This window comes from Staurois parvus, unplaced genomic scaffold (genome assembly GCF_062004578.1).
Source record: "Staurois parvus isolate SC_StPar_1 unplaced genomic scaffold, SC_StPar_1.0 ptg001328l, whole genome shotgun sequence".
Classification (NCBI taxonomy): Eukaryota; Metazoa; Chordata; class Amphibia; order Anura; family Ranidae; genus Staurois; species Staurois parvus.
Window position 1 is genome coordinate 4,145,487 of NW_028319124.1, and position 60,327 is coordinate 4,205,813.

Here is a 60,327-nt window from a genome sequence, read left to right on the forward strand (position 1 = left end):
CAAAAACAGCTTCCCTTGTGTTATGGAGAAAAGAACAGAGTGGGGTGTTCTGTAGTCCTTCCTGAATGACACCAATGCTCCACCCAAATTACAGTACATTGAGCGAGTATTGACACCCTTGATCAGGAAGTGTGTTACCGGCAAGCTTACCAGGTGAAAAAAATTAAAAAAGAAAACTAAGCTGCAATATAATACATTGCTATTTCTTAGGTTTAAAGACACTTTAATTTTATAAATGCTTCCCACTGACTCTTCTGCAGACACATCAAAAATTACAATATGCACAAGAGATGCAGAAAAATAGGCAATTAAATTCTGTGAGACGGAAGCCGTATTTACAAAAGAACATCTTTACTGAAGAAATCACTTTGGCACTGTACATGAAGCCACATAAATCTTACATTGTGTACAAATCACACTGGGGAAGAGTGCAATATAAAGGACAGCTGTGAAGGAGAAGTGACTTCTGCTGGACACCTTCTAGTCCTGCGAGTACAACCTCTCTCTTTGCTGTCTTGCGATCTCTTTTGCCTCTTGTAACTGCTTCTTCTGCAAGACAAAAGGGGTGGACATTACTGGTGTGACCTGTCTTTTCACTGTGCTTCTCAAAAATGGAAAAGCAGCACATTGATGCAAAGCAAGGAATAAATAACTATATACCTCAAATTAACCACTTACCTTGGGTTCCCACTGGCCCTTTAATGAGTTCTTTACACCGGGGGCACCTGACTGTAAACAGTGACCGGGAACTGTGGGTGACAGTGACATCGCAGTGCTGAGGGGACCAAGTGAGCATGCTCCCAGCACAGAACAGTGAAACCGCCTGTATACATGCATGTGGCAGGACAGCATTAAATAAAGCCCACCACCGTGCTGCCATATGTGTATCGCCAGAAGAACAGCAGCACTGTTTTAGATATAAAATATAAGTAAAAGGACACAGCATTTCCACATAGTCTAAACAATGTGCATTTTAACAACTTTATTCAAATTGGTACATTTTAACCATTTGCCGCCCACCCTATGGCCGAATGGCGGCCGGCAAATGTCATCAGCGTTCCGGGTGGACGCCATATGGCATCCTCCCGCACATGCGCAGACTGCGCTCCTGCAGAGCCGCGTAGCGGTGCGATCTGTCACCGGCCGTGTACCTCGGACACAGCCGATGACAGATCTGAGTATCGGCCAGCGTTTCCGGTACCATGTGACCTGCTGTGACCAATCACAGTAGGTCACATGACAGTTGTTTACAATGGATGGCTTCATTCATGCCATCCATTGTATACTAGTGTCTAGCTGTGAATGGTCACAGCTAATCACATGCACATGTCATGTGATTAGCTGTGGCCAAATCACAGCTAAGCACAAAAAAAAAAAACAACAAAAAACCCTGAATGAATCGATGTCATTCAGGTAAATGCTTGCTTATAGCAAAGTAATTCTTTGCTATAAGCAAATTGTGTAAAGAAAAAAAAAAATACTGATCACTTCCCCAAAGTAGTACAATGTTACTATGGTAACATTGTACTACTTTGGTCATAGTGAAATATGAAAAAAAAAAAATCTTAAAAAAAATAAATAAAAAATAATAAAAAAAATATATATATTTTTTTCAAACTGTCACCAGTCAGTGTCCCTGATCACCGCCATGCCAGTTTTATGATGACGCTGTACTGCACTGGTGACAATATGTAAAAAAAAAAAAATTGTGAAAGTAATTTTTTTAATTTTTTAATTTTCCGAAAAATTATGACAAAAAAAATACAACTTTAAAAAACTCGCCATACCTCTTATGAAGTACGTCGGACTGTCTACTTTGCAAAAAGGGGTCATTTGGGGATATCTGTACTGTTCTGACATTCTTGGACCTCAAGAAATTAGATTGGCTGTCAGTACTTCAGGATTGATCAATATTCAGATTATCCCATAGTTTGTGACTCTATAACTTTCCTACAAACTAAAAAATACATCCTAATTTGGGTTATTTTCACCAAAGACATGTAGCAGAATACATCTCGGCCTAAATTTATGAAGAACAATTATTTATTTGCAAACTTTTATAACAGAAACAAAGAAAAACGTGTTTTTTTCAAACTTTTTGGTCTTTTTTTGTTAATTTAGCAAAGAATAAAAACCCCAGCGGTGATTAAAGACCACCAAAAGAAAGCTCCAGTTGTGTGAAGAAAATGATAAAATTTTAGTTTGGGTACAATGTTGTATGACCGCGCAATTGTCATTCAAAGTGTGAGAGCGCTGAAACCTGAAAACTGGCCTGGGCAGGAAGGTGTAAAATTGCCCGGTATTGAATTGGTTAAATAAAAAATTTCTCATTATATATTTAAGTTCTGCTTCCTGATTTGAAGTGCTACACTGTGGTTCTACTTTATTGCTTCTTCTCACCTTTAAAGTCTTGGCTTTGCTCCCTGTTCTTTCATGTAGCTTACAGCAGCAAGGAAAAGAAACTGTGTAAGCTGCAGTGTCTTGGAGTTCACACAGGGCTGAGGACTACACTGGGTATAGCAAAGAGGATACCAAGAGGCCTACAACAACTCTGAAGCAGTTGCAGGAATTTATGACAAGGAGTGGCCATTGTGTGTATGTGACAACAATATCACAAATTCTCCACAAATGTGGTTTGTATGGGAGGGCTGGAAGAAAAAAGTCACTCTATAAAAAAGGCCACATGCAGTCACAGCTGAGCTTTGCCAAAACGCACCTTGAAGATTCTGAGGCCACAAGGAAAAAGGTGTTATGGTCAGATGAGACTAAAATTGAATTATGGCCTCAACACTGAAAGATATGTCTGGAGGCAATCCAATACAGCTCACCATCCAAATAACACTGCTTTTACAGTACAGCATGGAGGTGGTAATATCCTGTTATGGGGGTTTCTCTACAGCAGGGACTGGAACACTTGCCAGGGTAGAAGGAAAAAATGGATGAGGCAAAATACCATCAAATTCTTGAGGAAAATCTGTTGCCCTCTGCCATAACGTTGTCAATGTGAAGAAGGTTCTAACATGACAATGACCCAAAGCACACAGCACAAATGAGCACACAGCGGTTGAAGAAGAAAAAGGTGAATGTCCTTACATGGCCTAGTCAGAGCCCAGACTTAAACCCCATTGAAAATCTGTGGAATGACTTGAAGACTGCAGTCCACAAACGGTCACCATCAAATTTAAATGAACTTGAGCAGTTCTTCAGAGAAGAGTCGGCAAATATTGTAAAGTGTAGATGTGCAAAGCTTGTATAGACATATCCCAACAGACTAAAGACCGGAATTAGAGCAAAAGGTGGTTCAACAAAATACTGACACATGATTCTGTTTTTACATTTTTTTTTTACATTTCTGACATGTTGGTGTTATATTTTTCACTTGGATGTTATACATTGCACTGAATAAATACAGCTGGATAAAACAAAAACTGTGTCAGACTTGATTTCAGGCAGCAAAGCCACAACATGTAATTATTTAAAAGGGGGGCGATTCTTTTCTATACCCACTATATTTCCTTGTTCCCATATGACGATGCTGGATGTCTGAGCAGCCAAACAACAAGCCCCGTTGCTGTTACCTGGAGGAATGACAGTGCGTCCCATACTTTGAAGTAGTGCGTATGAAACAGATCATGAAAAGAAAAGAAAACAGTAAGTATAAACAGCTGTGGGGAATGGTGTACAGTTCAGTTGTTGCTTTTCTCTAAATGGACAAAGAAAAGTTTCATTTTTAGGTATTTGTTTTATATGACTTGAATCATTATATGCATGCTCTCATTTTTTTGTTAGTGTATTGAAATGTATAAAATTTGTAGATATATAGTTTAGCCACCAGTGGGAGCCAGAAGACTCACTGAAAACATTTCACTTCCTATACAGATGACATTTTATCTTGCTGTCTGTCATGTTGAGGAGATTTCCCTTAACTTCCTGTCCTGGAGATGCAACAGGAAGTCTCCACAAGGTGAAGGAGAATCCTCTCTTAAAGCAGAACTAAACTCTGAATTAACATGACCTAATTTTAATCATTATGCTGCTAGCACTAGTAAATAGTCAGTGATATGACATTTACTTGTTTTGAACTTTTTTTTTTTTTTTTATTCAGTTACATCCTGATTTCTGGCCTAGGCCAAAATGATGTCATACATCCCAGGAGTCTTCATGAACATTTTTTTTCTTTCATCTAGGGGGGAGGGGGGAGTCGCTTTTCTCAGGTAAAGTGTTACTAAACCCACAACAGTAAAATCAGTCTGTATATGCAGTAAAGCATGCTTGTTAAACTTACTGTGAAACCTAAGGGGTTAATCCTCTGCATTGTGTAAAAAGGATGTTTGATCCTAATCCTCCCCTTCTTCCAGTGTCCCCCTCTTATCTCCTGATAAGACATATGGTGTGGAGACACTCTGCACATGTTCAGTTTGGTGTGTATTGCTAGAAAGGTTTTTTTTGTCTTGGGAGAGTGCATGTGATCAGCACAGGGCTAATCAGCACAGTCCAGACAGAGGTCAGGGGTTCTGCATCCTCCTAGAGCAGAAAGAAAACTCCTCCTACAAACTGTAACCAGTGCTCTGCTGAACACTGATAGCATTCACAAGACTGCTATAGCTGATGATAAGAAAAGGTACTTAGTTTATATTTACTAAAATAATGGCATTTCCATGTTCTGTGTACTGTGGGAGACCAGATATAGTGAATGCAGGGTCCGGGGTTTAGTAACACTTTAAGCACACCATCCAGCATACATGCCTGAACCAAAGGCAGATGGATTTCAAGAAGTATCTCACTCATTTTCCTTTACTCAAGATGGCCACAGCTAGAAATGCAAAGGGGATATTTTTAAAAGGATTCCTCAATAAAATTAAGCATGGAGACATAGGTGGATGGGTGAGTTTGCTTTTAATATTAAAAGTGAACTTAATTGCAGTCCTAAAGGCTTAAACGTTTCTACCTTAATGTATTCTCTGCATTAAGGTAAAAACCCTGTGCACAGGATCCCCTCCAGGCTCCCCCCCCCCAAATGCTTACATGAGTCTGATCTCTGCTCTCTCTCTCTCCTCAGAGGATAGAGAGGCAGCAGCAGGAGCCATTGGCTCCTGCTGCTGACAATCAAATCCTGTGACGAAGGAGTAGGGGCCAGGGCCAAGCCGATTCCTATGTGGGAACTCATGAAAGAGGAGTCAGGAGGGGACCACAGAAAAGGAGGATCAGTGCTGCTCTGAGCAAAACCATTACACAGAGCAGGTAAGTATAACATATTTAAAAAACAAAAAAAACCCACTTTATAATCATCTTAAACTGGCTCATACACTGAGAATTTTAGCCAGTTTTTGATGAACCAGCTGAAATTTGCTCATGGGGTTACCCTCCCACCAAAGATACTTCGACTGAAAAATCAAAGGAGTCAGGCAGAAAATTATCAGCTGAACAGTGGCTGCATCCAATCAGATGCAGTTGTTGTCCGTGTATTTTGACAGCTGGCTAAAATACAATAGCTACAGTGGGAGATTCACACTCTAAAATGTGGATGGAGGAATCTGCTGGTAATTGTTTTATTCAGCCCATGGAAAGGAAAAAAAAAATCTGAATTTGTATGGCTGGCTTAGATAGTTGTCACCATAACAGGTGTCCCCAAAAGCACGAAGGCCAGACAAATATTTTCAGAAGGAGGCCAACAAAGACAACCTCCACATTTCTCTCATGCCAGGTGTATTTTAAAAATGGAAAGAAATTGCAGATTAAATGATTGCTCGCACTATATTCAAAAAATATCAAAGATATGAGAAAACATGCATGTAAAAATCCAAAAGGCATATAAAATGCTTTAAAATGAACCTTCACTTTGCTCATTTAGGGCATACCAGCCCTTACAGCTATATTTATCTACTGCTTTCCTTGCTTTTCAGAAGCAAATTGACATACCCAGTACTTGCATTATGGGACAGCATGTGACACTCCCAACTCCTGTAGGTGACCGGAATGGTGCTTGATAGTTGGCAGTTCAGACACATGAGAACAGGGAGGGAGTCCTCAGCCCCTACACAGTTCCGTTTTCTTCCTCCTGTAGGCCAAACAGATAGGCAGAGAAGTGAATCAAAGAAGAATTAGCAGATGCGTGAAAAAAGTGTTTTTCGGTTGTTGCGGGAAACAACAGCCGTTGTTACTTAACCCCTTGCCTCCTTAGGATTTACCCTTTCCCGTCCAAGCCATTTTTTGCATTATGGCGCTGAAAAAAAATGAAAAAAACCCTCACCAAAAAAAACAAAACTAACCCTGACCCTTGACCCTGAACTTGACCCAAGCACTAACTCTGGCACAGACCTAGATCAAACTTTGATCTAGGTATTTTTGTTTATTTATTACTTTTATTTATATTTACCACACCTTTATTTTTTCCTCTGAAAGGACAGAGAGATACAATGTATCTCTCTCCTCCACTCAGCGAGAGAAAACAAGGGGAAGCGGGCTTCACAGTGACTCATCACTGTGATAGCCAATCAGAGGCTATCACAGCGATCAGATGACCCGGAATCAGGAGTTTCAGGTCCTGATCAATAGGACAGAACCCGGGGCTCTCCGTGACACCCTAGTCTTTGTGCTGGGAGTGCGCCATGTGGCACGCTCCCAGTGTAAAAACAGGTATGCAAATTAGCGGACCCGTAGAAAAAAGCCCTGTTCTGTGAGGCCGCTAATTTGCGTGCAGTTGGCGTCAAGGGGTTAAAGTTACATTGGTCCAGCTTACAGTGGAATGTTGAGGATGCAGAAATTCATTGTAGTAGCCTGTGCTACATACAGTCAGCGCTGGTTTTTTCCAGGCCCTGCTTCAGCAACTTGCTGTCTGTATACTGAACACAGGGCTTCGCTCGCTCTGCAACTCTGCTATTCAGAGAATGTCTTGTATTTTCTAATTCATCATTATTTCTACATTGTATTTTTAAAAATAATTTCTGAACAGCTCTAATTCTGAAGCTTTGTGTTACATAGCAGTGAAAACAGCCACTGCTCGAATACAAAGCAAATCCCAGATATAATTTTGACAGCAAGAAATTGCCATCAATAATGGCGAGGTGAGAGGTGTGCAACATATGCCCTATGTAATTCAATTATATTGTTTGAGTGTACATTGCACATCCCATTAAAAAAGAACAGCTGTTGCCCACAGCAGCCAAATTCACCCATTTCACATTTCCAGTGCACTATGGGAGTATGATAGGGAAATGTCATATTTCCTTAATAATATTGTGGTTCACTAATGAATTCTAAGCCTCCAAATTGTGGTTAACCACAGGGCACTTATACCCCCTTCCTGCCCAGGCCAATTTTCAGCTTTCAGCGCTGTCACACTTTTAATGGCAATTGCGCGATCATGCAGCACTGTACCCATAGAATTTTTTATCACACAAATAGAGCTTTCTTTTGGTGGTATTTAATCACCACTGGGGTTTTTATTTTTTGCACTATAAACAAAAAAAGAGCAAAAAATTTGAGAAAAAAATGTAAAGTTTTTCTTTGTTTCTATTATAACATTTTACAAACAGGTAATTTTTCTCCTTCACTGATGTGCGTTGATGAGGCGGCACTGATGAGGTGGCACGGATAGGCAGCACTGATGGGCTGCACTGATGAGGCAGCACTGGTGGGCATTTATGAGGCAGCACTGGTGGGCATTGATGAGGAGGCACTGATGATGCTGCACTGATATGCAGCAATGATGGTCACTGATGGGCAACACTGACAGGCGATACTGACTGGCAGCACTGACTGGTGACACTGCTGGGCAGCACTGATGGGTGGCACTGCTGGGCACTGATCAACTGATCACCGGGTGCGCGCGGCAGGGGGCATGCGGGAGGGCGCGTTCTGGAAGGATGTCATATGACGCCCTCCCAAAACTGGACAACCGCGATGTGCCCTGATGATCAGTGCCGATCTGCTCTGTGTCAGCTGCCAGTTATCGACAGTACTTTCCTCACGCTGTGACAGCGAGAGAAAACTGCTGTCGATAACCAGCAACTGTATTTACTCCGTGATCTGCTATGTCATTGGACACAGCTGATCACGTGGTAAAAGGCCGCTGTGATTGGCCTTTTACTTCATCACGTGATCAGCTGTGTCCATAGTACACAGCGATCACGGAGATCGTCAGGTGCGCGCGGCTGGGGGTAGCAAGTAGTTAAGGGGCCATACAAGGACATAAGTATGGCTTTACCTTAGCTGACTCATACCAAAGGAATGTCACTGCAAACTGATCAGGTCCTTAAAAGGTCATATTGCTGCTTGCAGTGGGAGTTGACCATTTCCTTACATTCAAGTCCTATGTTACCACAGCAAAAACTTAGGAAGAGCTCAGTCTCATTTCAGAGCTGAATCATGCATGCATCTGTTCTGATTGTCTGTGCCAAGCCATGAAAGAGGACGGAACCCATGATGTAAAACAGCGTCTTCTGTTAAGAATCCTTGTTATATTTTCTAATAATATTGTCATATATTTCTGTTATTACCTTTATTAAATTTTATACTTACAGTGGGGATCAAAAGTTTGGGCACCCCAGCTAAAAATTTGTATTAATGTGCATAAAGAAGCCAAGGAAAGATGGAAAAATCTCCAAAAGGCATCAAATTACAGATTAGACATTCTTATGTCAACAAAAGTTAGATTTTATTTCCATCATTTACACTTTCAAAATAACAGAAAACAAAAAAATGGCATCTGCAAAAGTTTGGGCACCCTGCAGAGTTAATATCTTGTACTGCCCCCTTTGGCAAGTATCACAGCTTGTAAACGCTTTTTGTAGCCAGCCAAGAGTCTTTCAATTCTTGTTTGAGGTATCTTTGCCCATTCTTCCTTACAAAAGTCTTCCAGTTCTTTGAGATTTCTGGGCTGTCTGTCACGCACTGCTCTTTTAAGGTCTATCCATAGATTTTCAATTATGTTGAGGTCAGGAGATTGTGAAGGACATGGCAAAACCTTCAGTTTACGCCTCTTGATGTAATCCCCCGTGGATTTTGAGGTGTGTTTAGGATCATTATCCATTTGTAGAAGCCATCCTCTCTTTAAAATTTCAGCAAATTTTGGATGGTAACTTAATGCCATCTGTGAAAAAGCTGAAGTTATTGAATCCATTTTTCCTTCTACTCGTGAGATGTTCCCTGTGCCACTGGCTGCAACACAACCCCAAAGCATGATTGATCCAACCCCATGCTTAACAGTTGGACAGAGGTTCTTTTCATTAAATTCTGTGCCCCTTCTTCTCCAAACGTACCTTTGCTCATTCCGGCCAAAAAGTTCAATTTTAACCTCATCGGTCCACAGAACTTGTTTCCAAAATGCATCAGGCTTGTCTATATGTTCATTTGCAAAGTTCAAACGATGATTTTTGTGGTGAGGACGTAGAAGAGGTTTTCTTCTGATGACTCTTCCATGAAGACCATATTTGTACAAGTATCTCTTTATAGTGGAATAGTGTACCACAACTCCAGTGTCTGCCAGATCTTTCTGGAGGGATCGTGCAGTCAAACGTGGGTTTTGAATTGTTTTTCTCACAATCCTGCGAGCTGTTCTGTCTGATATTTTTCTTGGTCTTCCAGATCTTGCTTTAACTTCCACTGTTCCTGATGACTGCCATTTCTTAATTACATTCCGAACAGAGGATATTGACATCTGAAAATGCTTTGCTATCTTCTTATAGCCTTCTCCAGCTTTGTGAGCGTCAACTATTTTCAGTTTCAGTTTTCTAGACAACTGCTTAGAAGAACCCATGGTGCTGATTGTTGGGGCAAGGTCAGATGAGTCTGGGCATTTTAAACCTTTGAGATTGACATCACCTGGTCTTCCCAGACGATGATTGAGAACAATCCATGACACTGGCAGGTCTCAGCTTTGCAAAGGGGGCAGTGCATGCTATAAATTCTGCAGGGTGCCCAAACTTTTGAAGACGCCATTTTTTTGTTTGTTATTTTGAAAGTGTAAATGATAGAAATAAAATCTAACTTTTGTTGACATATTATAAGAATGTCTAATCTGTAATTTGATGTCTTTTGGAGATTTTTCCATCTTTCCTTGGCTTCTTTATGCACATTAATACAAATTTTTAGCTGGGGTGCCCAAACTTTCGATCCCCACTGTATAAGTATTTGTGTGATCTCTCTTTACAAATATCAAATACAACCCTAAAAACCAAACGTGACCATAATAAATTAGAGTATGAAGAACCCTATTACTTCTTACACTTTTTTGTCAGGCCCACTGTTGGTCCAATAGTAATTTCTAGCATAGGAGCTGAAATGTGCAAATAGGTTTGTGATTTTCTGTAAACTGGCTGCATCAAATGAATCCAGTGATCTTCCTCCCACTTCAAAAAGTGATGTACATATAGTGACTCTAACTGCCTGCAAACACCTGCAGTTTTCCATGGAAAAAAAAACTTTATATGTCCAAACAGTTGAATTCTCTTAAAATGTCAGTCTTTCATGGATTTGTGAAGCGGCAACTACATACAGTACATATAATGCCATATAATGGTCAGCACAGTGGCTAAATGGTTAGCACTTCCACCTGGCAGTACCAGGGTCGCTGGTTCGAATCCCAACCACGGCACCACCTGCCTGGAGTTTGCACGTTCTCCCTGTGACTGCGTGGGTTTGCTCCGGGTATTCCGGTTTCCTCCCACACTCCAAAGACATGCTGGTAGGTTAATTGGTTCCTGCCTAAATTGTCCCTAGTATGTGTATGTATGAATGTGAGTTAGGGACCTTAGATTGTACGCTCCTTGAGGCTTAGGGACTGATTTAAATGCACAATATATATGTAAAGTGCTGCGTAAAATTGACAGCACTATATAAGTACCTGAAATAAATAAACATAAATCCTGTACGTCAGTTTCTGGTTCATAACACTGCATAGTCAATATACACATTGACAGGAGTGATTTACTTACCACGCTATCCTGTTCTGGAGGATAAATCTCCCTCTGAAACAAGAAAAATATATGTTGAGATAATAATTAGCTGATTAGATACTATACAAAAAATCGACAAACATGGATACACAGTTTAAATGCATGTATTGTATGTGAATGTTTTTATATGCCAAAATATTTGTAAATACACTCAGGCACTTATCTTTTACTTCTATTATGGAGTAAGATTGTTATTCTGAGTCTGCAGACCTGCATTCCTCCTCTGTCCCTGTCACTTTCTCCCAACTCCAGCTTTGCTTTTGGCTGGAATTGTCACTATAAAGTAACACCCCAAACGCATCGCATTCACAGTGCGGTTTTCCAGCATCTAATCGTATGGAACATAATGACCTTGCAATGCAATTGCGGTCCAGCTCCAAGAAAGGTGCCTGCACTTCTTTGGTGTGATGAGGTGCGATCTGAGCCCATGCAAAACGAATGGGCTCAAATTGCACCATACAGAATTGCACAGGAACGCGGTTTGATTCCTGTGCGATTCACAGTTCATAGTGCAGTTCAGCGGTTCATAGTGTGAACCTAGGCTAAATGAAAAGCTTAGATTTTAGGAATTAGGTTTGCCAGGTATCCCAACCCAATTTTTTGTTTTAATTTAGGACAGAATGGGGAAGACCTTGGGCTCATCCACACCTTAGCATTCTGGTGCGCTGCATTAACAGGCATATTGTGTATGTTAATGAGCACTGCATTCAAATTACCGTACCTAAACGTCTAAGAAAATTGGACATCATTTTTTGTAATGCACGCAGGGGAGGACTGACAACTCATGGGGCCCCCGGGCAATAGGGGATCATGGAGCCCCTGTGTCCTTGCCCAAACTCAATAAAGCCTATGAAAAAGGTACCAGGGGCATCTCATGGGGCCCCCTACTGACCCTGGGCCCTCGGGCAGTGCCTGAGTTTTCAAATGGTCAGTCCGCCCCTGAATGCACATCGTAACATATGGTAGTGTTTTACTGTGTGTAGCAGTGTGCTGCAGTGCTTATCCACTGAAAACTAATGGCACCGCACTGATGTACAGTCAGGTTCATAAATATTGGGACATCGACAAAATTCTAACATTTTTGGCTCTATACACCACCACAATGGATTTGAAATGAAACGAACAAGATGTGGTTTAACTGCAGACTGTCAGCTTTAATTTGAGGGTATTTACATCCAAATCAGGTGAACGGTGTAGGAATTACAACAGTTTGCATATGTGCCTCCCACTTGTTAAGGGACCAAAAGTAATGGGACAATTGGCTTCGCAGCTGTTCCATGGCCAGGTGTGTGTTATTCCCTCATTATCCCAATTACAATGAGCAGATAAAAGGTCTAGAGTTCATTTCAAGTGTGGTATTTGCATTTGGAATCTGTTGCTGTCAACTCTCAAGATGAGATCCAAAGAGCTGTCACTATCAGTGAAGCAAGCCATCATTAGGCTGAAAAAACAAACCAAACCCATCAGAAAGATAGCAAAAACATTAGGCGTGGCCAAAACAACTGTTTGGAACATTCTTAAAAAGAAGGAACGCACCGGTGAGCTCAGCAACACCAAAAGACCCAGAAGACCACGGAAAACAACTGTGGCGGATGAGTGAAGAATTCTTTCCTAGTGAAGAAAACACCCTTCACAACAGTTGGCCAGAACAAGAACACTCTCCAGGAGGTAGGTGTATGTGTGTCAAAGTCAACAATCAAGAGAAGACTTCACCAGAGTGAATACAGAGGGTTCACTACAAGATGTAAACCATTGGTGAGCCTCAAAAACAGGAAGGCCAGATTAGAGTTTGCCAAACGACATCTAAAAAGCCTTCACAGTTCTGGAACAACATCCTATGGACAGATGAGACCAAGATCAACTTGTACCAGAGTGATGGGAAGAGAAGAGTATGGAGAAGGAAAGGAACTGCTCATGATCCTAAGCATACCATCTCATCAGTGAAGCATGGTGGTGGTAGTGTCATGGCGTGGACATGTATGGCTGCCAATGGAACTGGTTCTCTTGTATTTATTGATGATGTGACTGCTGACAAAAGCAGCAGGATGAATTCTGAAGTGTTTCGGGCAATATTATCTGCTCATATTCAGCCAAATGCTTCAGAACTCATTGGACGACGCTTCACAGTGCAGATGGACAATGACCCAAAGCAGACTGCAAAAGCAACCAAAGAGTTTTTTTTAGGGAAAGAAGTGAAATGTTATGCAATGGCCAAGTCAATCACCTGACCTGAATCCGATTAAGCATGCATTTCACTTGCTGAAGAAAAAACTGAGGGGAAAATGCCCCAAGAACAAGCAGGAACTGAAGACAGTTGCAGTAGAGGCCTGGCAGAGCATCACCAGGGATGAAACCCAGCGTCTTGTGATGTCTATGCGTTCCAGACTTCAGGCTGTAATTGACTGCAAAGGATTTGCAACCAAGTATTAAAAAGTGAAAGTTTGATTTATGATTATTATTCTGTCCCATTACTTTTGGTCCCTTAACAAGTGGGAGGCACATATGCAAACTGTTGTAATTCCTACACCGTTCACCTGCTTTGGATATAAATACCCTCAAATTAAGCTGACAGTCTGCAGTTAAAGCACATCTTGTTCATTTCATTTCAAATCCATTGTGGTGGTGTATAGAGCCAAAAATGTTAGAATTGTGTCGCTGTCCCAATATTTATGGACCTGACTGTATATATATATATATATATATATATATATATATATATATATATACATACACATACATAAAGTGTTATAGGTGTTAATTGTGCCATAAATTCTTTTAATTATGGGCTACTTAAGCAAAACACAATAAGCATAGTGGATGCATGTTATTTCTGTACATCAAACACAAAGGTTACAACACAGAAATACATGACATAATGTTCTGTTTACATACTAAAACTTTTGACCTTTCTCCCGGAAAAGAAATTTCGTTCCTTGACAAACTTCCAGGTCATCAAACATGCACATTAATTTGTCGTTTAGAAATTCGGGGAATATTACCATCAATGGGATGAAATTCAGTAGTTTTTATAAAATTTACCAGCAGGACCGATAATCAAAAAGACAAAAAAAAAAAAAACAAAAACGAAAATCTGCAGACAAAATTACCCATACACGACAAGAATATCAGAATAGAGTTTAAAAAAATCGCAAGATGTTTCACAAATCTATGGCCTGCATTAGTATGGTGACCTCGTAGCCTTTTTTTTATTCAGCCTGCTGGGTTGAACAAAAAAAAACAAAGTGTGCACCAGTCTTAAGACACCAGTAAAAAAACTGGGGACACGTGGAGTGGAGTAGGGTTAAAGGAGAAGCACACGGGGGGGGGGGGGGCTTCCTCAAAAGCTCTTTAGTGTCTAATCACCTGAAGGTACGATCCTATAACCAAGGGTCTATGAATACTCAGCCTGTGTTCTGAATTATACGATGAAGATAAAACAATTCCCCAAATATTGCAAAAAGGATCCTCCAAAGGTCTTTTGTACAACAGTTCCAGAAATGTTTTTCCATTCAGGTACAGAAGGCTATTGTTTATTTAGCAAAATTCCCCAGGTAGGTGAAACCAACCTGTATGCTCTATATAGTTATGTAGGAAGTGTCAGGGTGCGGTTGTGTATCCTCCAGGTGGAGCAGTATGGTTGGCTTTGTGCCCCACTGTTTAATAGGATTACATTTAACAGATTGCAGAACTTCCAGTTTGTTCCTCTGTGACAACCTGCATTATGTGGGTGACTGCAAATAATCTTGATTCCATGTGCGTCTGTCTTCAGACTAACAAAGTTTATCAGTGAAAAAAGAATTGGCCTTAATACCGTTTCCTTGAGTATTTACAAAAGATGAGGAAGAGATTTGGGGAATCTAGACAATGACAGATCTCAGTCATGTAATGCTATCATACACACCCAGAGGCTGAGAAAATGTGAGGTCAGGCAACTGATATGTGAACAACTAAGTCTCCATGCACACCAGTGGTTTTTTAAGCTCCTAGAAGCTGTTATTAGCCTTTTTTCTGCTCCTAGAAGCTAAATAATGTTATCCTGTGTGTCTATGCACACTACTTTAGGCTATTAGCATTTTTTGAGCTTTGGCATCTAGAAGCAGAAAAAAATTAGCTTTTGTAGAGTTTTTTGAAGCGCTTTTCCAGCAGAAAAAAAAAAAGCTAAACACTCCTAGACGTTTTTGGCTGGTAAAGGATTGGCACGTGTGTATCACGTATACGGCACATTATATATTCCTGCATGAAGAGTGAAGTGTGAGGATCACCACAAACTATCGTATTACTATTATTATATAATTTTGGACTTTTTGAATTGATTATTTGTTCACTAATTTTGTGTACCAGTATACATATTGTTTCACAATCTGCAAATAGGAGTGTGTTTGTCACTTTTTTCACTAAATATTCCCCGTGAGGGAATTCACGTATGACACAACCGTTTTATTATTTATGTATTGATTTATCACCTTGGATATATATATGTAGGGGATGTATATAGAGTTTGTGCATTTTAACACGTAATTGTTAGTATTATTAGCGCTACACTATTCATTTTAATTGATCATTCACTTACTTGGGTATAAGTTTGGTGTCGGCAGCTTTTGAAGGATAGGATTCCATTTAAGCGCAGGAGGTTGTTTTTGGAATTTTTTGTAAACACTCCTAGACATTTCTAAAACACTCCTAATGGCTTTTTTCTAGGTTCTTTTCCTCTACATATACTGTAAAAACTATAACGCCCCTAAATATTACTGAACGCTACTAAACCACTACTAAGAACACTATTACCACCGTTTTTATCCAGTGTTTTTTTATCTTAAAAAAATGCTAGTGTGCATGGAGCCTAAGGCAAACCAGAAACTGAACAAATTTATTTTCTGCAAAACGGTAAGAAATTTGCTCAATTCCTCCATCAACACATACCATGTTGACAAGGGAATCCCTCCTGCCAAGCCATTGTATTCTACCATGGATAATCATATGTAAAATCTGGCAGGCTGGTTGTACCCAAGTTGATCAGTTGTACCCTGCTGAACCAGCTGCGATTCGAACCTTCTATGGCTGGACTATTAGGCTGAAGGTTCAGACCTGCACAAAGTAAAGGACATAAATACACTATTGAGTTGATTTATTAAAACTGTAGAATGCAAAATTTGGTGCAGCTCTGCATAGAAACCAAGCTGCTTCCAGGTTTTTTTTTGTCCAACATTAACTGAACAAGCTGAAGGTAGAAGCTGATTGGCTACCATGCAGAGCTGCACCAGATTTTGCATTGTCCAGTTTTAGCACATCTGCCCCTATATGGCCAAAAGTTTGTGGACATCTGACCATAACATCTGTATGAGATTGTTGGACATGGTATTCTGAAAACCATGGACATTAAAATGGAAATAATAACCATACCTGGAATTTAACTTTAACGCATTTTATGCATAGCATTTAACTGTAAAAGCTCCCCTTGTGTAGACATCTTAAAGTCCGGAATCTACCTGCTGGGGGCCACCAACCTTGATGTCAGTAGTCCTAGCTGTCACTCAACTGACATTCTAAAAAGTAATGTAAGGTGAGGGAGAGAGGAGGAGGGCCAGCCCAGAGAGTAAATAGACACTTCTAGAAGAGGAAAGGGCTATGATGTGAAAGAAGGAAGGCAGCTGTGCTAGGCAATGGGCTCTTCCTAGAATAGTCAACTTTTCCAGCAATTTCCACTACCAATAACTGGGATAATATACACATGGTTATTGTTATAAGTACTTCTAAAGCCAAAACCTTTTTTTTCTATTGGTGGACGAAGGAAAGGGGTAAAACTCCTGCCATGTTTTCTTTTTTATATCTGTGTCCAATTCAGTTCCCATTCAAAAGACAAAAGTGCTAGGTGCTGCCACAGAGTGAGTTCAGGAAATGGATATAGAAAATACACAAGATTCGCATTAGGTCCTGGTTCACAGTGATGCTGTGCGGGATTGGCAGCTATTCCTGTGCATTTCCCACACAGCATCACAATCACATTCCTGGTTAACGACACCCCAAAAACAGGTCGCAAAACGCAGTGTGATAGGCTAAATCAGATAGCATGGGTGTGACCATCCATGCAATCTTATTACAGTGTGGCAAAAAAACAAAAAAAAGGCGCAATCACCTTTTTTGTGCGGGTGCCATACGATTTGTGCCATACAAAATGAATGGGCTCAAATCACACTGCAAAGAATTGCATGCGATCTGAACAGGAATGCTAGAAATTCTGAAGGACCCTCTGCACACTGGTATATACCCTTTCAAGCAAACTATGCAACAAATAGGGATATTTGGTTCACACATATTGCAATACATGTTTAAGCTGGCCAACTGCGTCAAAGTAATCCCTCTATGGCCAGTCCTACTCTGCCCTGCCTACGCAAGTGCTACTGTGGACACAATGCTAGCATAGGGGAAAAGACACAATGGGGAGAGCTACAAGGTTCAGGTCTGGCTACTGACCCAACAATACAACAAACAAGAGATCCCTGTGCTCAAATCCATTATGGATTTGAGCACAGGGATCTCTTGTTTGCTGAACAGGAATGCGGTGCTATTCCCGTCCAAATCACATGCAGTTCCCCGCACCGCATCAGTGTGAACCAGGACTAAGTCTCTGGAAAAGGGAGGGAGCACGTGGGTCTCGGAGATCCCTATCTAGAGGCTGGGAGTGGGCCTTTGTAGGAAGGTACTGTAATCAAGACTGAGTGAGCCAAAAAACACAGGGAGCTGGGAGATGCAGGTGGAAAGACCCTAGCATGAGCAACTCTGTGTTAGACTTTGCTTTTCCTGTAAAATAAAGGTGGGCTGCCATGCCCTAATACAGTTCAGACTGGCACAACTCATTGATAAAATACATTTACCACATGAGCTAAGTAACCCCCATATGACAACATCCACAGTTTCCTAGTTATACAGGTCACCACCCACCCCCCACCCTTTTTTCCTTACCTTAACCACTTAAAAGCCACCCCATAGCAGATAAACTGCTGCAGGGCAGCTCCACAGCACAAAATCATGTAAATATACGTGATCTTACATTTCTGGCTAGGGGCGCACACACCGCCCTGCCTGCACCGCTATTGGTTGCTGAATATGTCAATCACCGGGCCGCGGCAGACTCAGTGCATGTTGGCAAGGCGGAGAGGGGAGAGATCTGTGTGTAAACAACACAGATCTCTCTCATGTCAGCATGGATATGCTGCTTTGTATCTCTGCACAGCAGAGAGATACAAAGCAGCATGTCTCCCAAGTAAAACACAACACAGCACACATAGTAACACATTCACACACACACAACACACTGTTAACCCTTTGATCACACCAGATGTTAACCCCTTCCTGCCCAGTATCATTAGTAAAGTGTCAGTGCATTTTACTGTATTAGTGTCAATGAAGATGTCAGTAGCAGTTAGTTCACACCCAGTGTCAGAATGCCTGCCGCAGTCCCGCTACAAGTTGCTGAATGCCACCATTACTAGTATAAAAAAAAAAAAAATTCCAGTATATATACACACCGCCATTTGTAGACGCTATAACGTTCACGTAAACCAAATGCTATACACTTATTGGAATTTTTTTTTAGCAAAGACATGTAGCAGAATACATTTTGGCCTAAATTTATGACGAAATTTGAATTTTTTTAATTTTTTTACTGGATATGTTGTATAGCTAAAAGTAAAAAATACTGTATTTTTTTCAAAATTGTCAGTATTTTTTGTTGATAGTACAAAAAATAAAAAAACGCAGAGGTGATCAATTACCACAAAAAGAAAGCTATATTTGAGGGAAAAAAAGGATATGAATTTTATTTGGGTGCAGCATTGCATGACTGCGCAATTATCAGTTAAAGTAATGCAGCGCCGTATCGCACAAAACGGCCTGGTCAGGAAGGGGGGTAAATCTTCTGGAGGGCAATTGGTTAAAAAGGAACTTTGCCCAGAGCAACTTGACAAAAAAATAATGTTCTTCAGCAAGGAAAATACATTCCAAATTATTAAATATGCTATCAAAATTAATGTGTGCTGTAAACTGCCTCCAGCATAGTCCTGTTTCCTGGAGGCTGCCATTTTGTTGAAGCCAAGAGCCCCTGAGCAGCAGTAAATCTTTAGGCCATCGGTTGATCAGCCTCCACATTTTCGGCACAGTGCCCAAAAATAGAGTGCAAATGAGCATGTGCAGAGCAGGGTGAGATGGTGTATTACTGAATTTTAAACAGTATAGGCACTTATTTAATATTTTACAGTTACAGTGCCTTGAAAAAGCATTCATACCCCTTGAAATTTTCCACATTTTGTCATGTTACAATCAAAAACATAAATGTATTTTATTGGAATTTTATGTGATAGACCAACACAAAGTGGCACATAATTGTGAAGTGAAAGGAAAATGATAAATGGTTTTCAAATTCTTTTTACAATAAATATGTGAAAAGTGTGGGGTGCATTTGTATTCAGCCCCCCGAAAGTCAATACGTTGTAGAACTACCTTTCACTGCAATTACAGCTGCAAGTCTTTTTGGGGATGTCTCTACCAGCTTTGCACATCTAGAGAGGGACATTTCTGCCCATTCTTCTTTGCAAAATAGCTCAAGCTCTGTCAGATTGAATGGAGAGCGTCTGTGAACAGCAATTTTCAAGTCTTGCCACATATTCTCAATTGGATTTTGGTCTGGACTGTGACTGGGCCATTCTAACACATGAATATACTTTGATCTAAACCATTCCATTGTGGCTCTGGCTGGATGTTTCGGGTCATTGTCCTGCTGGAAGGTGAACCTCTGCCCGTCTCAAGTCTTTTGCCGACTCTAACAGGTTTTTTTCTAAGATTGCCTTGCATTTGGCTCCATCTATATTCCCATCAACTCTGACCAGCTTCCCTGTCCTGCTGAAGAAAAGCATCTCCACAACATGATGCTGCCACCACCATGTTTCACGGTGGGGATGGTGTATTCCGGGTGATGTGCAGTGTTAATTTTCCGCCACACATAGCATTTTGATTTTAGGCCAAAAAGTTCCATTTTGGTCTCATCTGACCAGAGCACCTTCTTCCACATGTTTGCGGTGTCCCTCACATAGCTTTTCGCAAACTGCAAATGGGACTTCCTATGGCTTTCTTCTTGCACCTCTCCCATAAAGGCCAGATTTGTGGAGTGCATGACTAATAGTTTTCCTGTGGACAGATTCTCCAACCTGAGCTGTGGATCTCTGCAGCTCCTCCAGAGTTACCATGGGCCTCTTGGCTGCTTCTCTAAATGAATGCTCTCCTTGGCCGGCCTGTTAGTGTAGGTGGACAGTCATGTCTTGGTAGGTTTGTAGTTGTGCCATACTCTGTCCATTTTCGGATAATGGATTGAACAGTGCTCCATGAGATGTTCAAAGTTTGGGATATTTTTTTATAACCTAACCCTGCTTTAAACTTATCCACAACTTTATCCCTGACCTGTCTGGAGTGTTCCTTGGCCTTCATGATGCTGTTTGTTCACTAATGTTCTCTAACAAACCTCTGAGGGCTTCACAGAACAGCTGTATTTATACTGAGATTAAATTACACACAGGTGGACTCTATTTACTAATTAGGTAGCTTCTGAAGGCAATTGGTTCCTCTAGATTTTAGTTAGGGGTATCAGAATAAAGGAGGCTGAATACAAATGCACACCACACTTTTCAGATATTTAATTGTAAACGATTTTGAAAACCATTTATCATTATTTTCCTTCCACTTTACAATTATGTGCCACTTTGTATTGGTTTAGAACATAAAATCTCAATAAAATACATTTACGTTTTTGGTTGTAGCATGACAAAATGTGGACAATTTCAAAGGGTATGAATACTTTTTCAAGGAACTGTATACCTGCAAAAAGGGCCAACCTGAAGTGACCTAGCAGGACTTAATGTTCTGACTAAAGTTCTACTTTAAAATGTACCAAAAATAGATTGTATAATGCATACCTTCCGCTTCACAATGTACTCTTCAAAATATTCTGGTTGATTTGAGATCCAAAACATTGCCACTGGAAATGACAGGTAGAGCATCATCTAGAGGTAAGATATGAGAAAGTCAAGAATCAAAAGGAAGAATGTTTGGCATATACAGGTGAAACTCGAAAAATTAGAATATCGTGCAAGTGGGGACTTTCACAAGGAGTGGACTGAGGCTGGAGTCAGTGCATCAAGAGCCACAACACACAGACGGATCCTGGACATGGGCTTCAAATGTCGTTTTCCTCTTGTCAAGCTGCTCCTGAACAACAACAAACAATGTCAGAAGCGTCTTACCTGGGCTAAAGAAAAACAAACCTGGTCTGTTGCTCAGTGGTCCAAAGTCCTCTTTTCTGATGAGATCAACTTTTGCATCTCATTTGGAAACCAAGGACCCAGAGTATGGAGGAAGAATGGAGAGGCACACACTGCAAGATGCTTGAAGTCCAGTGTGAAGTTTCCACAGTCTGTGTTGATTTGGGGAGCCATGTCATCTGCTGGTGTTGGTCCACTGTGCTTCATTAAGTCCAGGGTCAACGCAGCCGTCTACCAGGAGATTTTGGAGCACTTCATGCTACCTTCCAAGAATATTGCACCTTTTCACAATATTCTAATTTTCTGAGATTGTGGATTTGGGGTTTTCATGAGCTGTAAGCCATAATCATCACAATTATGACAAACCATGGCTTGAACTATCTTGCTTTGCATGTAATGAGTCTATCTCATGTATTAGTTTCACCTTTTAAGTTGCATTACTGAAATAAATGAACTTTTGCACGATATTCTAATTTTTCGAGTTTCACCTGTAATATGACTCCTTATAGCAAGCGCTCTCCTCCTCTCTCCCATTACTATTGGCCCTGCACTGCACTTCTTGCCGATGGGCATAGTGCCTTAGGCTGGCCATATGCTAGTAGATTTCCAAACAACATTCGTACAAAAATTCTCAGTACATCTGATGATTAGACAAATGTTGTTTGAAAGTACTTAAACATTTTTAACATTTGAATTTATCAGTGAAGAAAATCTCCTGAACAAAAACATACACTGTTAGGAGTAGGTTAGAGAAATATTTTCCATCCTGCTCCTTCGAATTTTCTTGTCACTGCGGTTGAAAACAAACACTGATATGACCACATAAATAATGAGAAAATCCAACAAACATTGTTAAAACTAAAAATTTCAAATCAAAATTCTACTGGTGTAGTGCTTAAAGTGGAACTAAAGGTACCAAATAAAAAAAAACTATAAGCAGGCAGCTCTTTAACCACTTGCCTACCGGGCACTTATACCCCCTTCCTTCAGGGGAGCCATCGCACAGGTGGAGGAAGCCTGCTGGAGCAAGGCTCGTCCTCTAAGAAAGGGATCGCCAAACTTTCTAAACAAAGGGCCAGTTTACTGTTCTTCACACTTTGGGGGGGGGACAGACTGTGGGCAGTGGGAGTAGAAAATGTCCTGGGGTCACTGGGAGTAAAGCTTGCCCAATCTTTAGTATTAGGGAGAGGAATAGTGCCCCATCATTGGTGTCAAAGAAGGAATGGCACCTCATCATTGGTATTAGTGGGAGGACTAGTGCTCCATCATTGGTGTCAAATGAGGAATAGTAGCCTATCATTACTGACGGGAAGAACAGTGCCCCGTCATTGGCGTCGGGGGAGGAATAGTGCCCCGTCATTGGCGTCGGGGGAGGAATAGTGCCCCGTCATTGGCGTCGGGGGAGGAATAGTGCCCCGTCATTGGCGTCGGGGGAGGAATAGTGCCCCGTCATTGGCGTCGGGGGAGGAATAGTGCCCCGTCATTGGCGTCGGGGGAGGAATAGTGCCCCGTCATTGGCGTCAGGGGAGGAATAGTGCCCCGTCATTGGCGTCAGGGGAGGAACAGTGCCCCGTCATTGGTGTCAGGGGAGGAATAGTACCCCGTCATTGGTGTCAGGGGAGGAATAGTACCCCGTCATTGGTGTCAGTGGGAGAAATAGTACTCCATGGGCCGGATAAATACAAGCAAAGGGCTGCATCCGGCCAACGGGCAGCAGTTTGGAGACCACTGCTCTAGACTTAAATTTAACCCTTGCAGAGTGTATGTATGTGGACAGAGCTGTTCAAATTTAAAAAACATGTAGCATTTGTGTAATTTCATGTTGCTGTGCAGGCAGATACAAAGCTACATGTCGAGTCTGGGAGAAGCTGAAGCTTGTCAACTTATTCAAGTCTATGATAAGGTGCCGTAAACGTTCCTGTGGCATTTACAGCACGTTGATAAGCATTTATCAATTATGAGATAGTAGTGAGATGAGAGTGAGAATAGAACGAGATGGAAAAAAAAAATTAGAGAACATCATGGGGTGCGTTGTTAGTGCGGCAATAATGCGCGTTATTGTTATAGGCATGTTGGTCCGCATTTTCATGCAAGTGTGCTTTACTACCTATAAAGCTGAACTCCAGGGAGGTATAAAATCTCCTCAAATGTATTTTATTTTAATACAAGCACTGTTAGGCCTATATTACATGGGCTTCAGTTTGTATAAGAGCAGTGTGAACAGCAAACTTTGATAGAGCAATTGGGGAGCTTTCAGTAAGCTTTGTTGAAGTTTTTAACGTATCATTCATCTCCAGTTTATAAATGTTGAACACAGATCCTAATGGAAGTGTTGATTGCTACTTTAAGTAGGCTGCTAGCAGGCTTCAGAAGGCTTTCAACAAGCTTCAAGACGTTCTGAAGCCTGCTAGCAGCTTGTTTAAAGTGACAATCAACACTTGCATTAGGATCTGATAGGGAAAAGCAACACAAGTTGCAAGTCAATTGTACTACGATGCTCATATCTAACAAGGAGTATGCTGAGAGGGGAAGAAGGCAAAGTGACAGAATATAAGCCAATCAATGTGCGGTTACCTCTTTCACTAACATGTCACAGGCTGCGGGTGCAGAGAAGTGTAAATTTAAGAATGAATTGGACAAAAATATAAATCCCTTATATTTATTTAATCTGTGTATGTAGCTGCTTGCCTGCAGTATGGCTTTAAATCTCAAATTCCCTTCATTCAATTTAACCAGTTAGGGACCACCTAACACAGATTTACTGCGGCAGAGCGGCCCCGCTGCACCGGATCACGTACATGGTGATCTGAATCTTCCGGGCAGGGGGTGTCAGTTACTCAGTCGCCGCCCCCCCCCCCCCCCGTGTCAGTTAGTGTCAGATTGCCCGCCTCACTATCACAGTCCCATTATAAATCACTGACCACCGCCATTACTAGTATAAAAAAAAAAAAAGTAAAAAAAAATTCTATTATATATACCATAGTTTGTAGACGCTATAACTTTTACACAAACCAATATACACTTATTGGGACTTTTTTTTTTTTTACCAAAAACATATAGCTGAATACATTTCAGCCTAAATTTATGAAGAAATGTTATTTTTTTTTAATTTGATATGTTTTATAGCAGAAAGTAAAATATATTGTTTTTTCCAAATATTTGTATTTTTTTTGTTTATTTAATAAAAAATAAAAACCCAAGTGGTAATCAAATACCACCAAAGGAAAGCTGTTTATGTGAAAAAAAAATATAAATGTAATTTGGGTACAGCGTTGCATGACCGCGCAATTACCAGTTAAAGTAGCACAGTGCCAAATAGCAAAAAATTTCCTGGTTATGAAAAGTGGTTAGAATGTGAACAAATACCTGGTGACGCCGACCGTTTCATGACTGAGAGCACTACCCAAAGGTGGCAATAATAGTGGTAGTATTGTCACCATGCCACTAGGAACCATAAGATGCCATGTCACTGGAAACCATAGGACGTTGTGCATGGCAGGCTTGCAATTCTTTTGACCTAGAGCCAACGTCACTGTCACTATCCAGATGCTGCGGCTTCAACCACATCCACCACCAAGGTGCACACTGCCAAGTCCAGATACAACAAAGTCACATGACTGAAAACTAACATCAAGGCTATGGTCACATGATGGCATCTCTGAGAGCTACGTTTCCTTGGGCTGCCGTGTCTGCTTTTCATGCAGGAAAAAGGTTTCATGCACCATTTTTAACTGCTTGCTGACCGCACACTGTAGCTTCACTGCTACAGTGCAGGCCAGCTGCACAAAATCACATATACACTATATTGCCAAACGTATTGGGACAGCCCTCCAAATCATTGGATTCAGGTGTTCCAATCACCTACATGGCCACAGGTGTATAAAATCAACACCTAGGCATGCAGACTGCTTCTAAAAACATTTGTGAAAGAATGGGTCACTCTCAGGAGCTCAGTGTCTTCAAGCGTGGTACAGTGATAGGTTGCCACCAGTGCAATAAGTCCATCCGTGACATTTCCTTGCTACTAAATTCCACGGTCAAATGTTAGTGGTATTATAACAAAGTGGAAACAACTGGGAACAACAGCAACTCAACCATGAAGTAGTAGGCCACGTAAAATGACAGAGCAGGGTCAGTGCATGCTGAAGCGCACAGAGCGCAAAAGTCACCAACTGTCTGCAGTGTCAATAGCTAAAGATCTCCAAACTTCATGTGGCCTTCAGATTAACACAACAACAGTGTGTAGAGAGCTTCATGGAATGGGATTCCATGTCTGAGCAGCTGCATCCAAGCCTTCCATCACCAAGTGCAATGCAAAGTGTTAGGGGCAGTGGTGTAAAGCACGCCACCACTGGACCCTAGAGCAGTGGAGTAGTGTTCTCTGGAGTGAGCAATCACGTTTGTCTGGCAATCCGATGGACATGTCTGGGTTTGGTGGTTGCCAGGAGAACAGTACTTGCCTGACTACATTGTGCCAAGTGTAAAGTTTGGTGGAGGGGGGATTATGGTGTGGGGTTGTTCTTCAGGGGTTGGGCTTGGCCCCTTAGTTCCAGTGAAGGGAACTCTTAAAGCAGAGCTCCACCCAAAAGGGGAAGTTCTGCTTTAAGCTTTTGTCCCCCACTCCCCATTAAGGATTGGCACCTTAGGTACCATCTCCCAGTTACGCTGCAATCGCCTAGGCCAGGCATGTCCAAAGTCCGGCCCGCGGGTCATTTACGGCCCGGGGGTCGGTTTAATACGGCCCTCCAACAGCCCTCCCTGCTCTGTGTAATGTGGCCCTCCCTTCTATGGCAGACAGTCTTCTGCTTGAGAGCAGTGCGCATGCCTGACTGCGGCTCGTTCTCCCTGGTCTGTGTAAATGCGGCTGTCGCACGGCCCTCCCTTCTGTGGCAGACAGTCTTCTGCTTGAGAGCAGTGCGCATGCGTGACTGCGCCGCGCTGGGAGCGACAGAGGGCGGTGACGTCAGGGCCGGGCTTCCAGCGTGAAGTGTGTTTCTCTTCCCCTCCCGGCTGCCGAGCAGAGACTTCAGCTCCAGCTACCTTTTTCACCCTTCACATCAGTGCAGGTAAGTTTTTTTTAAATTTATTTTCAATACATTGTGAAAACTCAGCTGTCAGTTGATCTTAATGTTATGAAATGAAAAGTATGTCGTTTGCAATTAACTTGGCATAAAATAATTTATTTGTATTTAATTGTAATGGTTCAAAGAATGTTCGGAAAAATGTTCGGCCCTCCACCATGTTCACTTCATCCAATCTGGCCCTCTTTGAAAAAAGTTTGGACACCCCTGGCCTAGGCGATCGGAAGCGGAAGCTGTCATCCCTCCCTGTAGTCTTCTGGGACACGTGACATGTACAGTTCAGAAATGACAAACACATTGTGATTACAGGAGAGAAGACTGTGGAAATGCCCCCTTCTGCCTGCAGCAGACTGATGACATCATCACCTCAGCCCAGGCAAAGCCACTACCGGAGCTCAATACTGATTTTTAAAGTGAAATGAAAACCTCATTAAACATGAGTCAGCAATGGCACCCCCAACAAGTCTCCACAAGCAGCAGTGAATGTGTATAATAACAATGGCCGGCTGCTGGGCATACACACCATACACACCGTGTTATCATAAAGGACTCAGCGGCACACGTGACACGAGAAAGGTTACCCAAGGTCACCGACACAACCCAGAAACTAAACCCCCCTTCCCTCAATTACTGGGAGTGACGTCACCACCCCCTCGCTTTCTCATAGTTACCCTGAAAACCTCCAGATTGACCCCCATTTCTGCAACTGCCTTTAGGGCCCGGCCACGCCTCCGAACTCTTCATTGGTTGCGGCGTGTCGAGCTCTGCCTTGCTTCCTGGCTGTACGTGCGCGTGCCATTAACTTGCATGTGCGCGGTCACGGGGCCTGATAGTAATACGCATGCGCGGAATAGCCGCGAAGTTTGTGGAACTTTGCAGAGCTGTAAGCTCATTGCTTGCTTTTCTTTTCTACAATGTCGTGCGAAACATGATGAAGATGACAAAGCAAATGCCTTGTCTACCCACATAGCCAAGTATATCAAGGGTGACAACGTCGCCAATATTATTACCACCTTTGGGTAGTGGTGTCGGTCATGAAACCGCCGGGGTCACCAGGTGTTTATTCACATTTTATCCAGCTTTGAAAGGTTTAACCTCCTTCAGGACCAGGCCATCTTTTTGCTATCAGGCTACTTTCACACTGCTCTGTTGAAGAAACGCATCAAAAACTCATGCGTTCTGCGTCTTTGCAGTGGTGCGTTCCAATTTTGATGCGTTTGCATTGCGTTTTTTACCAACTGAACTAGCACTTCCCACAGGTGTGTCATGTTTTTGATGCATTTTAAATGCATTTTTGATGCGGTTCCCATTCATTTCATTGGGGTAGGTGCGTTTTATTTTTAACTGACCAAAAATGCAGCAAGCAGGACCAGTGTGAAGACATACATAGAATTTAAAGGGAAGAATTTTTCGTCAGCTTTTCTTGTGCTTTTTTTTACCCACTTGCTCTCCTGAGGATTTCCCCCCCTTCCTGACCAGGCCAGTTTTTGCAATAAGGTGCTGTGTTACTTTAACTGACAATTGCACGGTCATGCAATGCTGCACTCAAATGAAATTTACGTACTTTTTTCCCCCACGAATAGAGCTTTCTTTCGGTTGTATTTGATCGCCTGTGCAGGTTTTATTTTTTGCTCTACAAAAAAAAAAAAGTCCGACAATTTTGGGGAAAAAAACATTTTGGACTTTTTGCTATTAAACATGTCCAGTAAAAAACAAAAAAACTAAAACAAATTTCATCATAAATTTAGGTCAAAATGTATTCTGCTCCATGTGTTTGCTAAAACAAAAATCTCAATACGTGTAAATTTATTGGTTTACATGAAAGTTATAGCGTTTACAAATGGCGGTATATATACTGGGATTTTTTTTTAAACTAGTAATGGCGGCGATCAGCGACTTATACTGGGACTGTGGCGGGCATTCTGACACTGGGGGGAACTAACTTGGTGTCACTGACATCCCCAGTGACACCAATACAGTGATCAGTGCTAATAAAAAGCACTGACACTGTACTAATGGCACTGGGCAGGAAGGGATTAACATCTGGGGCTGTCAAAGGGTTAACTGTGTGCTGTTTTACCATGTGCTGTGCTTTACACTGTAAACACACTGCTTTGTATGGCTCTGCTATTCAGAGCCATACAAAGCAGTGTGCAGGAGCTGACGGGAGAGATCTGTATTGTTTGCATACAGGTCCCCCCCCCATTGGGAATACTTAGCGATCACCAAGCGCCGGTGAGTAATCACTGGCCGGGACCTGGTGATCGACAGCAGAGGCCACGAATAGCGGCGCAGGTAGGGAACGCTCACACCCCCTACCCAGAAATGCGAAATCACATGTATATATGTGATTTTGCGCACCCCTGCTGCCCTGTAGCAGTATATCTGCTATAGGGTGGCGGTAAAGCAGTTAACACAAAAGCACTTCAAAAACTTCTGAGTGTGAAAGCAACCTAAGGGCATCAAAACTGCATAAAAATACCTATGCGTTAATGGCGCATTGCGCTATAATTAGTGCATTTTTGAAACGTTTGCATTAGGTTTAAGCTCTCCCCCCTTTCACATCACTTAGTCTTTCCAGAGCCCTGGTTCATTTTTGATGCGCTTTTGTCGCCTTTTTGATGTGCTTCACATTCATTTCAATGGGGAGCTGCATTTTTTAGGCATTTTTTTTATGACCAAATATGCCTCAAAAATGTGTCAAGCAGGATTTTTTACGCCGCAATGGAAGTGCAGTGGGCCAGGGTGAAGATGTGTGGGCGACACAGTGGCTAAATGGTTAGCATTTCCGCCTGGCAGTACTAGGGTCGCTGGTTCGAATCCCAACCCCAGCACCGCCTGGAGTTTGCATGTTCTCCCTGTGCTTGTGTGGGTTTCCTCCGGGTACTCTGGTTTCCTCCCACACTCCAAAGACATGCTGGAAGATTAATTAGCTCCTGTCTAAATTGTCTCTATTATGTGTATGTATGAATGTGAGTTAGGGACTTAGATTGTACACCCCTTGAGGGTTAGGGACTGATGTGAATGTACAATATATATACAGTCAGGTCCATAAATATTGGGACATCGACACAATTCTAACATTTTTGGCTCTATACACCACCACAATGGATTTGAAATGAAACGAGCAAGATGTGCTTTAACTGCAGACTGTCAGCTTTAATTTGAGGGTATTTACATCCAAATCAGGTGAACGGTGTAGGAATTACAACAGTTTGCATATGTGCCTCCCACTTGTTAAGGGACCAAAAGTAATGGGACAGAATAATAATCATAAATCAAACTTTCACTTTTTAATACTTGGTTGCAAATCCTTTGCAATCAATTACAGCCTGAAGTCTGGAACGCATAGACATCACCAGACGCTGGGTTCTTTATGGAGGCTGTCATCCTGCTGTATACAAGGCTGTGAGTTCCTAGGAGCTGTGGAAATTCGTTTTGCTGTTTGAAAATTCGATTGATGTCCTTAAATAAATGCTGGTTTTTATCCTATGAAATGTGAGTGGTTTGGCTTGAATTAATTAAGAAGGGGTATAACAGTATTACACTATTAGTCTTTTTCTCCTTTTTGGAACTTGGTGATTTAGCGAGGAGACGAGTGGAGAAATACCCATTGATCTGAGGTGGAAAATAGAGGAGTCCTCAAAAGGGGGTCCAGGAGCCCTAAATAATCCTGAAAGGTGTTTTACTCACCATTATCTGGTGAGTGCGGTTTATGTTGGTTTCGGCACTGGTGGATGGTGGAAGAATTATTTGAAGCACTGAAGTTTATTTTTTAGAAAGTTTTCTTAGGGATCACTGGACTTTTGATTTAATGTCACGGGTTTGTGGTCACTTACATTTATCACTGGACTTTAAAGATTATTTATAAAATAATAATTTTATATTCACTTATTATTTTAACATTTGTGTTTTGCGCTGGTTTATATTGGAAAATTTGTTTTGGTTTATATACCTATGCACAGCAGTATTTCACTTAAAATTGTTTGTTAGTAGATTGGTCCTGGGCGCTGTGTGTTTTTTTTATTTATATATATATATATATATATATATATACTGTGTCCCGTCCTGTAGCAGAATTTCTGCTATAGGGCGGCACGGAAGTGGTTAACTGTAAATGTTGATTGATTTTAGGAGTTTTTAATAAATTGTTACTATTCAGAAAGCAATATTATGGTCCCATTCTATTTTTGTATGGGATGTTTCTGTGGTGATAAATACTGAGGAGGCAGGAGTGAGAGGAATGCCCAAGGTAGAGCAATAAGTGTGGTATGACCTTGATCTGTATTGAGGTCCATTGCAAGGTGAGCACATCTTATCATTGGGTGTTTTGCATGTGTCACAGAGCTTGAGAAAAGAAGAAGGAAGAGATAAATCACATCACGGTGGTGGAGAAAATACAACTTTATTGGATATTGAAGGACCATTATATTGTTTTGAATTAAGGACTGTCACATTATTTAATGGGATTGCGCTGCATTGTGGAGGATGTTATTCAGATCAACAATCGCTTTAGTCTGTAGTGAAGGGAAAATTCAAAGAAGCAGGATGAAAACTGTTTATTGTTTCTTTTCTGGACAAAGGTGATTTGCATTTGGGGAAAAATTTACATATTGTAATGCACATGTGCTAGGCACAAAGGAAGCCTTTTATAGAAGTCTAGGATTCCATTCAAATAGTGGGTCCAAATGAAATTTTAAGGTCTTTTGTACAAAATTGGTTGAAATAATGATGGCAGGATTGACCGCCCCAATAATCGATTTTTCAGAATTACAATTGCAATATTTTATTGTTTCGCAAATTAAAGAAAAGACATACAAGCATTTGTGATTCAGTGATGAACATGACTAAGGTAGATCAGATGTCACCAACTCCTAACCTACCAACCAGAAAAACTTCACCCCCACTTAACCCCCAATAATACACACAAAGTTAAATGGTCATAAGGTCTTTTATTAAACAAACATAACAAATAAATAACAATTTAACATCACAGTCACGGTTAAGGAGTAATTCCTTGAAAAAAACATTAACCAACAGTTTTGTGTCTATATATACTGTATATATATATATGCTGAGCAAACTGTTGGCGCTATATAAATCCTGTATAATAATAATAATAATATATATATATATATATATGCCCCCTGCCACAAGACACCGCCTTGGAGGCATTACCACTTGCCCACAGTCCTTAAAAGTCTACCACTACCTGGTCCCTAGTATTGGAGCACACCCAACCAGAGGACACCATACCAACAGATGGGTCTTGTAGAGACTTGCATCCCACAACAACAGATTTTAATTCCATTCAAGGGGTCCCTGTCACTGTAACACTGTAAAACCTATCCAACTCCCAACTACAGCTCTAGTACCAGGGAAGGAGGGAGAGATGTTCATCCAATGGCTTCCAGACTCCGACTGTTACAGTCCAACCCCTACCTGCAGTCTAAATTCCTATGCTCCTCCCCATCACCGTCAGCCAATCACGTACATATATCTCATGCATCTCACTTTGAAAATGTTAACTCTATTCTATCTGGTTCCCCTTCCACCCCGTCATGCAGGCCTTCCACTCCATTTGTTTCTTATCGCGCCAGGTCGTCCTGTCTTGATGGACAGTGGATTATAAAACATAAGCAACATATACCAAAAATTTGGAGAAAATTCAACAGATCGCAAGCAGAAGATATGATGTGATAGGGCTTCAGACTCTGTGCAGTTTTCAGAATTTCAAAGGAAAGTTCTAATGAACTACTGGTGCTAGCGACAATTGCTCTTCATTCACCGCTGTGGGCTTAGCTACAAATTTCTACCAGTTTATCTTATAGCAGTGACAAATTGCCATCAACACTAGTAATTAGTTCACTACCCGCAGAGTGCTGATACATTTCTTTTACAAAATTGTCCATTAGACACCAGCCTAATGCCCCATACACACTAATAGTTTTTTTAATTCAACTCAGAGGGCTGAAAGGAAAAAAATCTGACACATCGCTGTACCAACACAAGGGGTGTTAGTACAGTGATCTCCCCCGCTGTGTTATGTTCTGACAGGGGGGCTGCCCCCCACTAGAACACCCTGGTCAGCGCTCTCAGCCATTGGCTAAGAGCACTGATCAGAAGCCGTTCTGCAGAAATTTTTCAGTCATTCCCACTTCGATAGAAGGCGGACCGGCTGTCATACAAATCTTGGCCGGATTCTGTTCAACCAGCTGATACAGGCCGCTATTCGGCCCATGTGTACGGGGCTTTAGGCTCAGTTTACACTGCCACAACTTGGGATCCAACTTGTGAGACCCGAAGTCTCATGACATGTGAAATCCCATGTTAGTCAATGAGAGTTGTCTTAATTAGCACTATTGAAGTCACTCCAACTGTAGAAAAAGTTCCTATAGGCGACTTCTATCCGACTTGTGCCCATAGACTTTAATGAAAGTCGTCTCCAAGTCGGATCCTCATTTATATTGATGTAATTTGCACCTGCCATGGAAGATTACCCGGGTAAAGTCGCATGGCATGAAAGTTGTGCATCAAGTGGCATCAAAGTCGTACTCAAGTTTCCAGCAAATCACCAGGAAGTCACCTGGCAAAGTTGCATGGTAAGTTGTGCGACTTTCAGATTGCAGTAGTGTGAACTGAGTCTTAGGGTTTGTGTTTGTAGTTGGTGATAATGAAGAATTTGTAGCTGTAAAACATATACATTGTATCCTTCTAAAGCAGCAACCATGTAATTAAATTGCTAGAAAATTAATTTGTAGCTACAAATCTCTATCAAAAGGTGTTGGTGTAATAATGGCCAAATGCCCTTGCTGGCCATTCACTTGCAGAATTTTGTTCTAAATTTGTCATGTTAAAGCGGAATTCCACCCATTTTTTAAAGTGTCTCTATTTACATTGTACCTGTGTTGTAAAGCATGATTTGGATAAACTTTTTTTTTCGTATTATAAATATCTTTAACCTCCCTAGCGGTCTGATTTCTGTGCCTAAAGCGGTACATTTTTTTGCATGGAAATATGTATTATTTTTATTGTAGGCCTGTAATTTTTAGGAATAACTCACTGAAATTTGTCCGAACAAGAGTCTAGTAAACATCCCGGGTATGTTAAAATTTGAAACACAAAATCATAAATTATAATATAATAAATAATCATAAAAAATAATAATATAATAATAATTTTAATTCAATAATATAATCAAACCAAAACACTGAAATTTGAAATAGAGCGCCAAGTTTGCACATCACTGAGCGAAGTCGCAGAATAGTTTTCAGTGTCTGATGATGATTTTCCCCACGAATCATTATCACTCAATTCTGCAAGTGGTTCTAATTTACTATCGCTGTTCTCTAGCTGGTCTAAAACCGATTTTGACCTAAAGGGACGCTTTTTGGATGCCATGGACATTTCTCAGCTTCCAGGCAGAAAGAACAGTAAAAATGCAGGCAGGGCACAGGACAAAGCACTTGGGACAAAATGTATGTGAAATGGTTTGATACAGTAATGTTTTACTATGTTATTTTAGTGAATTTAGTGAATGTCACTTTTTGTCATTTTCAAATTTCCCGCCGTTCCGTCCCCGTACGTCCCAACGCTCGCAGGGGACGGAGCCCAGATGACAGATGCCGGCATCCGCCGGAGGACATTACAGGGGACACTGCAGGAGGGACATCGCGGGAGCGCAGGACAAGGTAAGTGATCGAGGGATCCCGGAGAAGCGCCACATGGTAAGCCCGAGTGTAGCTTGGGGTTACCGCTTGTGGTACTGAAACCTTACCCCGAGCTACACTCGGGAATACCGCCAGGGAGGTTAAATCAAATTTCCGGACTGCAGTTTCGGTCCCGGCTGCCTAGGTGATGATGTGTTAAGGCAAATCGCAAAGTCTCCTGGGATGTTGGGTCCTTTATTCCAGGAGTCCTTTGGGTTCCCAGTGACTGACTATCGCGGTACTTCGAAACAGGAAATTACACGAATGGGAGGAGTTTGGCGCCATTTTACCGGAGTCCTGTGTGGGGAAGAAGTGTAAGTTGTGTGCTGCGGACTGTGCTGTTCTATGTTAGCTGGATATGCAGAGTGTGTATATAGCAGCACCAACTCCAGGAAGTAAAGACCAGCGGGCTTCGGATGCCCACAGCCATCATGGCGCTTGCCTGCTTCCGAGATCCAGGTAAAGTTTAACATATTTAAAAGTAATCACAAGGCTATAACTAATAACTATATCCAATTGTTAATATTAACGGAAAGGCAATCCTGGGACTGCTTTAAAAAAAACTTCTGGGGACTATAGCTCCGTTTTAAGAACATTTATTCAATTCCCTAATTATTGGTGTGGTTTATAGCCAGCTTAAGTCATACATGTGGGTGTGAAAAAAAAAACGCCTTAGGTGAATTCACATTATGCATGCAGTTTTCTTAACTATGGTTTGTTTGTCCCAGTGATGAATGTAATTCAGCTCAGCACCCCGCCAAGCCACTGGCAAAATGGGTCTTGCTGTTGAAAAAATAGAAGCTCTCACTGCTGGTGGTGGGATCATGGCACTGTATGGTGTTTACACAAATACTGCATGCTCTAAAACAGGGGTCTCCAAACTTCAGCCCTGCTTGCATTTTTCGGCTCTTGGGGTAATATTCCATCCACTGATACCAACTATGAGTCATGATTTTCCCCAATGACACCAACAAAAAGGCACAATTCTTCCCAATTACACCAACATTGGGTCCTATTGCTCCCTATGTCTCCAATGATAGGGCGATGATAGAAGATGAAGCTCCGCTTTCTGTGATGTCACCTCGTTCCGGCTGGTGGTTTGACACAGTGTGAATTTTAAATGTTTACACTGCCTTTATGCACCTTATCTATGTATGTGCAATACTTTGATAAATTCTTTGCTGGTTTATTGGCTTGCACTATGAAGTTTTCTTCTTCTGTTTTAAAGCTTTCCCTGCATGATGTGGAGAGCTGTCTGATGTGATGGATTTGTTCAAGTGAACCTGCAGTTGTCCATTCATCTCCTATTCATCTCCTAGATAAGGCTAACTAGGGTGTCAGTGTGGGATCTGAACATCATCTGCTCGTTTGATCTCTAGATTGGAGATCAAAGTGTCTAGTAAGAGGTTGATTTTTTTTCTTTTGTGTCAAGCATTTGTGGACACCTATGCACTTTCCGTTGGAGGATTTCTTTAGCACACAACACTGTGTTATTGGATTTTGGGACTTTTAATTATTTAATATATGAATGTGGACTTATATCATTTCAATTCATTTATGCACATTTTTTATGTAGCAGTATTTATTTGATTATTGTTTATGATTATTTAGTGTACAACGCACTCATTTTTTCTATGTTTTGTATTTTCTGGTTTTCAGGGAAAGAGTAGCAGCATTTCTCTAATTGTTTCACTATTGTTTCAGAATATATATTTTTTTCCACACATTTATTCACATATTGTATTGTCTGGGATGTAGCTCAGGTTTTTTTCCCCTTTTTTCTATGATTGTATATCACTCTAGTGTGTGTAGGCCTGTAAATAGAAACAGTAAATATAGAAACAAACAAATTCCAGCCTATCCAGGGAATACTGGTCTCTGCCTTTGTTGAGCAATTGAAGACATTCAGATGATAATTTGCATTTGTCATTGTGTTAAATCTGAAATCCAGGCAGATGTAAAAGACACAATTAATGCAGCTCTGTATTCATGAATACATTATTCAATGTGCTTTTAAATTCAAGCAGTGTAAGCACCTGAACTTATCCTGATATCACCGTGTTGTAATTCCCTGTATAGCGGAGCACACATTTGGCGAAGAAGCAGCAAAAGCAGCCAAATAGTTTGTGCTTTAGCCATCATGTGTTAAAAAAGGACATGCTGATAGGAAGAGAGCAGTTACGAAGAAATCAGCTCATCATTGACTTCTTCTGGAGACCTGTAAAACCTATAAGGCGTAGTTTATACTTCAGAATTCGAGAAGGCAGTAGAAACTGGGGGTTGAGTTGTAGTTTTAACATTTTTAACACCCCCCTATCCTCCAACAACCCCTGTAAGCTGCAAAGGCAGCCATGTATGGGTTTACACGTGCTGGAAAAATGACCCCCCCCCTCTTCTGTGTGTAGCAGTGACCTACTAAGAAACTACTGTATTTTACAGGCTCTTCTAGCCTTTCTACTGATGATCTAGCCTACAGCTGCACCAAAACAATCACTGAACCACCACATTGACCAAATGACAGATAGCAACTCTGTTCATCTCCTTCAGAAAAATGTGTTGACTGTGTAGATTCCGAGCTGCTGACAGTATCTGCCATGAGGAGCGGAGTGCAGCCGTACCGGTCTGCCCACTGGGGAAGTTTCTTGAGAGGGTAGACATAGTCCCTGCTTTTTCCCTACTCCACCAGAACCTTTCCCTACTACTAGTGCTGTCCCTGTCAGACAGGTGACCGGTCCTGATACTAGCCACTCGCATAAAGCTTGCCAAAACTTGGGGCAAGGACTTAAAAAGACTCTGCTTGATCCAAGATGGCCACCAGGGTCACCTGGGTTCAACACATCCAACCAGATCACTGCTGCAAGTCACTGAGAAACCAGACAAACCAAGTTTTTCTTGACTTCCTCTCCCAACTGCGTTGCGGCTACGGTCAAGCGTCATCTGCAGTGAAGAATGTAGACTGTACCTGCCTACTCTCTGATTGGAGTTCAGATTTAAGAACAATTAATACTGAGCAATCAATCTATTTTGACTCCAATACCTTTTTAACTAGAACCAGAATATCTTATCATCTTGTTTGCAGGTGTTTTATAGAATATGTAAACCCAACATTTATATACGCAATCCGTAAGGACATTGTCAACTCACAATCTACCTCTCCACCTAGCCCCCCTCCCTCCATCACCCCCTCAACTCTCCTCTCCTCCGACCTCATAGCCGCACTACCCCCCACTATACCTAACGCCCCGCACACTATCACCTCCCCAACGCTCCGCTCCTTCAGCCCTGCTACCACTGAGGAGGTCTCTAAGGTCTTCACTGAAGCCTGCCTCACCACTTGCCCCCTGGACCCTATCCCCTCACAGCTCCTCCAGTCACCCCCCCCCTCCATCATTCGCTCCCTCACCCACATCTTCAATCTCTACCTCTCCACTGGCACTTTCCCCTCCCCTCTAAAGCACGCACACATCACCCCCATACTCAAAAAACCCTCCCTTGACCCCACTGACCTAAACAACCTTAGACCCATCTCCCTGCTACCATTCACTTCCAAGCTCCTTGAGCGCCTGGACTACAATTGCCTAAGCGCCCACCTCACTGATAACAACCTCCTTGATCCACTACAGTCTGGCTTCCGTCCTCTACACTCCACCGAAACCGCCCTACTTAAAATCACTAACGACCTGCTAACCACTAAAGCTAATGGCCATTACTCAGTCCTCCTGCTCCTTGACCTCTCCGCGGCCTTCGACACAGTCGACCACCCTCTCCTCCCTACTAAACTGCACTCCCTTGGCATCAGGGACGCTGCTCTATCCTGGTTCTCCTCCTACCTATCCCAACGCTCCTTCAGCGTCACCTATAACACTGCCACCTCCCCCTCTCTCCCCCTCTCTGTTGGAGTCCCCCAAGGCTCTGTCCTCAGACCCCTCCTCTTCTCCATCTACACCTCCTCCCTTGGCAAACTAATACACTCCCATGACTTCAATTACCACCTCTATGCCGACGACACACAAATTTACCTCTCCACTCCTCACCCCCTCACTCTCCGCCTGCATCGCCCACCTCCTGAACGACATATCAGACTGGATGTCACTCCATTTCCTCAAATTAAACCTGTCCAAAACCGAGCTCCTGGTCTTCCCCCCAGCTCGTGCCCCCCCCCATCCTCTCCATCACTACTAGCAACGCCACCATCACTCCCACCCCACATGCCAAAGTCCTGGGTGTCACCCTGGACTCAAACCTTTCCTTCCAACCTCATGTCCAATCACTATCAAGGTCATGCAGGCTCCACCTCCGCAACATCTCCAAGATACGTACATTCCTCACCCCAGACACTACTAAACAACTCGTACACTCCCTCATCATCTCACGTCTGGACTACTGCAACTCCCTTCTCACTTGCCTACCCAAACAAACGCTATCCCCATTCCAGTCTATCCTGAACTCAGCAGTGAGACTCGTCCACCTCACCAACCGCTCCACATTTGCCTCCCCCCTCTGCCAATCCCTTCACTGGCTCCCGATTGCCCAACGCATCAAATTCAAACTGCTAACTCTGACCTACAAAGCCATTCACAACGCCGCCCCAAACTACCTAATCGACCTGATACCCAAATACTACCCTACTCATGCCCTTCGCTCCTCACAGGACCTCCTACTCTCTAGCTCCCTGGTCTCCTCGCCCGACTGCAGGACTTCTCCAGGACTTCCCCCATCCTCTGGAACTCCCTACCCCAGTCCATCAGACTGTCACCTACCCTCCTCACATTCAGGCGCACCCTGAAAACCCTCCTCTTCAGGGAAGCCTACCCCACCCTCACCTAACAACTGATCTCCACTTCTCCCACCACTCCATCCCCCACAGCCACTTCCTCCTGTACCACTTTCCCCTTAGATTGTAAGCTGGAAAGAGCAGGGCCCTTGAACCCCTCGTGTATTGTATTGTTACCGTCTTGTCTCATGTTCTGTCCCCCTTGCTACTGTACAGTGCCGAGCAAACCCTTTTGGTGCTATATAAATACTGTATAATAATAATTATCCTGATATGTGCCTGTACTTGTATGAAAAGTATCCTATTCTCTTTGTATTGTTTTCTTTGTGTGAAATAACTGGTGTCCCTGCCAGTCCCTCTTCTTTCCTATTAAAAACGGCCCACTCTAGGCATGAAAGCACACCGTGACCAGTTCTCTAGCTGTGCTGGAAACTCAGCCTGCTCTCCTCCAATGATCAGACTTGTCCTGATCCCCCTCCCTCCGCACAGCCTTCCACTCGGAGGATCAGTGTCCTGCTGTTGCTCCTCCCCTAGCTCTTATGCAGCTGAGAACAGAGGGAATGCGATCACTTATAAAAAAAGATGAAAAAAGATATTTATTATTTTTTTTATATCTATACACATGTTTTGCCTTTCATTTCTATTTTAAACTGAATGGGCTGTTTTACAAGGTGAGGGTTTACAATCACTTTAATGTAATTTGGTGTTTCAATACAAGTTACCTTTAAAACAAATCTCAATAAGTAGAAATCAGGAAAAACAACTACACCAAGAGATAGTAGGACAGGTTGTCACAGGAGGTATCAGTTATCAACCTACATAATTAGTCACTTATTATTCTCATAATGAATAGATGAAATGCAATTGATATTGACAGAAATGTAATACAGATACATAGAAATTATACCCATAGCATTGTTATCAACACTGCAGAATTACATGTTGAATGCATACTTGTGCTGTTCACTGACATGGCATCACAATTGCAACCACGTAAACAGGGGCGGACTGACAACTCATGGGGCCCCCGGGCAATAGAGGATCATGGGGCCCCTGTGTCCTTGCCCAAATTCAAAAAAGCCTATGAAAAAGGTACCCGGGGCATCTCATGGGGCCCCCTACTGACCGCGGACCCTCGGGCAGTGCCCGAGTTTCCAAATGGTCAGTCCGCCCCTGCAAGTAAATATACTTCAATTGCTGATCCAGGGCTATCATTTCAACCTCCTCACTATGTCTTCTTTTTTTTTTTTCTTTTTTTTTAAAGCGCTGCTTACCTGGTGGTGAGATCAGCACATTTTAGATATTCACCTACCCAGCAGATCCAGCATTGTCCAGTTGAGATCCTTCTCTTCTGGGAGTGCTTGTTCCCGTACTGCCATGTTTTTCTGTGACGTCATCGATAGGCTACTAGTTGTTCAGCCTAGGCGAATGACGTGCGGGGAAGGGGGGGCACATTCAGACATCTAACAAAAGACTAAATAAAGAAAAACATGCTTGCTAATGTAGAGGACCAAATGAGGGGTGGAGCAAAGGGTTAAAGTTTTTGAGGCTGGAGATCCACTTTAACACTAAAAGGTTTCATTATCATTCAGGTTTGAAAACTGGGACAAAATTGGAGTTGTCAGTAGCAGCAGCCAGTAGTATTTCACCTTTCATTTTAAAGCAGAACTTCACTCTCTCAATCAACATTGACCATTTTTAATCCTTATGCTGCTAAGCATTATTAACCACTAGCCTACAGGGCACTTATACCCCCTTCCTTCCCAGGCCAATTTGCAGCTTTCAGCGCTGTTGCACTTTGAATGACAATTGCGCGGTCATGCAACACTGTACCCATATGACATTTTTATAATTTTTTTTTAGACAGATAGAGCTTTCTTTTGGTGGTATTTAGTCACCTCTGGGTTTATTTTTTGCTAAACAAACCAAAAACAACTGAAAATTTTGAAAAAAAAAGTTATTTCTTTGTTTCTGGTTTGTAAATAAGTGATTTTTCTCCTTCACTGATGTGCACCAATGAGGCTGCAGTGATGGACACTGATAGGCGGCACTCATATATGGCACTGTTAGGCGGCACTGGCTGGCACTGTTAGGCGGCACTGGCTGGCACTGTTAGGCGGCACTGATAGGCAGCACTGACGCACACTGATAGGCGGCACTGACGCGCACTGATAGGCGGCACTGACGCGCACTGATAGGCGACACTGACGCGCACTGATAGGCGGCACTGACTGGCATTGATAGGTGGCACTGATTGGCAGCACTAATAGGTGGAACTGACTGACATTGATAGATGGCACTGACTGGCACTGAAAGCAGCTCAGATGGGCACTGATATGTGGCATTGATGTGGCACTGATGGACACTGGCAGGTGGCATTGATGGGGACTGGTAGGCACTGATATGTGACATTGATGTGGCACTGATGGACACTGGCAGGTGGCATTGATGGGCACTGACAGGTGGCACTGCTGGGGCTACACTGATCATCAGGGCACACTGATCATCAGTGCCCTGATGATCAATGTACATGTTCCCTCTGAGTAATGCCAATTACCGGCTCTCCTCTCCTCAAGAGCTGTCAGCATGACAGCTCGTGAGGAGAGAAATGCTGATAACCGATATTTCCTTATTTACATATGATCAGCTGTGATTGGACATAACAGATCACATGACAGAGCCGACATCTTCGGCTCTTTCCGTTGATCGGTGATCCGCTGTGTCCCGCATGCACGGTTAGAGTGGGTGGACGTCATGTGACGTCCTCCCAGAATGAAAGAACCACCTTGCGCCCGTCATATCCCTATATGGCAGGTGGGAGGTTAAATAGATAGGAAGGTACATTGTATTTACTTGTTTTAAACCTTTTTTTTTACGTTGCCTCAGTTACTTCCTGGTTTCCAGGCCTAGGCCAAAATGATGTCATACATCCTAGAAGTCCTCAGGAGGGAAGGAGGGGTTTTCTAGGTACAGCCTGAGCTATGGGCAGATGGATTCAAGGCAGTAAATGCTACATGAATCATCTTTCCTTACTCAAGATGGCCACAATCAGAAATGCTAGGGGTGGTGTTCTTCAAAGTGACCTCTCAGCAAAATAAAGCATGGAGACATGGATGGATGATTACGTTTGCTTTTAATATTAAAAATGTTTTTGGTTTGTGGTGCTCAGAAGCAATATAGTTTCTCTTTAACAAGAATTCGGATCATTATGGGCAATATCTCCAGTTGTGTTTTTTTTTTCTCTATTTTTCCTGTCTTCAAAATCTCTATGAAGAGGTACTGCACAGCCATGGCAGGGGGAAAGAAGATTTTGGTTGCAGGATGTAAAGATTGCTGTAGGCCATGAGAAGCAGGTATGTATACATAAAGGATGGGAAAGGGTTACATAAATTAGTAAGGCTGAATAAAGACATCAGTCCATCCAGTTCATCCTGTGTAGGTGTGGGTGTATGTATTTATGTCTCTGCCATTTCCCATATCTCTGTTTTTTTTTCGTTTTTGCTAAGCTACCCATCTAAGAGTTTTTTTACATTATTGACACCACAGCTGACATCACCAATTGGTCACTGCCAACAGCTCTCAATTTGTAAATTAAGTTAATAAGGGAATTGTATCACATAGTTTGGCAAAGTCCAAATACACAACATCCATATGCATTCCTCTATCCAAATTACAGTTTACCGCCTCATAGAGTGTTAAAAGGTTGGTCTGGCAAGAATGATCCTTCATAAATCCATTATAGTTATTAGTAATGATTCCATTTTTATCAGCAAATTTGTGGATATAGTCCCTTTTCATTCCCTCCAATAGTTTACACCCTATTGATGTTAGGCTGCCTGGTCTGTAGTTTTCAGGTATTAGGCTGACTGGTCTGTAGTTTCCAGGTATATATCTCAGCCCTTTTTTGAATAGTGGTACTGTAGCAAACTTGCTCATCAGAGATGGACGCGGAGTTCCCCTTTTTTATTAGGAGTATTCCTCAATCCTTTATTCCCTACCCCCTCCCTTCCTGAGAGGCACAGGGACAGATGTGTGTGTGTTAAAAGTGGCTGGCAGACTAGAACAGCATAAGGCCCAGAGCTACAAAGCCCCCCCATGGAGCAGAGCCTGCTTGTCCCAAGGCCCGTGTAAACTCACACCTCCTAACCAAGATAAGGTAGTTTTTCCCCCCTGACTTGAAAGAAGTTGGAACCTCATAAACCCTACCAGCCAGGTGACAGAAGTTAAATGAACATTCCTCCAGTCAGCTGTCACCTATGTTTCATATCATGGATTATGAAGCTGTCAGTTTTAATGCAGAGTCCATCCGATGATCCCGCCCAAAACAGGGTATTGGCCAGTTACTCAGAGCCACCCCCCCTGCTGGGGGACTTTAAAAGACAGACTGGCAAGCCTAAAAAGTGAAGCTAAAGACATCTCCCAATTTTAACATCGTAACAGCAGGAGATCAAAGACCCTTTTGCTCTGCAACTTGGATCTGCTTACCTTAAGGCTGAACATGGCAAGTAACTTAACCTTTTAACTTCTCCCTGTTATCTCTGTGCTGTGCTGTTTTCTATGTGTATATATATATATATATATATATATATATATATATCTTAGTTAGTTACATCTTTTCTCTGTAAATATTTTATTGCACCTGTTTGACTCTTTTAGTAATAAATCTTTCTTTCTGAAAGTGTTAAACTGTTTCTAAAGCGCTTAATTGCAATTTACGAATCCCTGCCTTCTGAAGAGACGCTACTGTGTTTGTTTAATCCTCTGACCAATCGGCCTGCGGTGACCGTATTGGACAGGCGACTTTTCAACCACTACAGTGTATATTTGATAAAGAGAGTTTCCCCTTTCTCTGTACAAAAAGGGTTGGTGGAAGTGTGAAGGGTTAGTTGCGTAATTAACCCAACCCAGTAAAAAGCGCATTCAGGCTGCCGGTGCGTCGATTGCGTTCCATTAGCTGGACAATCGTTGTGCAGGGCGAAGCTGAGTGTGGCATTGTTACGCACGTCACATAGCGATTTTAAATCGGCCGGTCCTTTGGTCACGAGTTTGGTGAGAAGGTCTGGGGTCTGACGCCGCGGTCGTGCCCTATTGTTGGTCGCGATCGTGCGATTGTCGCATGTTCAGGGTGGCGATCGTGCGATCCGTGACAGTACCGTGTTAGTTTTTCACCAGTCAGTTGGTACCATTTGGTCAGCAAGCTGACCTTATAGATTTGGAATAACAGTCTAGCAAAGACCTGGCTAAGTTCTTTGAGGCCATCTGGTCCTAGTGATTTATTCACATTACATTTCTCCAGTCTTTTTTAACACTGGCTTCTGTTAGCCATAATGGAACATTCTGTGCAGTGTTCAAAACAATACTGTCTTGTCTATTATGCCCATCCTTTTCCTTAGTAAAAACATATTTAACATAGTTGCCTTCTCCCTGTCACTTGTAACCAAATTCCCCTGACTATCCTTTATGGGGCCAATATGCTCCGGCTTTGCCTTTTTGCTATTAATATATCCAAACAAATTTTTGGAATTCTTTATAGTGTTCTCTGCTATATGTCTCCTGTGGTCTGTTGTCGCTGCCCAAATTACGCTCTTACATTTCTTATTGCATTCCCTGTAGTGTAGGAATGCTGATGGTGATAATTTTTTCTCTATAATATGCCTTTTTATACTAACATTTAGCCACCCTTGTTTGACTTTTTTTCTTTTATATTGGTTGCCCATTGGAATACACTGGCTGATGCTATTAATTAATATGTTCTTACAGCACTCCCACTTTTCCTCCGCGGTTTTTGTGTCTAGAATATCCTCCCATTTAATGTTGTGTATGGAGCACAGTTTGGTAAAGTTGGTTCTCTTGAAAATTGAATGTTCTTGTCCTGCCCTCAGGTCTCCTTTTCTTTTTCTTGATTTGCAGTGAACATAATTACTGTGTAATCACTGTTTCCTACGTTCTCCTCTATTTCCATGTCTGCAATCAGCTCTGCATTGTTTGTAATTAGTAGGTCCAGCAGAGCCTTATTTCTATTTAGGCCAGGGGGGTGCTTTAGGTTGGAGGGGGTAGGCAGGGAGGAGAACTGCATGTTATGTTAAAGCGTACTTACCCTTTAATGACACAGACCAAAATCAGAGACAAACAAGCCCAATATCCCAAATGTGAGCTTGAAACATGACTCTTAGTTTTGAGGCTTATGTTTGTCTTGAGTTTTTTTTTCTTTTTTTTAAGGTAGCTTTATTGTTTTCAAAAGAAAGAGGTACAAACAAGAGCAAACAGTGCTCACAAATAAATGGTGTATAATACAGAAGCAGAATGTCCATTCAGTATATTGTCAACATACATCGAAAGATCATGTATAGAGTAAAGACATATCAAAGCATAATGTATACAGAATCCAAGAAATTTAAAAAGCTATGCAATTAGAACTACAAGAGTATCCTTGGGCCAGGGGCAGACTGACCATTTGGAAACTCGGGCACTGCCCGAGGGCCCGGGGTCAGTAGGGGGCCCCATGAGATGCCCCTGGTACCTTTTTTCATAGGCTTTTTTGAGTTTGGGCAAGGACACAGGGGCCCCATGATCCCCTATTGCCCAGGGGCCCCATGAGTTGTCAGTCCGCCCCTGCTAACTATATTCCAAAATAGTGGCCACTTGATGAAACGGCTTTTATATTCTCCTTTAGCTGAAACAACGGGGGAGATTTATTAAAAGTGCTGCACACAGAAGCTGGTGCAGTTCTGCAAAGTAACCAATCAGGATTTATTATAAAAGAAGTGAATTGGTGCTGCGCTGCTCAGTGCATGAACAATGTAACATAAATAACCATACAAATAGGTCGTACATTTGCTGGTCCTGGACCAGCAGGTGATATAGTTTGCTCAGACTCCACCCATTTTCTTGTGGTTTAGGTGTGTGTGTTTGTTATGTGTGAAAGTCCAAACTCAAACCATTTTATTTCTTTATATTACTGTTCCTGCAATACATTATTATTTACCAATGACTTTTGCCTGGAAATACCTTAAAGCGGAGTTCCGCTCACCTTGTCAAAAAATAAAAATCAGCAGCTACCAAAACTGTAGCTGCTGACTTTTAAAAAACAGCCACTTACCTGTCCCTCGGTCACGCGTTGTGTCCCCCACAGCCTGTTTCACCGGCTGTCCTGTATTCCAGGAGGCCGGCATCTTCAGTGTGGGCACCCGGCTGTGACAGCTTGCGGCTTCACAGCCGGGTACCCACTGCGCATGCGCAAGTTGCGCTGCGCCTCATGAATAGTCCTGTAGTCTTCTGGGAACTGTCACGTGTCCCAAAAGACTACAGGGAGGGAGGACACCTTCCAGTTGCCTAGGCGATCGGACCGGAAGTGGGAGCGGGTACCTGTCAAATTCGGGTACCCACTCCCCCCCATCCCCCAAAGGTGCCAATCCTTAATGGGGAGCGGGGGAGCAGTCCATAAAGCAGAACTTCCCCTTTTGGGTGGAGCTCCGCTTTAAATCACATTTATTAGTGAGAATGCTGCTTCCTGACATCCCACTCCAGTGCTCAATGCTGACATAGCTGCGCAACAGTCACACTCCTCATTACAAATGTCATTAAACAGTATTGCAGAGCAAGAGAGGAGTGTGTCTGATCAGGTCTGTTATTGAATCAATAATAGTGGCCATGGTTCTTTGTGGCTGTTCATTGTGCTGTATGTTCAGTGTTTTACATTGGCCTATTCTGCATGCTATGCTATATGTTCAATGCTCTACATTGCCCCGTTTTGCATACTGGGCTGTATGTTTCATGCTCCATATTTGGCTATTCTGCATGCTGTGCTGTATGTTTCATGCTCCATATTGGCCTATTCTGCATGCTGTGCTGTATGTTTCATGCTCCATATTGGCCTATTCTACATGCTGTGCTGTATGTGTCATGCTCCATATTGGCCTATTCTACATGCTGTGCTGTATGTTACATGCCCCATATCGGCCTATTCTACATGCTGTGCTGTATGTTTCATGCTCCATATTGGCCTATTCTGCATGCTGTGCTGTATGTTTCATGCTCCACATTGGTCTATTCTGCATGCTGTGCTGTATGTTTTATGCTCCATATTGGCCTATTCTGCATGCTGTGCTGTATGTTTCATGCTCTACATTGGCCTATTCTGCATGCTATGCTATATGTTCAGTGTTCCACATTGCCCCATTCTGCATGCTGTGCTGTATGTTCATTGCTCCACATTGGCCAGTTCTGTGAGATTTGCTGTTCATTCAGTACTCAGGGAGAGGGCTGGGAAGTATTAACAAGATAAATTAAAACTTGTAATCAATTTTTTAGGTGTTTTTATTAAAATTATAGATTGCCTGCCACACCCATCACCCATTTTGCCAGAAAGGTGGCATCCGAAACGCTGACTCAACTCATAACTTTGCATGACACAGTACAATCACCAGAAGCTGGCAGGTGTTAAATGATACACTCAGTTCCCCTCTACAGTTCTTGGCAAAAGTAACTCTGCAGGAAAATTACAGTTCATAATCAGGATTCGATGGATTTGTTTTATAATGCTTTATTACTATGCTACTCCGGTTTGCTTTATAAAGTGTCTATTTATTTGCACAAAGAAAAGTCAGATTTAAAGGAGTACATCCTATGAGGCAACTCCAAAGCATGTTATTTATCCGCCTTCTGCCCACCATATTGGAAAATGACAAGCGGGCGTGACACGGCGATCGGTGGTGCATGGTGTCTCTAGGACATAGCGGATCACTGATTGCAGTAAAGAGCCGATGAAGTAGGCTCTTTACCAAACGGGGGGTACAGTCGCAGATGGGGGCATTGTCCTGCGTGAGTACATTTTCTGTTGGATTGCAAAACAGCAGTTGAACACAGCCCTCTGATCATGTCCTCTCTGCTTTTTCACAGTTAAATGCTGCTGTGTGATCTCCACCTTAAACTGTCTCCCTATATCTCTGCTATGCACTGATTTTCTGCAAATTTAGGGTAAATGCTGCTGTGTGATCTCCACCTTAAACTGTCTCCCTATATCCCTGCTATGCACTGACTTTCTGCAAATTTAGGGTAAATGCTGCTGTGTGATCTCCACCTTAAACTGTCTCCCTGTTACGCACTGACTTTCTGCAGAACTCAGGATAATTAGTCCTATATCTTTTTGCCTGTTTGTGGTGATTGATTCTCACCTCCTCCTTTTGCCTTTTTGTGATCAGTGAATCAATAATCTTTTATGACTTTGGCCTGTGTTTGTGGCTGGTGTGGTTTTGACCAACCTCCCCCCAAATTCATGTGATCCTTATCAGTTCCTAATTGGGGCGGAGAAGAATTGCTCATTTGATCATCTCCCTATAAATTTAGACCAGCTTATGGGGGAGGTCACAGATGGGGGGTACAGTCGCAGACGTTGAATTTTCCTGTATGTGTGCATTTTCTGCTGGAGTGCAAAACAGAAGTTGAACACAGCAGTTTAACTAAAGCAGGATAACTTAAGCAACAGGAAGATACAACAAAGAACTCTACTGCACACTGGATGGACTGCAAGCAAACACTCTGGTAACATCTCCTACAAGTCTGATTCCCACTCCATCTACCTTTAAATATGCCCCCTCTACTCCTCCTTTTCATATTACTATCCTCTGTTCTCAAAATCTCATTTCTTTACCCCTCTGCTCCACGCCAAAGCTTATACATCTCACCCTCACTTCTATCATCTCCCTACTACTGCTCTCATCACCTCCTGCTGATACTTTACTCACCTGCTGACCCAAACACCAGGACTAGAAGGCATGTGCACTCATATACATCCCGCTCCCATCTTACTTTTCTCACCCTCCTTCTTCTCCTAACTTCTGGGGATATCTCCCCAAACCCTGGTCCTCCAGTATGTCACCCCCACACCAGGCACCCTCCTTCCCCCAAGAATAGCTGCAATCCACTCAATTTAATCTCAATCCCCATGCTCCTAAAAACCACCCTTCCTTTTTCATGTACACTCTGGAATGCCCACTGTGTCTCTAATAAGCTCACCTCTGTCCATGACCTTTTTGTCTCCCACTCCCTTAACCTACTAGCAATTACAGAAACCAGGCTTCAAGCATCAGATTCTGCTTCTCCCACAGCTCTCTCCTATGGAGGCCTTCTCTGGACTCACTCACCCAGACCCAGTAGTCGGAAAGGTGGTGGAGTTGGTTTGCTTCTATCCCCACTGAGCACCTTTCATGTCCTCCCTAACCCTCCCTCTCTACCCATCTCTTCATCCGAGACTCACTGCATTCAGCTGTTTTCTCCCATTTCTTTGAGGATTGCAGTAATCTACCAGCCTCCTGGACCAGTGTTGCGCTTTCTTGATGACTTCTGTGCTTGGCTACCCTAGTTTTTCTCCTCTGAAATACCCACTATCATTCTTGGTGAGTTTAATATCCCAATTAATGTGAACAACCCGGCCACATCCCAACTCTTCAACCTAACCTCATCTTTTGCCTTAACACAATGGATACAGTCCTCCACTCACTCTGATGGGAATACATTAGACCTTGTCACTCTTAATAATACCCTGTCATCCAGTCCTCATAGTCTCTTCTCTACTTTTAACTCTCTACTTTCTCCACCTCCACCTAAAAACTCTCTCATTGCTTAGGAGATTGCAAATCATTTCAAAAACAAGATTTATGCAATTCGTAGGGGCATCTCCGCTACACAGACATCTATCCCACTTAGCATACCTTATACTAAACCTCTCTCAACACTTGCCTCTTTTGACCTTGCTACTATTGAAGAGGTCACTAAAGTTTTCTGAGAAGCCCGTCTCACCACGTGCCCCCTGGATCCTGTCCCCTCTCAACTACTATGGTCACCCTCTTCTTCTGTGCTATGCTCCCTCACTCACATCTTCAATCTATCCCTCTCTACTGGCACCTTCCCCTCCCCTCCCCTCTAAAGCATGCACAGATCACTCCCATACTTAAAGAGCCCTCGCTGGACCCCACCAACCTGAACAACTTAAGACCCATCTCCCTGCTCCCGTTTACCTCTAACCTCTTAGAACGCTTAGTCTACAATCCCCTGAGCTTCTACCTCACTGAAAACAACCTTCTTGACCCTTTACAGTCTGGATTTCGCTCACTGCACTCCACTGAAACCACACTACTAAAACTACTCACTACTGATTTACTAACTGCTCAAACCAATGGCCATTACTCCATACTCTTACTACTTGACCTCTCTGCAGATTTTGATACTGTTGACCATCCCCTCCTCCTCAAAAAACTCCACTCTCTTGGCCTCCGGGACTCTGCTCTCTCCTGGTTCTCCTCCTACCTATCGCAGCGCTCCTTCAGCGTTACCTATAACTCTGTCTCCTCCTCTCCACTTTCTGTAGCTGTCCCTCAAGGTTCTGTCCTTGGACCCCTTTCTCTTCTCCACCTACACCTCCTCCCTTGGTCACTTGAAAAATCCCATGGCTTTCAGTACCATCTCTATGCTGATGAAACCCAAATCTATCTCTCTACTCCTCACCTCGCCCCTTCAGTCTCCTCTCGCATTACTAACGTAAGTGACATATCGGCATGGATGTCACTCCACTTTCCCAAATTAAATCTTTCCAAAACAGAGCTCATACTATTCCCTCCAGCCCGTGCCCCCTCCCCTGATTTCTCCATCAAGATCAATAATACAACCATCAGTCCCTCCCCTCATGCCAGGGTACTAGGTGTAATCCTAAACTCCCATCTGTCCTTTCAGCCCCAAATCCAATCACTGTCCAAATCTTGTAGACTTCACCTCCGCAACATCTCCAAGATATGCCCATTCTTAACCTCGGAAACTACTTAGCAACTTTTTCACTGCCTTGTTATATCTCGCCTTGACTATTGTAACTCCCTCCTCATTGGCTTACCTAATCGCAGGCTATCCCCTCTTCAGTCTATCATGAATGCTGCTGCCAGACTCATCCACCTTACCAACCGCTTCATATGTGCCATCCCTCCCTGCCAATCCATCCACTGGCTTCCCATTGCCCAATGAATACAATTCAAAACATTAACAATAACATATCAAGCCATTTATAACTCTGCCCCAAAATACATCACCAATCTTGTCTCCAAATACCACCCAAGCCATCCTCTCAGTTCCTTCCACGACCTCCTGCTCTATAACTCCCTTGTCTCCTCCTCCCATGCTCATCTCCAGGACTTCTCCAGAGCCTCCCCCATCCTCTGGAACTCTCTACCCTAATTTATCTGACTATCGCCTACTCTGCCCACTTTTAGGCAACCTCTGAAACCTATCTCTTCAGAGAAGCCTATCCTGCCTTCAGCTAACAATGGAATCTTCTATTCCTCCTAGCAGTTCATTCCCCACAGTTATTACCTTTTGTACCACCAGCCCCTCCCTCTTAGATTGTAAGCTCCAAGGAGCAGGACCCTCCTCACCCTCTTCTATTAAACTGTATCGTTGCTGTATTGTCTGCCTTTATATTGTAAAGTGCTGAGCAAACTGTTAGCACTATTCAAATCCTGTATAATAATAATAATAATAATAATGTGATCAGCTATAAAAAGGAAATGCCCATTATTGGCAGAGCAGAGCTGATAAGCGGTAATCCCAATAGGGGACAACTACACTGATCATCAGTGCCCCTAATTATCAATGCAGTCCCATCAGTGCTGCCTTTCAGTACCTATCAGTGATGCCTCTCAGTGTCCATCAATTCTGCCTCTCAGTGCTCATCAGTGATGCCTGTCAATGCCCATCAGTGCCGCCTATCAGTGCTTCCACATCAATGCAGTCTATTAGCACCCATCAGTGCCAATCAGTGCTGGCTATCAGTGCCCATCAATGCTGGCTATCAGTGCCCATCATTTTGCCTGTGCTTGTCAAACCTCCTACAAATTAACTTTGCTCATCCTGAGCTGGGATTTGGTCTTTTGTTCTGTTGAATGGTAAATAACGTCGTACATTTTTTATACACAGAGGAGAAGAGTTACCAGTCGGCTATTTCACATAATAAATGAACTGAAATATGACTATGGAACCCAACTCATCAACTATTGTCTATAACATAGATCAGTGGTTCTCAACCTTAGGGAGACAATGGCCCTGAAAATTCTTTCAAAACCTGCCCTAACATGGCAATGAGCAAGGAATTGTTTTCAATCAACCTCTTGCTGACTCCCATTCTAAACCTATTTTACTTGGTCCATACATTTTAAACTCATAATGTATAATCTTAGGAAACTTTAGGGCTGATCAATAAAACACAAAGAGAAGAAAATTAGGATATGACTGAAAATGTTTGAAACCAAATTCTTTTTTAATATTTCCAAACAATAACTGTGAAATCTGATTGGTTCCTATTAGCTACAACGTTTCTTTGTAGTTTCAATTCTCATGTTTTAATATAATGTTAAGGCCCTGAAGCTATTTTTGCACATTGGCTCCTAAGATGAATGCACATCTATTACAATGGATACAAACTTGGAACAAGCCATTTCAAACTAGGCATCAATGAACGAAGAGTGATCAGTGGGGCAGCACTGAGCCTGGCAGACAGCAGAGAAAAAATTTCAGGTCAAGACAGTGTGCAGCTCGCGCAAATGATAACAGGAACCCAAGAGAAGAAAAATAAAGGGAGTGCATACCCTAAACTGGCTACCTCTCTGCACACACAAAGCAACCCAGAAGTAGATTGCAAGCTTTCCTACAACTTACCATGTGAGCTTTAGTTCAGCCAAACCTAGTGGCCCCAGGAGGCTTCTGTTTATTTTCAGTGCAGCTCCTTTCTGATCAACAATCTCCTCTTCCCCTCCAGCTCCAGACAGGACACCTGCCTTTAAAAGAGACTCCACTGCAGTGTCACAGGCTTGGGCTTGAGTAGACAGGCATCAGTAGCACATATGCCAAGATCCTCCATGACACCAATATCTTTGCTGTCCTGCACTCCTGCTGGCCCTTGGAATGAGCGCAAAGCCTCAAGACTTCCTTCAGCCAGCTCTGGCTACTGCTCTGTTCTAGTATGGAAGCTGGAGTTTGATGTGCATCACTCTGCTGGGACTGTCTGGCACCCAGGGCAACCAGAGCTGGCCAGAAGGACCCCCATATCTCAACCCATACCCCAGGAGCTGGTGGGAGTGCATGACGGCACAAAGTTAACAACAAAGCTAGTTGTCAGAGCAGACAGAAAACCAGAGCCCAACAGTCAGAAGGCTGCAGCCCGGCACTGAGTCATGGCCCAGTGATTGAGAACCTCTGATGTAGAAAACAGTCAGCTTGAGCAGAGCACACAGGAAGTTATCAACTCACAAGATTTCCAGCAAGGTCAACATGTATTATATTATTCTAGTCAGGTGCTAGGATTTATACTGTTAATTGTGTTTCTCCGCTTACCAGAGAGGCTGTCAGGTAAATTTACTGTGGTATTCTACTTAACAGAGTGCTGTGATTGATTAATCAGGTCTGCTGATGATGCTCTGGTGTTGTTTGGGTTTGTCTGATTTCTGCCTGCCTTCGGGAAGCTATGAGAGCCTTCAGAACATGGGTAGGGGCTAGGCAAATGAACTGCATGAATATTGATACAGTCCTAGCCAATTGCAGGGGAGGGTGGCCCCATTGCATGCTGGGAGTAGTATTTATATTCTGTGAGCACATGGGTTCAGCATCTTTCCCAGGAGTGGATTGCACCAAGCCGGGCTGGAGACAGGTTGCCTCGCCTGGCACTTGCTGCCATGTGGCCTCAGGTGGGTCAACCTGAAGGCCTGAAGTTAGAGAGAGTGACCCTGGTTCAACAGTAAGCTGACAGAAGGGAGCTGTCTGCCAAAGATATGTCTGGTATCACTGGAGGGTTTTGATTGGAAGGAGGCAACCATTTTGTTCTTGGACTTGGTGAGTACAGGCACTGAGAGATCCTGGGGACACTGGATTAGTGTTCTGAAGAGCTTGTCCAACGTGTGCCACTGCAAAGGACTTTGCTCAGTTCTGTTACTCCAGGACTGCTACAGTCTGCCGTAACAGGCCTCTACCTGAGGAGCTCAGCCCTATAACTACTACTGAAAAAGGGGACTTAGCTCATTCCTAGACTACTTGTTGCTACACCTTAAAGAGAAGTCTGCTATCTGCTTTCAGTCAGGACTTCAATACTGCTCAACTAACAGATAAGTTTAGACGTCCTCAGTATGAATAGTTCTAATATTGGAGTATCCTACTGCAATCCGCTATCCCTATCCCCAGTGCTACAATAAAACTGAAAAAACAAACATCCCCTAGACTGGTCATTGAAGACAACAAGAGGAAGTGTGTGTGTATTTGGCTGAAGAAATACATTGTCCCTGGCTGTGGGGCGAAGTAAGGGGAAACCAGGACAAACATACCAGTGGCCCTCGTAAGGGTAGCGCTACATGAACATAACAAACAAATGCAGCATAGCACTTTCAATGATATGTTTAACAGACCAAAATGACTGGATTAGAGAAGTTTATTACTGAGAGTTATATACACTTTAACCATTTGCCGCCCGCCCTATGGCCGAATGGCCGGCAAATGTCATCAGCGTTCCGGGTGGACGCCATATGGCGTCCTCCTGCACATGCGCAGATCGCGCTCCTGCAGAGCCGCGCAGCGGCGCGATCTGTCACCGGCCGTGTACCTCGGACATGGCCGATGACAGATCTGAGTATCGGCCCCCGTTGCCGGTACCATGTGACTAGCTGTCATGTCATGTGATTAGCTGTGGCCAAATCACAGCTAAGCACAAAAAAAAAACAACAAAAAACCCTGAATGAATCGATGTCATTCAGGTAAATGCTTGCTTATAGCAAAGTAATTCTTTGCTATAAGCAAATTGTGTAAAAAAAAAAAAAATATTGATCACTTCCCCAAAGTAGTACAATGTTACTATGGTAACATTGTACTACTTTGGTAATAGTGAAATATGAAAAACAAATCTTAAAAAAAGAAAAAAATTAATAAAAAATAAAAAATAATAAAAACAAATTTAAAAAAAATATATTTTTTTTTCATACTGTCACCAGTCAGTGTGCCTGATCACCGCCATGCCAGTTATATGATGACGCTGTACTACACTGGTGACAATATGTAAAAAAAAAATAGTGAAACTAATTTTTTTCATTTTTTCATTTTTTGATGACAAAAAAAATACAACTTCAAAAAACTCGCCATGCCTCTTATGAAGTACGTCGGACTGTCTACTTTGCAAAAAGGGGTCATTTGGGGGATATCTGTACTGTTCTGACATTCTTGGACCTCAAGAAATTAGATTGGCTGTCAGTACTTCAGGATTGATCAATATTCAGATCTATACCATAGTTTGTGAACTCTATAACTTTCCTACAAACTAAAAAATACATCCTAATTTGGGTTATTTTCACCAAAGACATGTAGCAGAATACATCTCGGCCTAAATTTATGAAAAACAATTAAGCTGGACCAATGTAACTATGTAAAAATATACCATGCCTGAAATTCATCTCTAACAAACCGTGCCCCTCTTCTCAGCCTTCACACTTGCCATAATCTAGGATTTCTCTGGTTACAGCAGTGCTTCTCAAATAGTGGGGCGCGCCCGGCTCCGTCAAGGGGGGCGCGGCGCGGTGCCGCCAGCGTCCCCCCCCTTCCGACAGAAGGGACACTAAGTACAGGGGTGGGCAGAGGGCTGCTGTCTCTTACCTGGCTCCCACGATGATCCATCCAGGAAGCGCTGCTCCTTCCGTCACTCTGGCCACTCCCTCACTCCTGCCGCTCGGCTCCGCCTCCTCACCGGTGATTGGCCGCCAGAACTGTAGCTCAGGAAAGGTACACAGGCGGCCAATCACGGGCGAGGAGGCGGAGCCGAGCGGACCCGCGAAAATTGAGTGAGGGAAAAGCTGGTAAGTGTGCAGTGCAGAAGTGCTGCTGCAAAAATACTATTTACAGTCGCGTGGGGGGGGGGCGCAAAATGTTTTCTTCTTCCTAGGGGGGGCATGACAGAAAATAATTGAGAAGCACTGGGTTACAGTAATTGTTGCAGTAGGAAAAAATCATCCCATATGTAAGAATCTGCTACCCTCTACTGTTCGTATTTGTGAACATGTGTTCTTAATATGACACAGTTAATTATGTATGCACTTCCTGTCTCTGGGAGGCTGGGTTAAAAACCCAGAGGAAGGAAGTAGATAGAGAGGTTTTTGAGAGGAGATAGAGAGGTTTATTAGGAATAATTGTTCCTATGTTCTGGCTGTTTAACTGCAGCTGCTCATAACTTTTTGATCTGATACTGGCAAAGTGCCATATAGCTAAGTCTGTGCTACTCTATGTATGTAGTGGTCACTTTCCAGTATATTAGTACGTGTGACGGGAGTCACTTTGGGTGGGGGGCCCATGAAACCCAGCTCACTTTGGAGAGGTAGGGAGACCCCTGTCTCAGCTCCTCATATCCCTCTTATGTGTAAATCACCCTGTGCTTCTTAGGTGTACAGGGTGATATGTCCTAATATTGTGTGGGGGTTGTTGATTGTTTAATGTCATGTGGTTGCATCCCATTGTTCTATTGTGTGTCTGGCTTGGGAGCAAACTATTATGGGATGTATGTGTTTATGTGTATTAGCTTAGTGGGGGGGTGTCTCCAGCAGCCCTTCTTTCTGATGGGACTGTCTGCTGGTGTGAAGTTTGAATACCTGTGTGTCTCTTGTTACTAAATGTAGATTGCCCCACCTTGTGTCATTATGCAGGGAGGGGGGGGATTGCCCCCTGAGTGTATATATCTTGTATCTGTGTTCAAATAAACTAGTCTACCTCTTGGTTTACTTCAAGACTGGTATTGTCTAGTTTTGTATGGTCGGCTGTGGTGTCTCTTGTCGGTGTTTGGATGGGGAAGTGGTAGTCAAACGGAAGTACTCAAGTGCAGTCTGGGTCGGTTCTGTTACAGTAGGTAAACCTGTTTATTTCAATAGAGTTTAGATGCATCTCCTGTTGTTTTAATTAACCCTGTCCTATCTAGTCTGAAATTCTATAGCTAGTTTTATCTCAAGGCTCAATAAAAAGCAGAGACTAGAGCCAGGTTAGGCATCCAATGGCCCAGTAGGTAGTTAGAGGTCCTATTGCATGGCAGATTAGAAACTACTATGGACTAAGAAGCAAAGTAGATAGGCTGTATGCAGTATCACACCACAGTTTCTACTGTTGAAAAGCTACATTTCAGACAGGTTGAGCAAAGGTTGGAGGATCTCCCCATCACCAATAACTCTTCAGGTCTTTGACAACAAGACAGACACTGCATCATTCTCTCCACTCATTCTTCCCATATTGGTGTGCATCTATATACAATGCTTATTGTTAATGTTATATGCTGGTAGCAGTAGTTCCTCAGCTCCCAATTACTGTGATTAGATTACTGATTCATTTTCCAGAAAGGGAATCCCCTCTGTCCTGGGTGAAGGCACTGCCAACTTTATTATCAAACCCATTCTTTCACTTAGTGAAGGTTCTCTTATCTACCCCCAGGTTTAAAGCAATTAAAGCTGTTTGGGGAGAGACATTTTTCATAACTTGCCAGAAGAGGGCTACACATATATTCCAGACTCAAATGATAAGGAAAAAGAGGAAGGGAAGAGACCAGAACCTGGAGTTGACACATACAGCGATCTGACACACCCAAAAGTGTTGTAGGGTAAACTGTAAGTATTTTCCAGTGTTGCAAATGTTTAAAACACAAAGTGAGGCCTGGTTACAGGTTCTCTTTGTGATATTCTGCAATATTTCATTAATTGCATTGTACCTGGGCCCCATTAATGAGTGTCGATGATGCCAGTCACTTCATTGTCTTATGTAATACCAGTAGAAGCAGTGCTAAAGCATTGCCCACACCCAATAGACTCCCAAAGACGTGTCACGACATTTACATCTATTTAGCACAATGGAAAGGTGTCCTCTCTAACACACCCTTCATTTATCATTTTTCTATATTCATCCTGACCTAATTAATAAACTATTGTTTTCCCAGGTTTCATACTTTTGACAGAGACAAATTACCATTTCAAAGTTAAAGTGTGTCTATAGCTAAAACATTTTATTAGCATTGCATAGAGTGGTTAAGTGCCCCTGTCATATTTTTCCTTTCAATAAATTTTTCTTGAATAGTTTTAAGTTTAAAAGATACAGATGCAACCGCTGTCATGTATATAAATAATGAAGTAACAAATGGTGACAGTCAATGGCGGTCGTACATTGGAAAACATATCTGTAAATAGAGACAAGTCATTTACATGGCCCCTGTCATATTTTTATTGCTGTCTGTGTCCCTACTGGGAAGTATTCCCTGATATTTTTTACTTTCGGTTATAAAAGTATATAGTAAACTCAAAGGTAGTCAAAATTGTAGGCCAAAATGTATTCTGCTACATGTCTTTGGTAAAAAAAAATCCCAATACATATATATGACTTGGTTTGTGTGAAAGTTATAGCATCTACAAACTATGGCATATATACTGGAATTTACGCAGCTGTTACTTTGTGACTGCCTATCACATTTCTTGAGGTGCTAAAATGCCAGGGCAGTACAAACAAAACCCCAAATGACCCTTCTTTGGAAAGTAGACATCCCAAGGAATTTGCTGAGAGGCATCTTGAGTCCATGGAACATTTTATTTTTGCCACAAATTTTTGGAAAATGACAATTTTGTTTTTTTACACAAAGTTGTCAGTTAAATGATAAATTGCTCACGCATGCCATAGGTAGAATAAAACCCCAAAGCACATTCTGCTACTTCTCCCAAGTATGGGGATACCACATGTGCGAGACTTTTTGGCAGTCTAGCCACATACACACCCCCAAAATCCAATGACCACCTCCAGGCTTTTAAAGGGCATATTTCCTCATATCACTTCCTCACTACCTATCACAGTTTCGGAGGCCCTAAAATGCCAGGATAGTACAAACAACCCCCCCCCCCCAAATTACCCCATTTTGGAAAGTAGACACCCCAAGGAATTTGATAAGAGGTATGGCAAGTATTTTGCAGATACCATTTTTGTCACAGGGTTTTGAAAAATATACATTGCAAAATACTCACCATGCCTCTTAGCAGATACCTGTCTACTTTTCAAAAAGGGGTCATGGGGGGAAGGGGGGGGCAAGGGTTCTTCTACTATCCTGGCATTTCAGGACCAACATTAGAAGCTTATGCCACACATTACCCACTTTTCTCACCACTTGAAGACCAAGCCTTTTCTGACACTTTTTAATTACTTGAAAAAAACAGTGTTTAAGCTTTTGAACCCCCAAACATTATATATTTTTTTTTAAAGCAGAGAGCCTAGACAATAAAATGGTGGATGTTGAAATTTTATGTCACACAGTATTTGCGCAGCGATTTTCAAAACGCAAATATTTCGGAATAAAAACTTTTTAGAATTTTAATGCAGAAAAACACAATATATTGCCCAATTGTTTGATAAGGTATAAAAGATGATATTATGCCGAGCAAATGGATACCAAACATAACATGCTTTAAAATTGCGCACACCCGTGCAATGGCGACAAAGTACGTACATTTTTAATATCCATAGGTGATGCTTTAAAAGCCTTTAGAGGTCACCACTTTGGATTTACACAGGAGGTCCAGTGCTAGAGTTACTGCCCTCAATCTGACGCTCATGTGATACCTCACACGCATCTGTGTTTACATACCGCCATGGGGCTGCTGCTTGTGTTTGCCTTTGCACACGAGCATGGGGATGGGGGTAGGGGTGAATTTCTTTTTATTATTATTTATTTTGCTTTTTTATTATTTCTACACTGTCCCTTTCATTTTATTTTTGATCACTTTTATTGTTATTACAAGGAATGTAAATATCCCCTGCGATAGCAATAGGCAGTGACAGGTACTCTTTTCTAAAAAATCTGGGGTCTATTAGACTCTAGATCTCTCCTCTGCCCTTAAAGCATCTGATCACACCAAGAAGAGTGTGATCAGAAGCTTTCCCAATTTTAAAATGGCACTGTTTATATCCGGCGAAGCGGCCTTTTACCAAGTGATCAGCTGTGTCCAATGACACAGCTGATCACCGGGTAAATACAGTTGCTGGTTATCGGCTGCACTTTCCTCACACTGTCACAGTGTGAGTAAAGTACTGTGGATAGCTGGCAATTGTCACAGAGCAGATCGGCACTGATGATCAGGGCACTGATGATCAGTGCTCAGAAGTGCCACCCATCAGTGCTGTCCAGCAGTGCCGCCCACCAGTGCCCAGCAGTGCCGCCCACTAGTGCCGCCCACTAGTGCCACCCACTAGTGCCGCCCATCAGTGCCACCAGTCAGTGCCGCCTATCCGTGCCGCCTCATCAGTGCCCATCAGTGCTGCCTATCAGTGCCCATTAGTGCTGCCTATCATTGCAGCCTCATCAACGCACATCAGTGAAGGAGAAAAATTACCCAATTGCAACATTTTATAATAGAAACAAAGAAAAACGTTTCTTTTTTTTCCTCTTTTTTTGTTTATAGCGCAAAAAATAAAACACCCAGCGGC

At 42.5% G+C, this 60,327-nt stretch overlaps 1 protein-coding gene across 1 annotated transcript; it reads right to left on the minus strand.

The window, feature by feature from the left end:
• Positions 1–329: 329 nt before the first annotated feature.
• On the minus strand, positions 330–27,159 carry PET100 (PET100 cytochrome c oxidase chaperone). Its single transcript, XM_089661286.1, has 4 exons — positions 27,015–27,159; positions 20,918–21,004; positions 10,935–10,967; positions 330–549 (listed from the first exon to the last, which is right to left on the minus strand). The coding sequence occupies exons 1-4, from the start codon at positions 27,039–27,041 to the stop codon at positions 481–483; spliced, it is 216 nt and encodes a 71-aa protein (XP_089517412.1). The 5' UTR covers positions 27,042–27,159; the 3' UTR covers positions 330–480.
• Between the last annotated feature and the right edge of the window lie 33,168 nt (positions 27,160–60,327).

Coding starts and splice junctions, on each gene's coding strand:
- PET100 (XM_089661286.1), bottom strand. CDS start 27,041: ATGGGGGTCAATCTGGAGGTTTTCAGG. Junction 21,005..27,014: donor TCAATCTGGAGGTTTTCAGG/GTAACTATGAGA, acceptor TCTTACCTCTAG/ATGATGCTCTACCTGTCATT. Junction 10,968..20,917: donor AGTACATTGTGAAGCGGAAG/GTATGCATTATA, acceptor TTCTTGTTTCAG/AGGGAGATTTATCCTCCAGA.